We start from the raw sequence: 60948 nt of genomic DNA on the forward strand, positions 1-60948 counted from the left end.
CCGTATTCTCCCCTCCAGAACCCTGGCATAGACTTTCCCGGGGAGGCTGAGAAGTGTGATCCCCCTATAGTTGGAACACACCCTCCGGTCCCCCTTCTTAAAAAGAGCGACCACCACCCCGGTCTGCCATCCCAGAGGCACTGTCGCCGACAGTTCCCCCAAATTCAGTATCTCAGAAAATTTGAATTTTGTAAATAGGTTCAATATTAAAGACACCTGGTGCCACACTCTAATCAGCTAATTAACTCAAAACACCTGCAAAGGCCTTTAAATGGTCTTTCAGACTAGTTCTGTAGGCTACACAATCATGGGGAAGACTGCTGACTTGACAGCTGTCCAAAAGACGACCATTGACAACTTGCACAAGGAGGGCAAGACACAAAAGGTCATTGCTAAAGAGGCTGGCTGTTTACAGAGCTCTGTGTCCAAGCACATTAATAGAGAGGCGAAGGGAAGGAAAAGATGTTGTAGAAAAAAGTGTACAAGGAATAGGGATAACCGCACACTGGAGAGGATTGTGAAACAAAACCCATTAAAAAATGTGGGGGAGATTCACAATGTGTGGACTGCAGCTGGAGTCAGTGCTTCAAGAACCACCACGCACAGACATATGCAAGACATGGGTTTCAGCTGTCGCATTCCTTGTGTCAAGTCACTCTTGAACAAGAGACAGAGTCAGAAGCATCTCGCCTTGTCTAAAGACAAAAAGGACTGGACTGCTGCTGAGCAGTCCAAAGTTATGTTCTCTGATGAAAGCAAATTTTGCATTTCCTTTGGAAATCTTGGTCCCAGAGTCTGGAGGAAGAGAGGAGAGGCACAGAATCCACGTTGCTTGAAGTCCAGTGTAAAGTTTCCACTGTCAGTGATGGTTTGGGGCGCCATGTCATCTGCTGGTGTTGGTCCACTATGTTTTCTGAGGTCCAAGGTCAACGAAGCCGTCTTCCAGGAAGTTTTAGAGAACTTCATGCTTCCTGCTGCTGACCAAATTTATGGAGATGCAGATTTCATTTTCCAAAAGCTACCAGTACCTGGTTTAAGGACCATGGTATCCCAGTTTTTTATTGGCCAGCAAACTCGCCTGACCTTAACCCTATAGAAAATCTATGGGGTATTGTGAAAAGGAAGATGCGATATGCCAGACCCAATGTTACATCCCCTGTTCAAAATCCCTGTAGTGTTCTGTGTATGTGTCTTCTCAGTACAGGTGACAATATTCTTCAACCAAGCTCATCAATGACTCCGCCTACCCCGTTACCCGGTTCAGCTGTTTCCACTCACCATCTGTCCCATCATGCATTTCTGAGCAGTATATGTACTTCTGGTTTTTTGGTCATTCTCTCTCTCACTCTCCATCCGTAAGGTTGTGTATGTGGTTTCTGGTTAGTTGTGAAGTGTTTTGTGGTTTTGCGTGGTTTGGAGTGAGAGCTGTGTGTGTGGTTGAATTGTTTGTGGTTGTTTGTGGTTGAACTTTTGTTTGTACAACTGGTACGTTGTCTAACACTGTTATTTCCTCTTGTTTCTACAGGGAGTGAGGAGTAGTTTAGCCCTGCTCCGGAGTCTACATCCCTGCACGTAGGGTACCTCCCCTGTCTAGGCACACTAGTTACACCTGGCTGGGCCACCTACTGTAAGTTTGGGTAGGGCGCCCTGACAGTGTGCCAGATTAGCTTCTGTGTTTTGGGTGGGAGTTAGGACAGGTAAGGGGGTGGGAGGCTGTTTGTTTCTTTCTTTGATTTGGTACCGCCAGTTCTCCTCGTCTCCCTGATATTATTACCGTGGCTAAATAAAAGCCTGCTTTGTACGGTACTTCTGTGTGTTGTGTCCTTACTCGCACTACGACCCCATACCCTTTTGCTGGCTGCAGGGCGTCCTTGTGCAGTGGCGTGGCTCCCACTCCCCTCCTGGGGAGGACAGAACGTAACACCCAACAATGCAGAAGAGCTGAAGGCCACTATCAGAGCAACCTGGGCTCTCATAACACATGAGCAGTGCCACAGACTGATTGACTCCATGCCACGTCGCATTGCTGCAGTAATTTAGGCAAAAGGAGTCCCAACTAAGTATTGAGTGCTGTACATGGTCATACTTTTCATGTTCATACTTTTCAGTTGACCAACATTTCTAAAAATATTTTTTTTGTATTGGTCTTAAGTAATATTCAAATTTTGTGAGATACTGAATTTGGGTTTTTTATTAGTTGTCAGTTATAATCATCGAAATTAAAAGAAATAAACACTTGAAATATATCAGTCTGTGTGGAATGAATGTATACATTATACAAGTTTCACTTTTTGAATGGAATTACTGAAATAAATCAACTTTTTGATGATATTCTAATTTTATGACCAGCACCTGTATGTACCATCTCTAAAGAAAACATGAGTGAACAGGCAAAACACATTTCTTTTATTTCTTATGGGATTCATACTTAACTGTATTTTATAACAGAATAGCACAATCATAAAACTATGATTCACATTTATGTTGTGGTTTGTCTGGCTTAGAAAAAAATAGTAATCAGTCCCTTTCTTAGTGATGGGGGAAGAATAACAATTTCCAAGGACTCAAACATCTCCACAAGAGGGCATATTAATTGCTCTCAGGATGATGTGCGGTGTCTGGCTTGTGCCAGACATAGCGCTTAGCATTGCACACTGGCTACCACTGAGCTGTAGAAAATTAACTCCTTTAGAGTTAACATATGCCACTTGATGGCCTCCCTGACTTCTTCCCTTCACACTCTTATACTCAGTTTTTGAGGATGGCCTGTTAAAGACAGATTCACAGTTAAGCAATATTCTCTCACTTTCTTAATAACGGTCTGTGCTTTGAGGGATATTGAATGACTTGGAAATGTTTTTATATCCCACTCCTGATTGATGCTCCTAAATAACCTTATTTCAGATTTGCATTGAATGTTCCTTTGTCTTCGTTATCTAGTCTTTTTTAGGAATTGTACTAACCAACTGTGGGATCTCCTTAAAAGTAGTAGTGTATTTAACCTGTAATCATGTGAAACACTTTGAGCTGATTTAAGTAGATTACCTGCAGTGCCTATAAAACCTGATCTTGTAATAATTAACAATGTATAAGTGACTTTGTCCTCATTCATGCTTGTTCATGCCTCAGTTTGGATCTACTTATAATATAAAAACAACCACGTTTCAGAATGGCGGGTGGAATAGAAAAACTCAGCCTGAAGCGAGAAGTTGGCCTTATTGGTGCTATTTCATTCATTGCCGGGACCATGATGGGATCAGGAATTTTTATGTCCCCTCAGTCTGTGCTGATCAATATAGGAAGCCCAGGAGGCAGTCTGGTGATCTGGGCAGCCTGTGGCGTACTGGCTACGTTGGGTTCCCTCTGCTATGCTGAACTGGGAACTGTCATTCCTGAATCTGGTGGAGAGTACATTTATTTTCTGAGGATATTTGGCCAAATAATTGCCTTCATGTTTGCTTTCAGTTTTGTCATTGTGATGAGACCTGCTAGTGCAACTGGGATAGCATTGAGTTTTGCTGAATATGCAGTGGCTCCTTTCTACCATGACTGCACCCCTCCAGAGCTGGTGGTCAAGTGTGTGGCTGCAGCGGGTATTATGGTGTTAGCCATTGTACACAGCATGAATGTACGTTTGGCCATATTCATCCAAGTATTTTGTATGTGCTTCAAGCTGGTGGCCTTGACAGTAATCATTGTTGGAGGTTTGGTACTGCTGTTCAACGGGAACAGTAATCACTTTGAGGATTCCTTTAAGGGAAGCAATGTGGAAATCAGTTCCATTGGGATTTCTCTATATCAGGGTCTGTGGTCCTACGATGGCTGGAACACTTTGAATTATCTCACAGAAGAACTAAAATACCCTGAGGTAAGGAACAATTTATCAGTATTGTCTGGTGCCACAAGTCTGTATGCTTTATAGACTATTGTCTTCTTCTGTTCTACTGAGGTTACATGTCAGGGGAGAGGCCTGGTGAAAAAACTGCAAAAAACAAATAAATGAGGCCATTTAGAATGAAAGTGAACAGATCAATATACTATGCATCTTGAGAACAGAGTACTAACTACTGTACATACTTTGCACCCACCATTAAGTATTCAAATGGTATTTGTGTTTTGGGTTCTTCTATTGACAGGTTATTCTGTTTCTTGAATCAATAAGCGGTCTGGCCATGACAAAAAAACAAATGGGCTTCAACTTGTAAATAGGCTAGTTTTTCCCAGTGCTGTGTCACTGTTAGCAGTGATATGATCCTCTCAGTCTGTCCTGTCATACATTGAAATTCCATTGGCAACACTGAACTCAGTGCAAGGAGCTCCTGATTGATTGTGTTGTAGGTGCCAAACATTGTTACCTAGGTTGCTTGGTTGTAAGCTACAGCAGGATATAATCTCAGCTGTGGCTAGGAATAACAAGAAAATAATACATATTTTTAAGATAGTTTTTTAGGATGAACAACCCAGATAGCAAAACGTTTCAGTACACTTGCTATTCCCACCTTACCTATGCCCAAGGCTATACATACCTACTGCCAGTGGTGGACTTTTGTTTGCCACTGAAAGGAGTAAATCAAGTTTTATGCTATTGACTGTAATATGCCAGCTATTCAAATTATATACTGTAGCTGAAACATGGTCAAACAAGAAACAGGTGAGTACAGTTCTTGCATTATGGCTGCAATACAAAAAAATGCATGAAACATATCAAAATATGCGGCAAGATACAATATATTTTTATATACTCACTTAATTTTATATATTTTATAATAATCAATTGAGTTAGGCATGACCTTTCATTATGGGGAGAAGACAGTCCAACTTCTACTTTAAGTGTTATTTTCTTGATTGTGCTGTCCAAATTACATAGTTGTCCTGGTTCTTTAGTTCCTTGTTCCCTAACTGCCACCTCAAAAGATTGACTTGATAGGAAATGTGTTTCAACAATCACCGAGCTCTGTCTAGCTGTAAGGTATATTAGCTTTGGCTGACAGCTTTTATTAATAGTTAGCTAAGCTTTGTTCAATTCCTGTAACAATTATATTTTTCCAGCTTATGACCATATTTATTTTCTCTGATGCCAGTAATTTGATTTTGCAGCTTGTTTAATGCTGTTTATCTTGTCCAATCTTTATTTTTCTAGCCCTGTGGTATCGCCATGATGACAGTGACGGAGTGACTATATTGCTTGTTTATTGGTGCCATCTAGGCAATACTTGACTAGAAGTTGTTTCTTAATTCCGCTACTAGAATATGTTTAGGTGGAAATGCAACATTATGGGTTTGGTTAGGATTGAAAAAAAATGTAACTATGATAATTTACCATGCTACAAGCAGGTGTTAGCTGGTGGATTTTCACACACACACACACAACAAATTGGGACCAGCTGGAGAAGAGGGTCAGTGGGGAGGCACTGCTGGCCTTCTCTACTAACTAAGATGTGTAATAAAGTGTTTTTATCGAGGTAAGATGTCTCACGACATGAATGCCTACTCTCCATTACTATTTTGAAAAAAAGTGCCAATAAAGTTATGGGAAAACTGTTGCAAAAAACTATGGATGCTTCTCAGATTCCAAGCAAAAAAAATTATATTGGCGACAAAAAAAATGAAATCATTGATCATTTTAAATTAAGCAAACATGTTAACTTAGGCCCTAATGGGTGGGCCTACAAATGTTTAGTTGCAATGCTGGGCACACGTCCGCTAGGCACCATAATTAAAGAATCAGGAAGGAAACAAATCACCCTCCATGCAATGCTAGCTGGTGAAGCCAGGTGGCATTGCAGCAATATCACTTAGCTTTGCAGAATGTGGAACGTTTCTTCGAAGACTGTTCTTCTCCTCAGCTAATAGTGAAGTGTACTGCTGTTTCAGCCATGACTGTAGTCATTGCCAACATCTTGAAAATACGTTTAATTTTGAGATTTCAGGTGGCAAAACCATTTGCCCTGATGGAAATAGTAATCGGAGAAGTGTGATAATTGCACAAGGGAATGTTGCTGTACAACAAAGGTTTCCATGGTACAAACTTGGGCATGAGTTCGAAAGTGATGGCTTTTTACCAAGGTCCTTCACTGGATGGTGTAATTTGAACTGTGACAGACTAGTTTAAAAGACCTGAGGTTAAAATGCACTGTAATTCTGAGTCCTAAAATTATCTTTAAGAAAATATAATACACTTCTCCATCTTGCACCATTTCAGGTAAATCTGCCAAGGGCAGTTATGGTTTCCATCCCCATGGTAACCCTGCTGTATCTACTGGTCAATGTGAGCTACCTGTTTGCCTTGACGCCAAAAGAACTGATGTCATCAAGTGCAGTGGCTGTCACCTGGGGGTGAGAAAACTTGATTACGTTCACATGCCTTTATGTAATCTTGTTCAATGTGTGGTGAGCTGACAATAACCATGTTTAACCACTGCTTTTTTCAGGAAAATGTGAAGTCCAAGATAAGAGAAAGGGTTTGCTGTTGGGGCTGTACTTCTAGACCTAAGGAATGCTTTTCCCTTTTCAGAATGAGCAATGAGTTGTTCCCCACTTAAGACTTAATCTTGTAATGATTAACAATGTATAAGTGAATTTGTCCTCTTTCACAAACCTTGGTTGTTTGGGAGAAAAATAATTAAGGAATAATAACTGGCCTTGTATCTAGGAGGTTTTGGTTTGTACTAGTAAGATTGTTTTGCTGTTCTCTGTTCTAACAATTTCGAATACAATGACGTAGGTCAGCTAAGATGTGTGCGTGCCAAAAGGGTCAATACTGGGGCCCTTCCTGTTCAGTCTGTACATTAATGATCTGCTTTCTGTCTGTATTGGGTCTGAAGTTCAAACAAGAACAAACAAAATAACAAGCTGCACAAGAACTCACTACTGTGATGGTCCAGGTTACAAAGTAGCTCAATGATTCATGTTTGCATCTCTGTGTGAAAAAAACTGTCTGTATACCTGGAGAACCCATTGCACCAGGATGCATTATTGGAAGGAGTCAAGCTGGCGGAGTCAGTGTGATGCTTTGGGCAATGTTCTGCTGGGAAACCTTGGGTCTTGCAATTCATGTCGATGTTACTTTGACACGTACCATCTTCCTAAACATTGTTGCAGACCATATGCACTCTATCATGGAAACAGTATTCCCTGATGGCATTGGCCTCTTTCAGCAGGATAATGCACCCTGCCAAGAAGCAGAAATGGTTTAGGAATGATTTGAGGAACACAACAACGAGTTCAAGATGTTGACTTGGCCTCCAAATTCTCCAGATCTCAATCTAATCAAGCATCTGTGGGATGTGCTGGACAAACAAGTCCGATCATGGAGGCCCCACCTCACAACTTACTGGACTTAAAGGATCTGCTGCTAACGTCTTCGTGCCAGATACCACAGCACACCTTCAGAGGTCTAGTGGAGTCCATGCCTCAACGGGTCAGGGCTGTTTTGGCGGCAAAAGGGGAACCAACACAGTATTAGGTCATAATGTTATGACTGATCGGTGTATATGTCAGGGGAGAAGCTCCAGGTGGTACCCGATTTGTGCCTTGGCATCATACTTGATTACAACCTTTCTTTTAACAAGAAAACAAATCAGACAAGCCTTCTTTGGCCGGCCCATGATTAAAAGGGATCAATGATTCTAACAGGGATTCAATCGGGGGTCTCTTATGTGACAGACTGTGTCTTTAACTACTACCCCATTAAGCTATATGTGTGCAGAGATGTGGTGTAAAGACACATCAACATTATTAAACCAATTCGTAAATACTCCACGGTTGTCGACACTAGTTCCCTCCTTTAGCTAACTTCCAAACTAACAGCAAGTTGAACAGGGTTGCTACACTACACGCAATGCGTTAAATTAGAAAGAGATTACTGTAGATGGCTAGCTATACAGTAATGAAAACAATGACTCGAATCACTCCATGGCTGGTTCCAGTACACTATGTGAAATCAGCTTTGTACATAGCAATCGAGAGGAATGTATTTGTTACCGGTGCAGTTTGTCCATCGCAATATAACCATAAAGTTATAAGTAATTTAGCTACTGAAGCTTGTAGCCAGTTAAGTTTTAGTCTGGCCGTACAGTACCTATAATGAAAACAATGACTCCAATCACTCCATGGCTGGTTTGTTTCTTTAGAAAACAAAGACAGTTGAATAGCCAACCATTACGCTATGTAAATCGAGATCTATATGTGCCTTGTCGGTGCAATTCTTCCATCGCAATATAATTGCATTATACAAATCCTAATGCCTAATTTGTTTTGTCCATAGCGAGGATTGAACGCCAGTCACCTACATGGCAGTTCGCGTCTCCAACCACTATGCCATTTAAAAATGGGTAGTCAGTCAGCCAGCCACTCACTCACTCAGTAAGAGACATTTGCTCTTCTTCGCTTACGCTGTCCGTACAAAAGCAGGTGAAAAAGGTAACTCAAGAAAACTAAAAGCTAATTTACAATTTATATGAAATTGTTTGACTGTAGAGGTAGCAAAACTATGATACTCCCTCACTTAACATACTGATTGACTAGTTGGGCCCAATCTTGCAGTTCAACATTAAAACCTATCCAGTCAGTGTCTCAGAGTGCTTGTTACATCCTCAGAAAGCATGAGCTTTTGACTTTTGTTAAACAGAAAACCCAAACACATAGCAGCAGATCCACAAGATCTTCCATGAGAGGTGACTGTATAGTTCCCTTAAGGAAAAGCACCTTTAGTCAATCTGCTTCCTCTTTTAGAGCTTTCCATGTCTGGAACACACTGTTATCAGACACACACAACTGCACCATCTATCACACCTTCACAACAAACCTGAAGACATGGCTAATGGCCAATGAGACTTGTGAACATAATACCTAGCTGTGTATTGCTGCTTTCCCTGTTGCCAGTAGTTTGAGAGGTGTGTGAACACTTTGCTGTTTTTATGTATTTTGATGCTTGTTGTGATATTTCTCTGTCTGCATGCTACGTGTTGCTCATCCGATGTTGCTCAGCATGTGTTCACTGCTTGTCTGTATTGTTATTGTACTTGTTTATAATAACCTGCACAGGGACTGCGGTTGAAAATTAGCCGACTGACTAAAACCGTCACTTTTACTGAAATGTTGATTGATGTGCACTTTCCCAGTAAAAATAACAAGAAACCAGGCAAGCCTAGTTCAGCCGGCTCATAATAGATAGTGTTGCCCTCTCGAGATTTAAACCTGGTTTCCCACATGAAAAGCAGTGTCATTAACCACTACACCACAGAGCTTCTTGTGTCTATCCTAAAAAAAATCCTCTTATGCCATTGGCCATTATAACAGTTAATTGCCCAATAGCGAATTACATTGATACAGTTAAACTGACTGACGTTTCTTACTAAGTTTACCTCACCACAAATAGTATATGTATGGCGTTTGCCACTGGCCATTTTAACAGTGTATTACCCATTGATAAGCTTTACCGGTATCTACCAACTTACTGGAATAGTCATAAGAATTCAACAATTGCTAGCAAGTCTGCCAAAGCTATTTCATTTCATGGCGTAACAACTTACTTTTTTCTTTCATTCGTGAATGACATTGATACAATAACTATCAATAAAGGTGACGATAACTAACTTTTTCATCAAGTGAAAAGAAGAGAGAATCGTAGAATCTACCAGATATACTTAATAAATGTTGTTGCTCTCAATATATTCTAACTTTGGTCTTCCACATGAGAGGCACTGTCTTTAGCCATTACACCATGGCTTTACACGTTTCAGCAGTCGCTGGACTCCATTGAGGATTGTGTTAAACTGACTTACGTTTCTTATTAAGTTTACCTCCACCTTAGCGTCTATGAACTGTATGGCTTTTGCCACTGGCCGTTTTAACAGCTTATTAGCCAGTAATAGGCTTACTAGTATCTACTAACTTCCTAGGAATAATCATAAGAATTTAGCAATTTCTAGAGAGAAGATACGAAGTCGGGACATATAGTTTACAGGTCCGCTTCTCTAACCACTACGCTATTTGACAAGGTGTAGCCAGCCAGCCACTCACTCACTCAGTAAGATACATTAGCTCTTCTTGGCCAGCTAATAAAAATAATTGTGTTGCCGTCAACAGGAATAAGGTGCTCGGGAGCTGGGGATGGGTGATGTCCATTGCAGCCGCTCTTTCCGCTTTTGGCTCCCTGAATGGGACATTCTTTAGTGGTGGTCGGTTGTGTTTTGTGGCAGCAAGAGAGGGACACTTGGTGAGACAAGACATTTATTTATGAAGGAAACTCCAACATTTGTGATGTAGGTACTGAGTTATAGTTTTGTAGTTGTTATGTGATTATTTGTAAATCTTTGCAAAGCCTGATATTCTCGCTATGGCCCATGTGAATCGACTGACCCCCTCTCCAGCCCTTATCTTCACCACGGCTATCTCACTCCTGGTTCTCATCCCTGGGGACTTCCAGAGCATTGTCAACTTCTTTAGGTAGTTCATGCTATGACTTAAACATTTATGAAATTGTTGTTTTATTTATCTTACATTTTATCATTCATTGATGTCGCCAGTTTCACTGCTTGGTTCTTCTATGCAATCACGCTGTCTGGGCTCCTTTACCTCAAGATCAAGAAACCTGAACTTCCTAGACCATATAAGGTGAGTCTCATAGGACACAGTCCAATGTAGGTCTCATAGGACACAGTCCAATGTAGCTTAATTGGTAGAGCTTGACACCTGCATCACCAAGGTTTTGGGTTTGATTCTCATGGGGGTCCATGTTACGTGTCCCAGTAGCTTCTTTTGTTTCATAATATTATTTTTCGTGTTGAACGTGTGGCGGCTGTAGGTGTTTCTTTTTTTTTCTTGATCCGCCTGTTGACTTATGTTCCGCGGGGTAATCAACCGTGATCTGCCGCAGCTGTTGCGCGGAGTCGTTGACCGTGTCATGCGGGACTTACGGAGGATTTAAGGAGTGGTTGAGATGGTGGAGGAGGAGGAGAGAAAAAGAGAGAGAGCGAAATTGTTTTTGTATGGTATGAAGAACCGTGTTATAATTGTAGTTTAAGTGTTTGGTTTATTTTGGAATTTGTGTTAACCACCTGTCTCTCCGTAGGGGAGGAGGGGAAGGTGTATAGTCAGAGCTGCCCGCGGGTATACTTGTCCGTAGGTAACTATATGTCTAAACACACTAGGAAGTACCGAACGAACCAACCACTGTATGTTTTGTAAAGGGCGCCTTATTAGAGTGCCAGTTAGGGAACCTTTTGTTAGTCAGGAAGAATACATCTTTTGCTTAGTTCTTTGTTTTGGTTAAGGTCGGACCCCTTTTCCCCTTTTTTTTCCCATGCGGGTCGGTTGGAGACAGGTTGGTGTTTTTTTTTTTATAGGCTATGTTTCTGTTATCATTTATTATTTGCTCATTGTCATCGGGAACGAATAAAATCCCCTGACACGTACTCGTGATCTGTGTTGGTTCGGTATCTTCTGCACTTACGACCTCACAGACTCACCAAAGGTGCTTCGGCACCTGGGGCGCCACCTCTAGGTATCACATAAGAATGTATACATTTTGCTTAAGTCCTTTTGATCAAGACAGGATGCAAATTCATTTCCATGAATGTGTCACCTCTGTCCACAGCTCGTGACAGTCTCACTGCTTTTGTTTGTTCATCCAGGTTCCAGTTGTAATCCCCATCTTGGTCCTCTTGGCAGCCATTTTCCTTGTGCTGGCACCTGTTATTGACAACCCAGCATTAGAGTACCTCTATGTAACCTTATTCATCTTCAGCGGAGTGCTGGTTTATGTGCTATTCATCCAATACAAAATCTGCCTTGGTCTGTTGGAGAAACTCACTGTGTTTCTGCAGCTCTTCCTAGAGGTGGCCCCAGCAGAAAAAAACCTATGATTTATTTTACAGATTAAAATACTCAAGATATTTAAGAATTAAAAGGAAAACCTCTAGAAGTTGATATACTGTGCATGTGGCTCACCTTTAGTGGTATAGACTGATTAGTGGGCTCTGGATATTAGTTGTTTGGGAGAAATATAATTAAGGAATAATTACTGGCCTTGTATCTAGGAGGTTTTGGTTTGTACTAGTAAGATTGTTTTGCTCTTCTCTGTACTAACGATTACGAATATAATGTCGTAGGTCATTGGTAGAATGTTTAGACAGAGTTTTTATACTCGGCTGTGACTTTTAGCTCAGTGTCAAGTGTTTTAATTCATTCACTTTGATCATGTGCAACATAACAATATGAATTTGTTCAAAATACATCGTTTAGTTGGATAAACACAAATATATGTGTATGTGACACACAAGCATGCTCACAGTTTTCACACAGATTTCTCAGTGCAAACATGCTGGGATTCTATTTGTTTTTCAACTTATTTTGGATACAGCAATACTGTTAGCTCCAGTTATTTGGGCCATTAACACAAGAACCGCCAAATGCCTACGCCAATTGGGGTTTGAGTTTGTAATTTAAATAAAACTGCCATTTTGAAAGCTACACCCTCCTCCTTTCATTACTTTTCCTAAATAGGCATATGTTACATTGCTCCGTTATCAGAATTATAAACTGACAAATGGAAAACTATTTAGAGACGATTTTCCTGCTTTTTAACCCTGTTTTCCTACTTAATCCGCCAAAAGCCCACGGCACTTAGCGTTGGTACCCAAATGGTACCCAAATGGTACCCAGGTGCTAATCACCCCTCACTGAATACATGATGTCAATGGATGAATGCGTGATATTCCCAGATGAATGATCAGAGCCTTGGTTGAATTTAAATGAAATTACAAATGAAATACAAGATTTCCATGACCATTCAAAGGTTTAATAAGACTACTATTGGAATGTAATACAAAAAATTTAGGCTACTTATCACGTTACTCTTTTTCAATAGGAAGTCCACCTTATTCTGTAGGCTAATTCATCAAATGTAAATCTAAAATGTAAATCTACAAATGTATTATGCTAAATATTTATTCAAGAAACGAAATACCAAGGATATTGTTTACCAGTCACCAATTACCAATTCAACAAAGGTATTACATGTTACTGTTTTATATTAGGAGAGAAGGAGAAACTAAATCACACACAAATCCTATCTTGTCTCTTTGAATATTATCTGCTTATTTTACTGAAGATTAATATTTTACAAATGTATTAGGCTAAATAATTATTCACGAAACGAAATACCAATGATATTCTTTACCACTACAGCTATGCATTTTATCAAATTCATTAACCATTTCAAACAAACAAATTCTGTAATTCATTATTTTTTTGACTATTCTATATAGTTTGATGATGACCCAGTAGATGAACTCTGGCTGGATGGTGATGCTGGAGGAGAATGCGTATGCTAATAGGGACGGTTCGTATGCTAATGACGTAAAACGCTGCTTGTCTCTGGCTGTTAATATTCGTCTGAAAGGCTTTGGCGGTTCTATATTAGTGCTAAAACAGGATATATGAAAAGCTAAATTAGCATTTTACTGTTATTTATTTAGTCACCCAATGTATACTTTGTAATGTTTCAAAAATATTGACTCCTGGTGTGTTATTCTCCTTTCCAACAAACCAACTCGGGGAAGTGTTAGACTTCAACACCAGCCTGATGATGGCGTCACAGTGGGGGTCAAGAGACAGAGGGACCTCCTGAAACACTGTTAGTTATTCAGGGAGAAATATGGGGATGAATAGGCCAAAACAAATGTCATAACCAAATCACAGACAATTGGTTACATATAAGGACATTGGCCCTCATTTATCAAAAGTGCGTACACCAAATTTCCAGCGTACACCTGGCGTACACCCAAAACCACGGTGACTTTGAGATTTATCAATATGGACGTTGGCGTACGGCACTCTCAAATCCTACGCCAGCTCAGGAGGTGGTGTACGCACGTTTTGAGTTAGTGCGGAAATGCGCATGTTGAGTTATATGTTCTCATCATTTATGTTATATTATGTTGTTTAATTATGATACTGACGGTTGTATACCCAAAATTGTGCAAGAGTTAATTGTGCGCATGTGTGAAGAGACGGGACTTTTATTTTGACCTGTCTCAAGTAAAAAATGTGTAGCCGTATACTCAGCCCCTGCTGCAGTTCCCTCGTGCACTGATGTTATGCCAGTGCAGAGATGTAAACTGAAAATAAAACAGTATTAATAGTTATATTTGGAGTGATCTTTGGTGGATGGATGACAACAAAATATTGCACATGGACATGGCGGAGAGAAATTAAACCTTAACAGCGCAGAAAAGAAAATCCTAACGCACTGACAAACTAAAAGATCCATCCATCCATCCATCTTCTTCCGCTTATCCGGGGCCGGGTCGCGGGGGCAGCAGTCCAAGCAGGGATTCCCAGACTTCCCTCTCCCCAGACACTTCCTCTAGCTCTTCCGGGGGGACACCGAGGCGTTCCCAGGCCAGCCGGGAGACATAGTCCCTCCAGCGTGTCCTAGGTCTTCCCCGGGGTCTCCTCCCGGTGGGACGGGACCGGAACACCTTCCCAGGAAGGCGTTCCGGAGGCATCCGAAAAAGATGCCCAAGCCACCTCAGCTGACCCCTCTCGATGTGGAGGAGCAGTGGCTCTACTCTGAGCTCCTCCCGGGGGACCGAGCTTCTCACCCTATCTCTAAGGGATCGCCCAGCCACCCTGCGGAGAAAACTCATTTCGGCCGCCTGTATCCGGGATCTTGTCCTTTCGGTCATGACCCAAAGCTCATGACCATAGGTGAGAGTAGGAACGTAGATTGACTGGTAAATCGAGAGCTTCGCCTTGCGGCTCAGCTCTTTCTTCACCACGACAGACCGATACATCGACTGCATTACTGCAGAAGCTGCACCGATCCGTCTGTCAATCTCCCGTTCCATCCTTCCCTCACTCGTGAACAAGACCCCTAGATACTTAAACTCCTCCACTTGAGGCAGGCACTCTCCACCAACCTGAAGTGGGCAAGCCACCCTTTTCCGACTGAGGACCATGGCCTCGGATTTGGAGGTACTGATTTTCATCCCCACCGCTTCACACTCGGCTGCAAACCGTCCCAGTGCATGCTGAAGGTCCTGGTTAGAAGGGGCCAACACGACAACATCATCTGCAAAGAGCAGAGACGAAATCGTGTGGTCCCCAAACCTGACACCCTCCGGCCCCTGGCTGCGCCTAGAAATTCTGTCCATAAAAATTACAAACAGAACCGGTGACAAAGGGCAGCCCTGCCGGAGTCCAACATGCACTGGGAACAAGTCTGACTTACTGCCGGCAATGCGGACCAAGCTCCTGCTTCGGTTGTATAGGGACCTGACAGCCCTTAGCAAAGGACCCAGGACCCCATATTCCCCAAGCACCCTCCACAAGATGCCGCGAGGGACACAGTCGAATGCCTTCTCCAAATCCACAAAACACATGTGGATTTGTTGGGCAAACTCCCATGAACCCTCCAACACCCCGTAGAGGGTATAGAGCTGGTCCAGTGTTCCACGGCCCGGACGAAAACCACACTGTTCCTCCTGAAACCGAGGTTCTACTATCGGCCGTATTCTCCTCTCCAGAACCCTGGCATAGACTTTCCCGGGCAGGCTGAGAAGTGTGATCCCCCTATAGTTGGAACACACCCTCCGGTTCCCCTTCTTAAAAAGAGGGACCACCACCCCGGTCTGCCATCCCAGAGGCACTGTCCCCGACCGCCACGCGATGTTGCACAGGCGTGTCAACCAAGACAGCCCCACAACATCCAGAGACTTGAGGTACTCAGGGCGGATCTCATCCACCCCCGGTGCCTTGCCACTGAGGAGTTTCTTGACCACCTCTGTGACTTCAGCCCGGGTGATGGACGAGTCCACCTCTGAGCCCTCATCCTCTGCTTCCTCAATGGAAGACATGTCAGCGGGATTGAGGAGATCCTCGAAGTACTCCTTCCACCGCCCGACGACATCCTCAGTTGAGGTCAACAGCTGCCCACCTCTACTGTAAACAGCATTGGTAGGGCACTGTTTCCCTCTCCTGAGGCGCCGGATGGTTTGCCAGAATCACTTCGAGGCCAGCCGATAGTCCTTCTCCATGGCCTCACCGAACTCCTCCCAGGCCCGAGTCTTTGCCTCCACAACCACCCGGGCTGCAGCCCGCTTGGCCTGTCGGTACCCGTCAGCTGCCTCAGGAGTCCCACAAGCCAACCAGGCCTGATAGGACTCCTTCTTCAGCTTGACGGCATCCCTTACTTCCGGTGTCCACCACCGGGTTCGGGGATTGCCGCCTCGACAGGCACCGGAGACCTTACGGCCACAGCTCCGAGCGGCCGCTTCGACAATGGCGGTGGAGAACATGGTCCACTCGGACTCAATATCTCCAACCTCCCTCGGGATCCAGTCGAAGCTCTGCCGGAGGTGGGAGTTAAAGATCTCTCTGACAGGAGACTCGGCCAGACGTTCCCAGCAGACCCTTACTGTACGCTTGGGCCTGCCGAGTCTGTCCAGCTTCCTCCCCCGCCATCGGATCCAACTCACCACCAGGTGGTGATCAGTTGACAGCTCCGCCCCTCTCTTCACCCGAGTGTCCAAGACATACGGCCGCAGGTCAGATGAGACGACAACAAAGTCGATCATCGACCTGCGGCCTAGGGTGTCCTGGTGCCAAGTGCACTGATGGACACCCTTATGCTTGAACATGGTGTTCGTTATGGACAAACTGTGACTAGCACAGAAGTCCAATAACTGAACACCACTCGGGTTCAGATCAGGGGGGCCGTTCCTCCCAATCACGCCCCTCCAGGTGTCACTGTCGTTGCCCACGTGGGCGTTGAAGTCCCCCAGTAGAACAATAGAGTCCCCAGTCGGAGCACTTTCCAGCACCCCTCCCAGAGACTCCAAGAAGGTCGGGTACTCTGCACTGCCGTTCGGCCCGTAGGCACAAACAACAGTGAGAGACCTATCCCCGACCCGTAGGCGCAGGGAAACGACCCTCTCGTTCACCGGGGTAAACTCCAACACATGGCGGCAGAGCTGGGGAGCTATGAGCAAACCCACACCAGCCCGCCGCCTCTCACCATGGGCAACTCCAGAGTGGTGAAGAGTCCATCCTCTCTCAAGGAGTGTGGTTCCAGAGCCCAAGCCGTGCGTAGAGGTGATCCCGACTACCTCTAATCGGAACCTCTCAACCTCACGCACTAACTCAGGTTCCTTCCCCGCCAGCGAGGTGACATTCCACGTCCCTAGAGCCAGTTTCCGTGTCCAGAGATCGGGTTGTCTAGGCCCCTGCCTTCGACTGCCGCCCGATCCTCTTTGCACCGGCCCCTTATGGTCCCTCCTGTGGGTGGTGAGCCCCACGTCCGGGCTGAGCCCGGCCGGGCCCCATGGGGGAAGGCCCGGCCACCAGGTGCTCGCATTCGAGCCCCAACCCCGGGCCTGGCTCCGGGGTGGGGCCCCGGCTGCGCCATACCGGGCGACGTCACGGTACTCAAAATTGTATTCTTCATTAAGGGGTTTTGAACCGCTCTTAGTCTGACCCGTCGCCTAAGACCTGTTTGCCTTGGGAGACCCTACCAGGGGCATATAGCCCCAGACAACATAGCTCCTAGGGTCACTCGGGTACTCAAACCCCTCCACCACGTTAAGGTGGCAGTTCTTGCTAAAAGATGTGATATATTATGACCTACTGTAAAAAAAAAAAAAACATAATTACAAACTTCAGTGTTTATTTTTGTGCAACATGGACTTCAAGGTTTCATTTGTGTGACTTTACCAAAGCATTTGACTTATATGTATTCCTTCAAATGCGAGTCTGTGCGCTTTACATGACGTTTCAGGGTTAGGCCCGGCAGTTGCGCATGGACTGGGTTCAGTAATAAAAGGCTTTGAATTACCAAAATATAATTCAGACTGACAAAATAATAAAAATGACATTCTTCTTCTTTTAGACAATAATAGAAATAATAATAATAACGACATTCTTCTTCTAAATAACAATAAACGTCATTGATAAATATCATGAAATAATAAGACGAATATTACAAATTGTCATGCAGTTATTAATGTGAATGAATGGTACTCCACATCACATCATCATCTTTTATTCCGCTTTTTAAACTTTCAAATGAAACAATTTTATTTATTTCTACCTCCCTGGTGATCGTCTCAAACTCCACGTCAGAGAAGTTTCTCTTTTTTGCCGTCTTCCGTGTGTCCATGGCGTAAAATGAGGGCGTGGGGGAAGCGGAGACTTGAATATATAGGGGCGTGTTATTCTAATGACGATCGTTTTCATCCGCAGCATTTATCAAGGGAAGGTATTGCGTACACCTGGATTTTAAAGGTACGCACAGTTTCATAAATCAGGCGACGAGAGGAGTGTAAGCAAAATCTTACGCCAACATATACGCCCGTTTCTACGCAAGAATGATAAATGAGGGCCATTATGAACTGAAATCTACTATACTGATGTGACCCAATTGGCAGTAAATGCTCAGAAACTATAAGACATAGCTCAACATTACATAGCATAGCATAGCATAACATAGTCTAATATGCTAATGGTAATACATTGTATGTCTTGGGTAATCTATCTTATTGTACTCACCAAGTTGCTTGACTCACAGTCCATGATTTCTTCCAAAAATCTAGTCCAAATTGTTCTAGGAGTAGCCATTTAAACTTTAAATGCCGAGTATAGTTTCTTGAGCAGCAACAGCAATGCGTCTTGCGCAATAGTCAAGTTAGGTTGAAGATTTGTGGGGGTGGTGCGTTGGTGTGTCCTGTGTGTGCGTCTCACGGTGATCGTTCAAAAATTGCCGTAAAGTGTGGCTCGTGTGCTCTCAACCTAGCGAGTTTCAAATCAATTGGTAGTCATTTGAGGGAGCTACATGCTACCAAAGACATGCGCTCACGCGTAACCGGTGCGAAGCATATAGGCAACGCAGAAGGATAAACTATGTCTGGTTAAATGCTAGAGACTCTTCTTTTCAGAAATACCAATTATTGCTGTGTTAAAACCTAGTTAGGTTTGAATATCATGAATAGTTTTGCTCCGAGTTGGATTTTGTTGTACAACGCTGTGGAGAACATGAATCGTTTTCGATTCTAAAAACATTATCTATCAAACAAAACAATACTTGGCTATATCTCTGGGACCATCAAGATAAGAAATCAGAAGAAGACTGCTCATTGTAAGTTACACAATTTACCATAAGACACCAAACTAGCGACCCTGGTGCCATTTTTGTGGATGTTTGACTATACTCAAACACTTTGCATAGGAGTTAGTCGCCGTAATAGCTACTTTAAATTGTGTGCTGCAGTTAGATTAACGATATTCCTAAGCTTTCTGCACATATATAATATGCCTATAACAAAAAATATATATTTACAACATTTGCACACTTTGTGGCATAAACGTTTGGTGTCCCGGTGCCGGGACAGTTGCAGGTTAGTGGTGGGAACTGGTTTTAAAGGTCAGTCATGCTTTTAACGCCCAATGTCCACCAATGCATCAACATTTGTGCTTTACATATTTTTTCATATTGGACCCACATACAGTGGATATAAAAAGTCTACACACCCCTGGTAAAATGCCAGGTTTTTGTGATGTAAAAGAATCAGACAAAGATAAATCATGTCAGAACTTTTTCCACTTTTAATGTGACATAATGTGAACAATTCAATTGAAAAGAGAACTGAAATCTCTGAGGGGGAAAAATGAAAAATAAAAAACTTACAATAACCTGGTTGCTTAAGTGTGCACACCCTTCAAGTAATACTTTGTTGAAGCACCTTTTAAGCAGTCATCACAGATTCGCTCATTAAAACACTCTCCCCTTGTATCACACCCACCCTCTTCCCTCTATCACACTCCCCCTCTCCTCCTCTCCTCCTCTACCACACTCACCCTCCCCCCTCCACCACACTCACCAATCAGGGAGCTAGTTCTAACCAAAGAGAGCAGAGTTCATTTTTCCTATGTTCCACTCCTCCCCCCCATCTCAAAAGATTGCTGGACAACTGCCACATCGTCAAAAACGTTGTCCTTTATTTCAACAGAGCACAGAATATACTTGATGATGTGCTTCAGGTCCCTGCTATTGTGAAAATAGCAATCCCGACTGTTTTGAGTACAAGCTAGGACCCAGTATCTCTATTCCTGTGTTGAATAGAAATAGAAGGAACTGTGAGCATGCAATCCATAAAGTAAACTTGTCTAATCTGTTAACTGAAACACGTCAACCTACTAGTCCAGGAACCCCTATTTTACAGTGGGGAGAACAAGTATTTGATACACTGCCGATTTGCAGGTTTTCCTACTTACAAAGCATGTAGAGGTCTGTAATTTATCATAGGTACACTTCAACTGTGAGAGATGGAATCTAAAACAAAAATCTTTGATCACCTACCAACCAGTAAGAATTCCGGCTCTCACAGACGGCTCTTTTTCTTTAAGAAGCCCTCCTGTTCTCCACTCATTACCTGTATTAATTGCACCTCAATCAAACAGACTCCAACATCTCCACAATGGCCAAGACCAGAGAGCTGTGTAAGGACATCAGGGATAAATTGTTGATCTGCACAAGGCTAGGATGGGCTACAGGGACATTGGGCAAGCAGCTTGGTGAGAAGGTAACAAACTATTGGCGCAATTATTAGAAAATCGTCTGGGTCTGGGGCTCCATGCAAGATCTTGCCTCGTGGGCATCAATGATCATGAGGAAGGTGAGGGATCAGCCCAGAACTACACCGCAGGACCTGGTCAATGACCTGAAGAGAGCTGGGACCACAGTCTCAAAGAAAACCATTAGTAATGCCGTCATGGATTAAAATCCTGCAGCGCACGCAAGGTCCCCCTGCTCAAGCCAGTGCATGTCCAGGGCCCATCTGAAGTTTGCCAATGACCATCTGGATGATCCAGAGGAGGAATGGGAGAAGGTCCATGTGGTCTGATGAGGCAAAAATAGAGCTTTTTGGTCTAAACTCCACTCGCCGTGTTTGGAGGAAGAAGAAGGATGAGTACAACCCCAAGAACACCATCCCAACCATGAAGAATGGAGGTGGAAACATCATCCGTTGGGGATGCTTTTCTGCAAAGGGGACAGGATGACTGCACCGTATTGAGGGGAGGATGGATGGGGCCATGTATCACGAGATCTTGACCAACAACCTCCTTCCCTCAGTAAAAGCATTGAAGATGGGTCGTGGCTGGGTCTTCCAGCATGACAATGACCCGAAACACAAAACCAGGGAAACTAAGGAGTGGCTCCGTAAGAAGCATCTCAAGGTCCTGGAGTGGCCTAGCCAGTCTCCAGACCTGAACCCAATAGAAAATCTTTGGAAGAAGCTGAAAGTCCGTATTGCCCAGCAACAGCCCTGAAACCTGAAGGATTTGGAGGAGGTCTGTATGGAGGAGTGGGCCAAAATCCCTGCTGCAAGTGTGTGCAATCCTGGTCAAGAACTACAGGAAACGTATGATCTCTGTAATTGCAAACAAAGGTTTCTGTACCAAATATTGAGTTCTGCTTTTCTGATGTATCAAATTCTTATGTCATGCCATAAAATGCTAATTAATTACTTAAAATGTATACAATGTGATTTTCTGGATTTTTGTTTTAGATTCCGTCACTCACAGTTGAGTACCTATGATAAATGGTAAAATATTACAGACTTCTACATGTTTTGTAAGTAGGAAAACCTACAAAATCGGCAGTGTATCAAATACTTGTTCTCCCCACTGTATGTTGTCTTTGTATTACTTTCAATAAAATTTAGATACATGATTTGCACATCATTGCATTCTGTTTCATTCATTTAGAACAATTTTTGCATTTTATTTTTCACATTGGCGTTATCTAGTTTTTAGTGTTGATCAGTGACAAAAACTCTTGATTAAATCCATTAAAATTTCATATTGTGACATAAAACGTTGAGAAGTCCAAGGGGGGTGAATACTTTTGAGAGCCACTGGATGTTGGAGGCCATACAGACTTGCTGCTGTAATAAAAGCAAAAGCTGTTTCCACAAAGTATTAGTTGAGAGCTGTGCACAATTATGTAGCCATGGCTTTAAATGTTTTATTTTTTCTGAGAAATGATCTTAGTTTTTCACTTTTTGTTGGTTTAAGACCTTATTAAAGGTGAAAAAAGGTCTGACATGATTGCTCTTGATTTCAGCCTTTATATGAATAAAAGCTGCCTTGTCAGTAATGGTTTTATAGACTTTTGATATCCACTGTACATAAACAGGCCAGTCAGCTTGTGGTACCAACAGACAGAGGTCAAGAGATTTGAAGGTGAAACGATGTTGCCATGGCAACTAATGTTGACCTCTCTGTTCCCTAGCAACGTGATGCAGAATGATGTCACTGGAAAACATGGTACTTTTTTTCTCTACTGCTAATGGAGTGTGTATGTGCATGCAGTTTGGTCTATGAAGTTTGTCTGCTACAATGAGTGTTGTGATGTTTTTTTCTTCATTAGTGATTTTTGGAAATATATTTGCAAATATATAAGTATTGACAACAGGTTAAACCTACAGGACTTATAAAAGAATCAGGACCCTATGGATTATGAATAGAGTTTGGACATTTTAGATCAAATTATTATTACAAATTATATTACAGTTATTGTTTTATCATGCTGTCACCAATACATTAACAGTGCTTGCTAACAACACAGGTAGCAGGTGTGTTAAATTTGGTGTTATCGCTCTCACACTCCCTCATACTGGTCACTGGAAGTTCAACATGTCACCTCATGGCAAAGAACGCTGAGGAGCTGAAAAAAAGAATTGTCGCTCTACATAAAGATGGCCTGGGCTATAAGAAGATTGCCTAGACCCTGAAACTGAGCTGCAGCATGGTGGTCAAGACCATACAGCGGTTTAACAGGACCAGTTCCACTCAGAACAGGCCTCGCCATGGTCGACCAAAGAAGTTGAGTGCACGTGCACGGCTGCAGTCCGGGCCTTTAGCATGGCACGGGTACCACTGTTAACCCACGGTTTTTGATTAGGAAATGATTTTGTAGTTGTACGTGGTACAACGTTGTCAATACATTTGCTAATAAAACCGGCCACTGACTCTGTATTAATTGAGATTGCCTCCAAAAAGCTGTTAAATGACTGATGTAAACTCCCGGGGTAGATAGTAAGGGAGACATTTAATTGTAAGAAGTTCAAAAGTTTTTTTTATCATTTGCAATAACAAGTTACGGCAATGAAATGCTTGGTTTTCTTATTCTCCTGACAGTGCAGTTAAAAGATAAAAAGTAACATTATTATAATAAAAAAAAACAAGATTAAACTATCAATCAGTAATAACACTATACAAAAACACACATCAATAATAATAACTATACAACTACAGTGCAATGTAAAAGTGACAGGTGTGCATGAAATAAGTTGCAGATGTGCATGGACTATGGATGGAAGGGAAGAGGGGTTCCTGAGTTGAGCAGCCTTACAGCCTGTGGAAAGAAGCTGTCCCGTAGCCTGTTTGTTTTGGACTGAATACTCTTGTGGCTGGGATCTGTAATGATCCGTCTGCTCCTCCTCCTGCACCTCTCTGAGTAGAGATCTTGCAGGGACGGCAGGTCAGACCTTGTGATGTTCTTTGCTGTTGTAATCACCCTCTGAAGTGCTTTGCGGTCGAGGGGGGTGCAGCTGCCATACCAGGCGGTGACACAGCCGGCCAGGATACTCTCGATAGTGCATCTGTAGAAGTTGGTGAGTATCCTGTAATCCATGCCAAATCTCCTTAGTCGGCATAGGAGGAAGAGCTGTTTCCTGGCCTCCTTCACCGCGACATTAGAGTGATGAGACCAGGTCAAGTCATCACTGATGTTGACCCAGAGGAACCTGATGTTGTGAACTCTCTCTACTGCAGACCCATTGATGAGTATGGGGGTGTGGTATCCCCACCGCTGCTTCCTGTGATCAACAATCATCTCCTATTGAGCTGGAGGTTGTTATCCTGTGTTAGATTCTGTCCAGTTTTGATCCATGAACAAAATGAATGCAACCGGAAGTCAGGGGAGAAACATCTTTATTCACCAGGCTGTGATGTTAACCTTCCATTTCTCTCATTTTCTCTTTCCAATAATTACAGAGGCAACACAGAACTTTTATGCCAAGATACATATGAGGTGGCCAGTGGTCATAACCAGCCATTACATAGTCCAATACCCTCCAATAAGAAAAGTTTATCCTACAACAGACTCTTGTATGGTATGTTCCAACCTATGGTCAATGGACCTATCCATGGAGCCTATGACAGTCACATGGGCAATTCCTAGCAGGAGGCATGGACAGATGAATGGACAGGATGTGTGGGGCCAATCAGTAACAGGCAACCTGTCCTATCCATGGGCATGGGGAGCAGAAAAGGCCTGCGTAACCCAGTAATGGAACTTTACACTGATGGAAAAGGATATAAAAAGATATCCAAAGCCTTGCAAATGCCAGTCAGTACTGTTCAATCACTTAAGAAGTGGAAAATTCAGGTATCTCTTGATACCATGCCAAGGTTAGGGAGACCAAGAAAGATTTCAGCCAAAACTGCCAGAAGAATTGTTTGTTATGCAAAGAAAAACCCTCAGGTAATCTCGGGAGAAATACAGGCTGCTGTGGAAAAAGACGGTGTGGTTGTTTAAAGAAGCACAATACGACACAATTTGAACAATAATTAGCTGCATGGTTGAGTTGCCAGAAAGAAACCTTTACTGTGCCAGTGCCACAAAAAAACACTGTGACACGCCTCACAACATCCGACACAGTAAAGGCTTCTGGTAATTTGGAGTGACAAGACCAAAATAGAGCTTTATGGTCACAACCATAAACACTATGTTTGGAGAGGGGTCAACAAGGCCTATAGTGAACAAAATACCCTCCCCACTGTAAAGCATGGTGGTGGCTCACTGATGTTTTGGGGGTGTGTGAGCTCTAAAGGCACGGGAAATCTTGTGAAAATTTATGGCAAGATGAATGCCGCATGTTACTGGCAGACAATTTGCATTCTTCTGCATGAAAACTGTGCATGGGACGCTCTTGGACTTTCCAGCACGACAATGACCCTAAGCACAAGGCCAAGTTGACCCTCCAGTGGTTACAGCAGAAAAAGGTGAAGGTTCTGGAGTGACCATCACAGTCTCCTGACCTTAATATCATTGAGCCACTCTGGGGAGATCTCAAAAGTGCGGTTCATGCAAGACGACCATAGACTTTGCATAACCAGGAGGCATTTTGCCAAGACGAATGGACCAACTATATCACATGCAAGAATTTGGGGGCCTCATAGACAACTATTACAAAATACTGCATGATGTCATTGATGCTGAAAGGGGCAATGTACAGTATTAAGAACTAAGGCTATGCAGACATTTGAACAGGGGTTAGTTCATTATTTTCTTTGTTGCCATGTTTTGTTTTATGATTGTGCCATTCTGTTATAACCTACAGTTGAATATGAATCCCATAAGAAATAAAAGACATGTGTTTTCCCTGCTCATTCATGTTTTCTTTACAAATGGTATATATATTACAAATTCTCCAAGGGTATGCAAACTTTTGAGCACAACTGTATGGCCAAATTTGTTAGTTAATTTTGCTATTTTATTTCAGTCCTCCTATAAATTTCTAAACCCCACCCTCTTTATTTTAGCCTGAGATGTTTACTACACTGTACACAAATCCCAGCTAGTAACAAAATGGACCACACATTCTGTCCTGCCAAACCTATAGAATTCATCAGGATTTGTGAGAGCCTACCAAGAGTTTAGTAGCACTTCCTGGTTTAGACACATTGCTGATTAAACCATTAATGACACATAGACATAGACTGACAACGACCGACAGAGATGACAAAATCAATAAAAAAAAAACACATGCTAGGCTTTGCAACATTTATGTGTGTATTAGGAATGCTTTATCACTGCCTGTTAATAAGGCGATTTCACACATTGCTATACCCATTTTTAAGTGGGTATGTTTGTGTCCTGTTTTGAGTCCCACCAGAATGTCGTGGCTCATCGTCTCCTTATTTGTGTTGACAGCAGTTTGATATTGTTCTTCCTTCAGTCTTTCTACTGTTTTCTTTTAATATTTCAGTGTGTTGATTGTCACTTTTACCTGAAAGAGAAAATCGTATGTTTGAAAATGTGTAGTGTGACCACAATTTAGTCATTGTATTCTAACTTATTACATTATTTGGTAGTGATGTAAACTAACTTAAAGACTGTTACAAGTGAGAATGATGAAAAACTTTGATTAACCATGGGTAAATTCTGACTGAATGATCTACAAATAGAATTGAATAATTATTAATTATGAAAGGTGATTTGTGGGATTCCCTTCAAGCCAGGACCTTCAGCATGCACTTGGACGGTTTGCAGCCGAGTGTGAAGCGGTGGGGATGAAAATCAGTACCTCCAAATCCGAAGCCATGGTCCTCAGTCGGAAAAGGGTGGTTTGCCCACTTCAGGTTGGTGGAGAGTGCCTGCCTCAAGTGGAGGAGTTTAAGTATCTAGGGGTCCTGTTCACGAGTGAGGGAAGGATGGAACGGGAGATTGACAGACGGATCGGTGCAGCTTCTGCAGAAATGCGGTCGATGTATCGTTCTGTCGTGGTGAAGAAAGAGCTGAGCCGTAAGGCGAATTACCGGTCAATCTACGTTCCTACTCTCACCTATGGTCATGAACTTTGGGTCATGACCGATAGGACAATATCCCGGATACAGGCGGCCGAAATGAGCTTTCTCCGCAGGGTGGCTGGGCGATACCTTAGAGATAGGGTGAGAAGCTCGATCACCCGGGAGGAGCTCAGAGTAGAGCCGCTGCTCCTCCACATCGAGAGGGGTCAGCTGAGGTGGCTTGGGCATCTGTTTCGTCCCACTGGGAGGAGAACCCGGGGAAGACCTAGGACACGCTGGAGGGACTATGTCTCCCGGCTGGCCTGGGAACGCCTCGGTGTCCCCCCGGAAGAGCTGGAGGTAGTGTCTGGGGAGAGGGAAGTCTGGGCATCCCTGCTTAGACTGCTGCCCCCAAGACCCGGCCCCGGATAAGCGGAAGATGATGGATGGATGGATTTGTGGGTGTGTCAGCTTTGGCTTCCATATGCATATATTATTGTTACCACAGTTAGAACACATCGTATGTAATTTATATTTTGGTTCCATCTAGTGTCCCTAGGCTCAAACTGCACTCAAGAACATTTCTAAATATTACTTTCAGCTACCCTCTATATTCAGTAGGCTGTGGTTGTGGCAACATTTTTGGGGGTCTTTAGTCCACTAGCCTAAAGACTGGAATTTCTTGAAAGTTTCAGCTCGTGGATCATGTTTGGCATATGTTTACTCTATGCAGTCTTTGCTTTGCTCGTAAATAAAATTAGATATTATGACAAATGTATTAAGCTAAATCAAAGCTGAATCAATGTCTACAAGAAAGACAACACATTTAGTGTTTTAATAAAACAATTAAATGTTCTATAACCACTTTAGAACTGAGTATGGGGTAGCCACGCATATTCAGAGTAAATCGTTCTGTAGTTCTACCATCAGTGCATTTTTAATTCACAGGCTACTCCACTGTTTAGTGGTGATAGCTTAGTGGATAGCTGAAGTAGGGAAAACATAAATCTCATCACCTCATGAAGTAGGGAAAACATTAAAACATATTCCATCTGTGGCAACATGGCAATCCACACTTCTTCTTTTGGCTGTTTAAATGATACCAATACACTCCAACCTATGGAGTCTGAAAAAGAGGTATGAAGAAATCTGAGGAATAATTCATTAAATCCATCAATATAGGACATTTTATGTTAAATGCTAATTTATATTCCAATACAATACTACTCTCAGGTTTTTGGGTGAAACAGAGAACTTTTCAGAACAGAAAGCTGAAACGTCCTGGGGTAAGAGAATGTTTTTATTCACATTACAGATCTTTCATTCATTAGAGAACTTTCACACTTTGATTAACCTAGAGAAACTCAACTTGTACTCAACTTGGATTTATTTTACGGTGCAGTCCAGTCACATAATCATCCATGTGAAATCTCTTTCCAATTGAAAAGTCCCAACATACAAATAAAAAATGTGTTTAAAATATATAATTGGTCCTAAGATTCATTGTAATACCGCTAGGTGAGACAACAACATATTAAATAGGAAGTACATGTTTGACTGAGATGTTTAGTGGGAAGGTCTACAGACCCCAGGGGTAATTTATATTTTCACATGGCTTTATAACCAACAGTAATTGACTTTATAACCAACTGTAACAGCCTGGCATGGCCTGTGCCATGGCGGTTGTTATAGTTCTATGTTGGGCGTTTTTAGGTTCTAATTATTATGATTATGATTTGAATTTTACTCTGAGATTGTGTCTTGCTCCTTCAAAAAATGTGACTCCAACACATATAATAACATTGTGAGGTGTACTTTGAGAATATATAGGAACGACTTCATAGCTACTGGATGAACATAGATAAAATCCTATACTTTATGTAACATAAAAAGTTAATATTAACCAAGTACTTTGCACCCACAATCAAATATTCACCCAGTCTTTGTTTCTCCCATAAAAGAAAGGTGCTATCGATGCCAGTTTATCCTGTTGTTTGAGTTAGTAAGCAGACTACCATGGTGAAAATGGTAAAAAAAAGGGCTTCAACTAAAGCGTGAATTGGGTTTAGTCAGTGCTGTGTCGCTGGTAGCTGGAACCATGATTGGATCGGGTATATTCATGTCCCCTCAGTTTGTTTTGTCTTCCATTGGAAGTCCAGGGGCAAGCCTGATTATATGGGCTATGTCTGGGTTAGTAGCCATGCTGGGAGCACTTTCGTACGCTGAGCTAGGAACCATTATTAAAGAATCAGGAGGGGACTTTATCTACATCCTTCGGATCTATGGACAACTCCCTGCTTTCTTTGTGGCCTTCACCTTCCTGTTAGTGGTAAAGCCAGCTAGCATTGCAGCAATATCACTTAGCTTTGCAGAATATGCAGTGGCACCTTTCTACCAAGACTGTTCTTCTCCTCAGCTAATAGTGAAGTGTACTGCTGTTTCAGCCATCCTGACCGTAGCCATTGCCAACATCTTGAATATACGTTTAACTATGAGAATCCAGGTGGTCTTCTTTGTGGCAAAGGTATTCGCCCTGATGGTTATAGTAATTGGAGGAATTGTGATAATTGCACAGGGGAATGTTGCTGTACAACAAAATGCTTTCCATGGTACAAATGTGGGTGAGAGAGCTTGATTCCATTCACACACATCTATGTCATTTTGTTCAATGTGTGCTGAGCTGACAAATGACCATATTGTTGACTACAGGAATAAATCTACAGGAATAAAGTCCTCGGGAGCTGGGGATGGGCGATGTCCATCGCAGCTGCACTTTCTGCTTTTGGCTCCCTGAGTGGGACATTCTTTAGTGGTGGTCGGTTGTGTTTTGTGGCAGCAAGAGAGGGACACTTGGTGAGACAGGACATTTATTTATAAAGGAAACTCCCACATTCCTGATGTAGGTATTGAGTTATAATATTTTAGTTATGTGATTCTTTGTATATCTTTGCATAGCCTGATATTCTCGCTATGGCCCATGTGAATCGACTGACCCCCTCTCCAGCCCTTATCTTCACCACGGCTATCTCACTCCTGGTTCTCATCCTTGGGGACTTCCAGAGCATTGTCAACTTCTTTAGGTAGTTTATGCTATGACTTAAACATTGCTCAAAACATTTATGAAATAGTGGTTTTATTTATCTTACATTTTATCATTCATTGATATTGCCAGTTTTACTGCTTGGTTCTTCTATGCAATCACACTGTCTGGGCTCCTTTACCTCAACTTCAAGAAACCTGAACTTCCTGGGCCATATAAGGTGAGTCTCATAGGACACAGTCCAATGTAACGTAATTGGTAGAGCTTGACACTTGCAAAATCAAGGTGCTGTGTTTGATTCCCATGGGGGGCCAGTATGAAAATGTATGAATTAACTGTAAGTTGCACTAGATAAAAATATCAGTTCCACTGTTTTTGTTTATTCATCCAGGTTCCAGTTGTAATCCCCATCTTGGTCCTCTTAGCAGCCATTTTCCTTGTGCTGGCACCTGTCATTGACAACCCAGCAATAGAGTACCTCTATGTAACCTTATTCATCTTCAGCAGTGTTCTTGTTTATGTGCCATTCATCCACTACAAAATCTGCCCTGGTCTGTTGGAGAAACTCACTGTGTTTCTGCAGCTCTTCCTAGAGGTGGCCCCAGCAGACAAAAACCTATGATTTATTTTACAGATGAAAATACTATTTTTAGGAGTTTTAAGAGTTACAAAGTAAAAGTACAACTTCTGGAAAGTAATTTTACTTTGTTCTTATACCTCTAAAAATACTAAACATATATGGACAACAGTGTTTCCTGAATAATGCCTGGACATAGTGTGTTGATCTCTGATTGTTTGATAATCTGATTGTGAACAACATTTCAATGGTGTTAATGTAATTCATTGAAATTGTTATTATATTTTAAAATAAACAAAGTTTCTGTACATAAATAAAGCAAAATATAGCACTTCAGGAAAGTTGTAGGGTCAGTTGGTCAAACACATCTCCACTAAAAACATCAATGAGAGTGTGTTGTTTCAAGTATATTCTTAGAATCCATCTTTTCTCAAGTTTGGAATTTTCATTTGACATCCTCAATGAATGAACTGTGCAAACAAAACACATGAAATGCAATGCTATTGTATAGAGCCTCCATACTGTATGTGTAGCTGTTTTACAATTTAACCAAAAGAACAAAAACATTTTGAGGTTCATAACGGTTTGCTCACAGTGTTGAGTAAACATTTGTTGGAAATAGATTTGTTTCGATTACTTTGCATGTTACCTATTTCGAATTGCAAAAAGTTGCATCTATGCATGGATTCAAGAGGGTAACTATTGGGCCATTGCTCTGTGCAGAGTGAATGGTGTTGACATCACAATGTCACAAACATCATTGCGCAGAGTAGTGCCATGGAGCACACAGCAGAGCAACATGCCAAATGGTAGATTTCTTATTTGCCTTTGCCTACATAAAGTGGGGCACTAAGAGTATTAACACAGTTATAAATAACAATGGAGATTATTATTATTATTTGAAGTTCCCCTTTACCTTCTAATCTCCAGTGAGGTTTTGGTAATCTAATCGTATTTAAAATCTAATCAATAAACAAAACACACCAAAATATAATTTAATCATTACATTACTTTGCTTTGCTATGCCATCTTCTTCCGCTCATCCGGGGCCGGGTCGCGGGGGCAGCAGTCTAAGCAGGGATGCCCAGACTTCCCTCTCCCCAGACACTTCCTCCAGCTCTTCCGGGGGGACACCGAGGCGTTCCCAGGCCAGCCGGGAGACATAGTCCCTCCAGCGTGTCCTAGGTCTTCCCCGGGGTCTCCTCCCGGTGGGACGGGACCGGAACACCTTCCCAGGAAGGCGTTCCGGAGGCATCCGAAAAAGATGCCCAAGCCACCTCAGCTGACCCCTCTCGATGTGGAGGAGCAGCGGCTCTACTCTGAGCTCCTCCCGGGTGACCGAGCTTCTCACCCTATCTCTAAGGGATCGCCCAGCCACCCTGCGGAGAAAGCTCATTTCGGCCGCCTGTATCCGGGATCTTGTCCTTTCGGTCATGACCCAAAGCTCATGACCATAGGTGAGAGTAGGAACGTAGATTGACCGGTAAATTGAGAGCTTCGCCTTGCGGCTCAGCTCTTTCTTCACCACGACAGACCGATACATCAACCACATTACTGCAGAAGCTGCACCGATCCGTCTGTCAATCTCCCGTTCCTTCCTTCCCTCACTCGTGAACAGGACCCCTAGATACTTAAACTCCTCCACTTGAGGCAGGCACTCTCCACCAACCTGAAGTGGGCAAGCCACCCTTTTCCGACTGAGGACCATGGCCTCGGATTTGGAGGTACTGATTTTCATCCCCACCGCTTCACACTCGGCTGCAAACCGTCCAAGTTCATGCTGAAGGTCCTGGCTTGAAGGGGCCAACACGACAACATATTCCGCAAAGAGCAGAGACGAAATCGTGTGGTCCCCAAACCTGACACCCTCCGGCCCCTGGCTGCGCCTAGAAATTCTGTCCATAAAAATTACGAACAGAACCGGTGACAAAGGGCAGCCCTGCCGGAGTCCAACATGCACAGGGAACAAGTCTGACTTACTGCCGGCAATGCGGACCAAGCTCCTGCTTCGGTCGTACAGGGACCTGACAGCCCTTAGCAAGGGACCCAGGACCCCATATTCCCGAAGCACCCTCCACAGGATGCCGCAAGGGACACAGTCGAATGCCTTCTCCAAATCCACAAAACACATGTGGATTTGTTGGGCAAACTCCCATGAACCCTCCATCACCCTGTAGAGGGTATAGAGCTGGTCCAGTGTTCCACGGCCTAACAAAAATCATTGACTCCAATCACTCCATGGCTGGTTCCTTTCTTTGGAAAACAATAACAGCATAAAAGGGTCACATAAAACAATTATTCTCGCAAATAAATAAAAATCATGATATTTCACATATGTATTGTTGTGTGAAGGCTGAAAAGCCCTAGTAGAAAAGCATTTATGAGATACAGAATTTGGAACATCTGAGAAGGGAATCGAACTGGGGTCAATATTTTGAAGGACCAGGATGTTCCCACTACACCACAGGGCTGGCTGACAAACAGAAAAATCTCACCGGGTTGTGATCTATAATAACCGAAATAGCACACAGGCATATTTTGAAAATCCACCAGAAACATTTACAATAATATACATTTTAAAGACAATGGTCCAGTCGTCCTTTACACCAATTGTCATCCAAATCCATTCAGCTGTTTCGGAGGAAATGTAGTTTAAGTGCATTTTTATCAACGTCAAAATTGTGAGAAACATCGGTTATGTTTATAGCGCCCCCAAGCGGTATTTCTGTATGGGATTTTCCTGTTCATTTCTAGCAGACACATTTACGAATTTGATTTGTTTCGTAGCTGTTTCATGTTCTATTTGGGTTTAATGGACGTCTAAAGTCATAGACACGCCCAGCTCAATTTCATTAGCTGATTTCGGCCATATTGTTTGAGATATCAACTTTCCTTATATATTTTTGAAAGATAATGGTTCAAAGGTCCTTCACATCAAACGGCATGCAAATCCGTTCAGCGGTCTCGGAGGAGATGTCGTTAACGTGTTTTTCACCAAATTCAAAATGGAGGAAAATCCAAGGGGCGAATTTGAAAGACTCCAGCAACTTTTTTGGTCAGCATGAGAAGGGGCATATCTGGAACTTGGTTGCATGTCTCTACGACATTCGGTTCATGAAATCTGAGCTTCACTTTTTCCATTTTCGACTGAGTGCTACAGCGCCACCATGAGGAGTATGGGTACCATGATGGCCAAGGTCCGAAGGACTGAGTGCTACAGCGCCACCATGAGGAGCATGATACAATCATGCAAAGTTTGGAGCCAGAGGGGACCGAGCTATGGACTTCTGAAAATGGCCCTTGAGAATAATAATAATAAAATGTACAAACATAAAAGGGTTCCAGCAACTTCGTTGCTTGGCCCCTTAATAATAATAATAAAAGGTACTTGGTCCCCTAATAATAAAACCAACAAAAACAATAGGGGACCGTACCTACGGTACTTGGTCCCCTAATAATAATAAAACATACAAACATAAAAGGGTTCCAGCAACTTCGTTGCTTGGCTCCCTAATAATAAAACGTACAAACATAAAAGGGTTCCAGCAACTTCGTTCCTTGGCCCCCTAATAATAATAAAACGTACAAAAATAAAAGGGTTTCAGCAACTTCGTTGCTTAGCCCCCTAAACAAGAATAAATAAAATCCTAAACAATCGTACAGGATGTGGCTCTTGGACACTGTCAGCCCGAACAATCCTCCATCCCTTTTCCCTCCCCCCAAACGTTAAAGATCCAACAGTGGGCGCGACTGATCCTTCTGCATGGAGCATGTCTCTCACAAGCATACTTTCTGTTCACTAAGGTCACTCCACTCCAAAACAGCCCGTCAATATACTAATATAAATGGCGACTCAATTAGTAAGCTGTCTCCACACACATAACCAAATGATTTAACTGACATATATGAGCGTAGCGTAAATTAAGCAATCTAGAAAAGTCTGAAATCTAAAGGATCGTAGAGTGTGTTGCCTAAGAGTAGGCTAACCTGCATTTTTGTTATTATGTAGACAAGGAAATAAAAGTTGTTCACACAGTTCACAGCAATGTCTCCTTGTCCCCTGATTCGCTGGCTTCAATACGTTTCTCCACTTACTCCAGTTGCGGGTGACGATGCATTTAGCTGGATTTCTGAATCTGAACTCGATGTTAAGTGACTGTAGGTGTTTCCATTGAACTGCTTCCATTGTTTTCACCTCCAAGGAGAAATACAGAAACAACATAACTTTGTGCTGTTGGTACATAACTGTTTTCATCTTTCTGGCCACCCCCATTACTCTTTGCACTCAAGGATATCTCTTGTTTCGTTGCATTGCTAGGAAATTTACCAAATCTATGTGCTTGTTAAATTATAACTGGACTTGGTAGTGATGCTCCAAGCACATCAGATAGTCACTCTTCCAAGAATTGAACAGCACCGTTTTGTGCATACCAATTAAAACTATCTTTTTACATTGCTAATTCGGTGCTCAGCCTCGGAAAGTCTGCCTCCAAATTCATGAATTTCTGTCTTAATGTCTTGGATAGCGGATAATACTCCGTCAAATTTCAAGGTAAAAAATAATTTCTGGTCTGAGATGGCTTTCATCACCTTGTTTTCTTTGTTAGCCATAGCACCTAGCATAAAGTTAACTTAATCAGATGTCTCCCTTTTTATCAGGATTATTTTTCAAAATCTTCTTTCGGTTAGCCATTTATGTGGTTCTATTCAACTTTAACTTTGGTTGATCCAGCCTGTTCTTCAAGTATTTTAACAGCCAAAAACAGGATTTGGACTGTTTGTTGTGAGAGCTCCTTCTAATGTGCCATACTCGCTGGCCGCCATGTTGATTCCCCTCAGCTGGTGCCCTTTTAAAAAAAAAAAGTCCCTGCCCCTCAGACAGCCTGAGTCCCCCACTGTTTTTGGCATATCTAGTATTTGTAGAATTCTCTCTTCAAACTCAAAAGTGGCACCTTTTTTTTGTAACCTCTTCCAGCTTCGCTGGCTGGAGGAGGGGCCTGGCTAGCACGTAGTGGGGCCTGGCGTTTTGGCAGTAGGGCCTGGCTGGCTGGATGAGGGGGCTGGCTGGAAGAGGGCCTGGCTGGCTGGCAGGCAGGCAGGCAGGCAGGCAAGCTAGAATAGCTACTCTCTGCCTAATGCCAGTGGTCTCCCTGCATTCAATGAATGGTGCTATAAATGTCATAACAGCCATGTACATCCATGGTCGGATGGTGGAGGAGCCAGCCCCACTTCTGTGCCTTTCCTTCTACTTATTTTTCTCTTTATTATGTGTCCCTCAACCCCTTCCATTTCTTCCTGAACCGTTCCTCTAGTAAGATTTTTTTTTTAAGAACAGTAAGTATTTTTTTAAATATTTGATTATATCTGTTGAGGTAACAACACTGAAGAAATGACACTTTGCTACAATGTAAAGTAGTGAGTGTACAGCTTGTATAACAGTATAAATCCCCTTAAAATAACACAACACACAGCCATTAATGTCTAAACCGCTGGCAGCAAAAGTGAGTACACCCCTAGGTGAAAATGTCCAAATTGGGCCCAAAGTGTCAATACTTTGTGTGGCAACAAAATATTGGGCATGGAGTTCACCAGAGATTGGGCATGGAGTTCATCAGGGATTCACAGGTTGCCACTGGAGTCCTCTTCCACTCCTCCATGATGAAATCACGGAGCTGGTGGATGTTAGAGACCTTGCGCTCCTCCACCTTCTGTTTGAGGATGCCCCACAGATGCTCAATAGGGTTTAGGTCAGGAGACATGCTTGGCCAGTCCATCACCTTTACCCTCAGCTTCTTTAGCAAGACAGTGGTCGTCTTGTAGGTGTGTTTGGGGTTGTTATCATGTTGGAATACTGCCCTGCGGCCCAATTTCCGAAGGGAGGGGATCATGCTCTGCTTCAGTATGTCACAGTACATGTTGGCATTCATGGTTCCCTCAATGAACTGTACCTCCCCTATGCCGGCAGCACTCATTCAGCCCCAGACCATGACACCCCCACCACCATGCTTGACTGTAGGCAAGACACACTTGTCTTTGTACTCCTCACCTGGTTTCCGCCACACACGCTTGACCCCATCTGAACCAGTTTATCTTTGTCTCATCAGACCACAGGATATGGTTCCAGTAATCCATGTCTTTAGTCTGCTTGTTTTCAGCAAACTATTTGCAGGCTTTCTTGTGCATCATCTATAGAAGAGGCTTCCTTCTGGGACAACAGCCATGCAGACCAATTTGATGCATTGCGCGGCGTATGGTCTGAACACTGACAGGCTGACCCCCCACCCCTTCAACCTCTGCAGCAATGCTGGCAGCACTCATACGTCTATTTCCCAAAGACAATCTCTGGATATGACGCTGAGCATGTGCACTCAACTTCTTTGGTCGACCATGGCGAGGCCTGTTCTGAGTGGAACCTGTTGTGTTAAACCGCTGTATGGTCTTGGCCACCATGCTGCAGATCAGTTTCAGGGTCTTGGCAGTTTTCTTATTGCCTAGGCCATATTTATGGAGAGCAACAATTCTTTTTTTTCAGATCCTCAGAGAGTTCTTTGCCATGAGGTGCCATGTTGAACTTCCAGTAACCAGTATGTATCACAACGATGAACGAGTGGGGACCCAAATGCGGACACAGAGGCAGAGGAGGGCGGTCCAAAGTATTTATTGAACAACCAGGCAGGGGGCAGGCTCGTAGTGGTGGACAGGCAGGGTTCGTTATCGGACGATCAGATGGTCGAAGGTACAGGAGTGGGCAGGCAGGCTCGTGGTGGGGGACAGGCAGTGTTTGTTGTTGGGCGGTCAGATGGTCGAAGGTACAGGAGAGGGCAGGCAGGCTCGTGGTGGGGGACAGGCAGTGTTCGTTGTCGGGCGTTCGGATGGTCGAAGGTACAGGAGAGGGCAGGCAGGCTCGTAATTCGAAAGACAGGCAAGGGTCGTAACCGGGGAATGGAAGGACAGGTAGACTGGATGATGCACACATAGAACGCTGGAAACAACTGTACGGGACAAGACGATCTGGCAACTGCCAAACAGAGAACAGGGTTTAAATACACAGGGCTAATAGGGAACCGGGAACACCTGGTGAGGGGCGGGGACAAAACAACAGGTGAAACACATCAGGGTGTGACAGTAAGTTCTCCTTCTCCACTATAAATCGTTGTTGATATAAGGAATGCATTTTCTGAATTTTCCCAGTCTACTCCCTTTTTAAACTTTAGGAGGACATGAGGTCTTGGTCCACACCTACAGTGCCTAGCTTTTTGCAATGAGTATAGGTAATGTTGGCGAGCCCAGCTATCAACCCTGGCTTTGATCTCAATCAGAAAATAACTTATTTCTGATTTAAAATCAAAAGACAATCTTCATGAACCTGCCATTATCCATTTCATAATGTACAACAGGGAATGGACTTTGTTTTTAAATGATAATCATAACACTGAGTGGATTTTTTGGTTTCAACTACAGCTTGCTTTTTGTTGATATCTTGTTCATATCATTTAGATTAGAATGTGCAAAATATAATTTCAACTTTTGATGACTGGTTGTGTGGTAAAAACTAATTTTATTACGTTGCAATTGGACGTACTGGGTTTATGACATTTCTTGTTGTGATGCTTTTTTTTTATTGCTGCATGCTGGACATCGAATACAGCGCAACTTTGTTTTTCTCTGACAGCATATACTGGCCGTGGTCTTGAAACAATGTGAGTAGTTGTGAGCTTGAATTTATTCTGCCTCTTTTGGCAAATGTTTCTTTGAAATGACACAACCCTATTTTTGTCTAACGTGGTTCCTGCTATCAATATTTGCAACCGTTGTGTACATTTGCTGCTTCTGTGAGCCACAGCCGAGGCGTGGCTAAGGTAGGGTGTCCAGACATCCTGGTTTGCCCGGGATTGTCCTGGTTTCAAGCTTGGTATCCCGGGTCCCGACAAATATCTGCAACATACTAAAATGTCCCAGTTTCCGACATTCACTACCAAGTTGTCCCGGTTTTCACCACAATAGAAAAAATATAATAATAATAATAATAGGCTAAATAATAATGCTGTAATGTTTCCACATACAAGTCGGAGCCAAACAAACAACTGCATAGAACTGCGTAGTGTGAGGGAATTTTCTATAAACTACATATATAATCAATTGTATGAATATATCAATATGCATGCATAACCACACGTTTTAGGGAATATATTAACGAAAGATCCAACAACACTATGAGTTCTTAGATGAGGCAGCCCACGCACACACACACACACAGACAGAAAGGCCTCAGAAAACATGGCCTTGAGATTGGGGCCATTGGTCTTGACGCTCCACAGGGGTTTACCAGCAGAACAGCATCCTGTGTCCAGATATTCATGGCCCTGAAATGTATGGCTTTTTGAGTTCAATGAAAGTGTGACCCCAACCATGAGATCTTCAAGTTAAGTTAAGGACACTCAGGAAGTGATGAGGGGCAAGAGATAAACCCTGCCTTAAAGGGGACTTCCAAAGGTGATGATCATATGGCGTGATGTTTGATCATATGGCGTGATGTTTGAAGATTTTATTATAAAAGCCATGGTCCGGTACTTAGAATTTGGGTGTATCTGCAGAAGGGCTTTAATGTCTGCCATTGTTCTATGATTTTCATTAAAGTCTATTGGATTCACAAGTTCCTGAGTTGAAGTGCTATTTGTCATTGTGGACTTGGTTTTCCACGACAGTAGCAAAGCAACAATTCTCATCAAAGCTCAAAGCACCCCCACTCCACCAACCACAAGCACACATGATGACCAACATGCCTGCATAAGCGTAAACGTGCATTAACGCGCGTTTACACAAGGGATCCGGTTTGCGGGGTTCAAAATGTGGTCACCCTAGGCTAAGGACCTTTTGACTCTGTCATCAAAGAATTGCTTCTCCTACATAGGTCTGCAAAAGAAAGGTCTCAAGTCGTACTGTGTATACACAGGCATCTGAGTTCTCTATCTACAGTATATATATAACGTTCAATCTTTTTCTGCTACTGTGATCCTATCCAATTGTCACAGTTCGCCACTGTAAAAGCGTGAACACAATGCAATTTGTGAGGGACAACTGGTTGGTATTAGAGAAAATGTTAACAACTTTTTCTCCACACTGCACTTCTGTTATCTGTAAACTAGCTTGGGTTATTAAGATACACTAGGCCAGTTTTTGCTGTTGACGTGATGATGATGATGATTTTCTCTTTCCTTCTTGCAAAGGATTGACATTATTCTGTGACATGCAACGGTTCTTTGGTACAATTTATAGTACAGAATTTTTTCAAACTGTGAAACTTCTTTTCCATCTGGTACCTATTTCAAATCGAACATGACTTGGTCTGTACTGAGTCGCCATAGAGAAGCAGATCATGTCCTTGGTGAAATTAAAGTGTTCCATGTGCTCCTCAGTCCTTCCTGGGACTTTATCTATGCCAGGTTTAAGCAACCTAGCCTTAACAAGAGACAGTCTAACCCTTAGTGCACACTGTCCACTCGCTAGTGCTACAAAGAGGCACGCTCCCATTCATTTCCATCAAGAGCCTGCGAATCACGGCGGCAGTGGGCGGAGCTAATATCAAAGACAAAATTTCCCAGCGACAGTTGAGACATGTTTAACTTCATACTAAATTCCAGCGAGCGGACAGTGACTGAGTTTGGCGACTGCCAGTGGCAGGGCAAATGTTCTCTGATTCTTGAAGTCCCTTCTAAATTCTACTCACTAGCTAAAAACTCACTTGCAAGCTAAAAAAACTGGACGAGAAACTTATAAATGCAGTGTCCAATTTCCACATTATTTATGATGCTTCTCTGGCTTCATACAGTGATACAATTGTAAAAATTGATGTATGGAAGGTTTCAGAGATTGTTGGGATACATGCATAGCATAAAACGAAGTTAATTGCTATTTGAACATAGACAAATCATTGACTTGGCATCGTTGTAATATATTTTTAGTAGTGGAGACATGCAAATACTAAATACTTGTTTCTTCTATACTGGTTGACTGGTTGTTGCTGGCATAAATTAGGAAGATATGACCCACCCGAGAGGGCAGTGTGCACATTAGGGAAGGCTCAGCGACAGCTCGCCAAAGATTGAGCCATTCGAAAGTAAACTACCTATTTCTTTCAAATGGGGCATGATCTTGCATTTAAAGGAGATATTAGTGCCAAGATATGCATGGAACCAGAACTTTGAAAGACTTCAAATTGGGCATTGAAAAAAAGCAGATTCGAAAGCACTGGGGTTAGCAAATTCACAGAGGACAAAAATGTTAAGTAAATGCATACCTTATAACATACTTTAAATAATATAGTTTTAAATAATGTTTCCAAAATTTTATGAAATGCTGAAGTTGACTTCTAAACAACTACAAATACACAATCAGTTTGTTCAATAAAAAAAAGAAAATCTGGAGACTGAAACCAGTCCTCAATGTGCCCTCTTATGACAGTAAGTGTTTTTTTCAGGAGGTTTGGAAGCCTTATTGAACACATTGGATTCATTATTTAGAAATGACAACACTATATATACAGTGTTTATCAAAAGTATTCACCCCCTTTAGATGTTACTGGGTTAAATGAAATCAACATGGATTTAATTTGTTTTTGCCATTGATCAACAGAAAAAGTCCATAAGGTCAGTCACATAGAAGTCACATAATTATTTGAACAGAGTCCACATTTGTGCAGTTAACTGCCTGAAGACGGCAACCAATCTTCTTGACCTGTATTTCAGCCGTCTTCTGATGTTTTATGTTGTATATAAACATCCCCATACCTGATGCTGCTACCATCATGTTTTACGGTAGGAATGGAGCTCTCAGGATGATCTGCGTTGTTAGGCATGCGCCAGACATAGCACTTAGCATTGCACACTGGCTACCACTGAGCTGTGGAAAATTAATTCCTTTAGAGTTTACATATGCCACTTTATGGGCTCCCTGACTTCTTCCCTTCACACTCTTATACTCAGTTTTTGAGGATGGCCTGTTAAAGACATTCACAGTTAAGCAATATTCTCTCACTTTCTTAATAACGGTCTGTGCTTTGGGGGATATTGAATGACTTGGAAATGTTTTTATATCCCACTCCTGGTTGGTGCTCCTAAATAACCTCATTTCAGATTGGCGTTGAATGTTCCTTTGTCTTCGTTATCTCGTCTTTTTTAGGAATTGTACTAACCAACTGTGGGAGCTCCTTGAAAGTAGTAGTGTATTTAACCTGTAATCATGTGAAACACCATAAGCAGATTTAAGTAGATTACCTGCAGTGCCTATAAAACTTGTAATAATCTTGTAATAATTAACAATGTAGAGGTGACTTTGTCCTCATTCATGCTTGGTCATGCCTCAGTTTGGATCTACTTATAATATAAAAACGACAACGTCTCAGAATGGCGGGTGGAATAGAAAAGCTCAGCCTGAAGCGAGAAATGGGCCTTATTGGTGCTATCTCATTCATTGCCGGGACCATGATGGGATCAGGAATTTTTATGTCCCCTCAGTCTGTGCTGATCAATATAGGAAGCCCAGGAGGCAGTCTGGTGATCTGGGCAGCCTGTGGCGTACTGGTTACATTGGGTTCCCTCTGCTATGCTGAACTGGGAACTGTCATTCCTGAATCTGGTGGAGAGTACATTTATTTTCTGAGGATATTTGGCCAAGTAATTGCCTTCATGTTTGCTTTCAGTTGTCTCTTTGTGATGATACCTACCAGTGTGTCTGGGATAGCATTGAGCTTTGCTGAATATGCAGTGACACCTTTCTACCTTGACTGCACCCCTCCAGATCTGGTGGTCAAGTGTGTGGCTGCAGCAGGTATTATGGTGTTAGCCACTGTACACAGCATGAATGTACGTCTGGCCATATTCATCCAAGTATTTTGTATGTGCTTCAAGCTGGTGGCCTTGACAGTAATCATTGTTGGAGGTTTGGTACTGCTGTTCAACGGGAACAGTAATCATTTTGAGGATTCCTTTAAGGGAAGCAATGTGGAAATCAGTTCCATTGGGATTTCTCTATATCAGGGTCTGTGGTCCTACGATGGCTGGAACACTTTGAATTATCTCACAGAAGAACTAAAATACCCTGAGGTAAGGAACAATTTATCAGTATTGTCTGGTGCCACAAGTCTGTATGCTTTATAGACTATTGTCTTCTTCTGTTCTACTGAGGTTACATGTCAGTGGGGAGGCCTGGTGAAAAAACTGCAAAAAACAAATAAACATTTAGAATTAAAGTGAACAGATCAATATACTATGCATCTTGAGAACAGAGTATTAACTACTGTACATACTTTGCACCCACCATTAAGTATTCAAAGGGTATTTGTGTTTTGGGTTCTTTTTTGGACAGGTTATTCTGTTTCTTGAATCAATATGCGGTCTGGCCATGACAAAAAAAACAAATTGGCTTCAACTTGTAAATAGGCTAGTTTTTCCCAGTGCTGTGTCACTGTTAGCAGTGATATGGTCCTCTCAGTCTGTGCTGTCATACATTGAAATTCCATTGGCAACACTGAACTTAGTGCAAGGAGCTCCTGATTGATTGTGTTGTAGGTGCCAAACATTGTTACCTAGGTTGCTTGGTTGTAAGCTACAGCAGGATATAATCTCAGCTGTGGCTAGGAATAACAAGAAAATAATACATATTTTTAATATAGTTTAGCAAAACGTTTCAGTACACTTGCTATTCCCACCTTACCTATGCCCAAGGCTATACATACCTACTGCCAGTGGTGGACTTTTGTTTGCCACTGAAAGGAGTAAATCACATGTTCAAACAAGAAACAGGTGAGTACAGTTCTTGCATTATGGCTGCAATACAAAAAAATGTATGTAACATATCAATATACAGGTGCTGGTCATAAAATTTGAATATCATCAAAAAGTTGATTTATTTCAGTAATTCCATTCAAAAAGTGAAACTTGTATAATGTATACATTCATTCCACACAGACTGATACATTTCGAGTGTTAATTTCTTTTAATTTCGATGATTATAACTGACAACTAATGAAAACCCCAAATTCAGTATCTCAGAACATTTGAATGTTGTGAAAAGGTTCAATATTGAAGACACCTGGTGCCACACTCTAATCAGCTAATTAACCCAAAACACCTGCAAAGGCCTTTAAATGGTGTCTCAGTCTATTTCTGTAGGCAACACAATCATGGGGAAGACTGCTGACTTGACAGCTGTCCAAAAGACGACCATTGACACCTTGCACTAGGAGGGCAAGACACAAAAGGTCATTGCTAAAGAGGCTGGCTGTTCACAGAGCTCTGTGCCCAAGCACATTAATAGAGAGGCGAAGGGAAGGAAAAGATGTGGTAGAAAAAAGTGTACAAGCAATAGGGATAACCGCACCCTGGAGAGGATTGTGAAACAAAACCCATTCAAAAATGTGGGGGACATTCACAAAGAGTGGACTGCAGCTGGAGTCCAGTGTAAAGTTTCCACAGTCAGTGATGGTTTGGGGTGCCCTGACATCTGCTGGTGTTGTTCCACTGTGTTTTCTGAGGTCCAAGGTCAACGCAGCCGTCTACCAGGAAGCACTTCATGCTTCCTGCTGCTGACCAACTTTATGGAGATGCAGATTTCATTTTCCAACAGGACTTGGGACCTGCACACAGTGCCCAAGCTACCAGTACATGGTTAAAGGACCATGGTAACCCTATAGAAAATGGGGGTATTGTGAAGAGGAAGATGCGACCCAACAATGCAGAAGAGCTGAAGGCCTATCAGAGCAACCTGGGCTTTCATAACACCTGAGCAGTGCCACAGACTGATCGACTCCATGCCACACCGCATTGCTGCAGTAATTCAGGCAAAAGGTGTCCCAACTAAGTATTGAGTGCTGTACATGCTCATACTTTTCATGTTCATACTTTTCAGTTGGTCTTAAGTAATATTCTAATTTTCAGAGATACTGAATTTGGGATTTTCATCACAATTAAAAGAAATAAACATTTGAAATATATCAGCCTGTGTGTAATGAATGAATATGATATACAAGGTTCACTTTTTGAATGGAATTACTGAAATAAATCAACTTTTTTATGATATTCTAATTTTATGACCAGCACCTGTATGCGGCAAGATACAATATATTTTTCAAAACTCTGCCAATAATCTATTGATTTAGGTACTACCTTGCATTATGGTGAGAAGACAGTCCAGCTTCCACTTTAAGTGTAATTTTCTTGATTGTGCTGTCCTAATTACATAGTGGTCCTGGTTCTCTAATTCTTTGTTCCTTGTTCCCTAACTGCCAACTGAGTCAGTGGGGAGGCACTGCTGGCCTTCTCTACTAACTAAGATGTGTAATAAAGTGCTTTTATCGAGGTAAGATGTCTCACGACATGAATGCCTACTCTCCATTACTATATTGAAAAAAAAGCACCAATAAAGTTAACGGAAAACTGTTGCAAAAAAAAAGAGTAAGTGCCAGTATTACACTCCAGACAGCTCCTGCTCAAGCACTAACTATGGATGGTTCTCAGATTCTAAGCAAAAAATATATATTGGCGAGAAAAAAAATCATAAAGCATTTTAAATAAAGCACACAACACTTTGGCCCTAATGGGCGGACCTCCAATTGTTTAGTTGCAATGCTGGGCACACGTCCGCTAGGCACCATAATTAAAGAATCAGGAAGGAAACAAATCACCTGGCATTGCAGCAATATCACTTAGCTTTGCAGAATGTGGAACGTTTCTTCCAAGACTGTTCTTCTCCTCAGCTAATAGTGAAGTGTACTGCTGTTTCAGCCATGACTTTAGTCATTGCCAACATCTTGAAAATACGTTTAATTTTGAGATTTCAGGTGGCAAGATTATTTGCCCTGATGGTAATAGTAATCAAGGAAGAGTGATAATTGCACAAGGGAATGTTGCTGTACAACAAAGGTTTCCATGGTACAAACTTCGGCATGAGTTCCAAAATGTTTTTTTTTACCAAGGCCTCTGGTCCCTTACTGGATGGTGTAATTTGAACTGTGACAGAATAGTTTAAATGACCTGAGGTTAAAATGCACTGTAAATCTTTCCCAACATGATCTTTATGAAAATATAATACACTTCTCCATCTTGCAACAGGTAAATCTGCCAAGGGCAGTTATGATTTCCATCCCCATGGTAACCCTGCTGTATCTACTGGTCAATGTGAGCTACCTGGTTGCCTTGACGCCAAAGGAACTGATGTCATCAAGTGCAGTGGCTGTCACCTGGGGGTGAGAAAGCTTGATTACGTTCACATGCCTCTATGTAATTTGGTTCAAAGTCCAAGATAAGAGAAATGGTTTGCTGTTGGGGCTTGACATCTAGACCTAAAGAACGCTTTTCCCTTGTCAAAGTGAGCAATGAGTTGTCGCCCACTTAAGACTTAATCTTGTAATAATTAACAATGTATAAGTGAATTTGTCCTCTTTCACAAACTTTAGTTGTTTGGGAGAACAAGAATTTAGGAATAATAACTGGCCTTGTATCTGGGAGGTTCTGGTTTGTACTAGTAAGATTGCTTTGCTGTTCTCTGCACTAACAATTACGAATATAAAGATGTAGGTCAGCGTGCCAAAAGGGTCAATACTGGGGCCCTTTCTGTTCAGTCAGTACATTAATGCCTTCTGTCTTTATTGGGTCTGAAGTTCAAATGTATGCAGATGATACAGTGATGTATGTGCATGCAAAGAACAAACAACAAGCTGCACAAGAACTCACTACTGTGATGGTCCAGGTTACAAAGTGGCTCAATGATTCATGTTTGCATCTCAGTGTGATAAAACCAGTCTGTCTACCTGGAGAACCCATGGCACCAGGATGCATTATGGGAAGGAGTTAAGCTGGTGGAGTCAGTGTGATGCTTTGGGCAATGTTCTGCTGGGAAACCTTGGGTCCTGCCATTCATGTCGATGTTACTTTCACACGTACCATCTACCTAAACATTGTTGCAGACCATGTGCACTCTTTCATGGCAATGGTATTCCCTGATGGCATTGGCCTCTTTCAGCAGGATAATGCGTCCTGCCACAAAGCAGAAATGGTTCAGGAATGATTTGAGGAACACAACAACAAGTTCAAGGTGTTGACTTGGCCTCCAAATTCCCCATATCTCAATCTAATCAAGCATCTGTGGGATGTGCTGGACAAACAAGTCCGATCCATGGAGGCCCCACCTCACAACTTACAGGACTTAAAGGATCTGCTGCTAACGTCTTCGTGCCAGATACCACAGCACACCTTCAGAGGTCTAGTGGAGTCCATGCCTCAACGGGTCAGGGCTGTTTTGGCAGCAAAAGGGGAACCTACACAGTATTAGGTCATAATGTTATGACTGATCGGTGTACAGTGGGGACAGCAAGTATTTGATACAACATTTTGCAGGTTTTCCTACTTACAAAGCATGTAGAGTTCTGTAATTTTTATCATAGGTACACGTCAACTGTGAGAGACGTGTCAATCTATGTTCCTACTCTCACCTATGGTCATGAGCTTTGGGTCATGACCGAAAGGACAAGATCCCGGATACAGGCGGCCGAAATGAGCTTTCTCCGCAGGGTGGCTGGGCGATCCCTTAGAGATAGGGTGAGAAGCTCGGTCACCCGGGGGAGGAGCTCAAAATAGAGCCGCTGCTCCTCCACATCGAGAGGGGTCAGCTGAGGTGGCTTGGGCATCTGTTTCGGATGCCTCCGGAACGCCTTCCTGGGAAGGTGTTCCGGTCCCGTCCCACCGGGAGGAGACCCCGGGGAAGACCTAGGACACGCTGGAGGGACTATGTCTCCCGGCTGTCCTGGGAACACCTTGGTGTCCCCCCGGAAGAGCTGGAGGAAGTGTCTGGGGAGAGGGAAGTCTGGGCATCCCTGCTTAGACTGCTGCCCCCGCGACACGGCCCTGGATAAGCGGAAGATGATGGTATGGTATGGTACGGTACTTATAGACGAATGGGTGGAGATAAGAATCTGCATGGTCATACCACAAAAACAACACATGTTCCTTATCCATCGTACCCCCTGTTGTGTATCTTCCTCTATCCTGTCCTAAGACCCTTTGTTCTGCATCTACCTCCATCCTGCTGATAGATATTGAGCACAAAAGTAATTGAATTAAGCTTGTCACAATGTCTGAGAGTACTAACTATCTCTGTATGGAGGACACTAGGTAGGAAATGTGATGTCCCATTACTGATGGGTCCCAAACACCCTGTCCTGTTAGGAACTGTGTATGTGACTGTCATAGGACTCTCTGAATAGACCCTTGGGTCATAGGTTGGCCATACAAGGTTATTTTGTAGGATAAACAATTTCTTATAATAGTCTGTGTAATGGTTGGCTATGAACACTGACCACCTCCTATGTGTCCTGGTATAAATGACTGTGTTTAAGTTGTAAGCATTTGGAGAGAACAATGAAAGAACTATGGAAGGTTATCATCGTAAACCTCATGCTGAATAAAGGCTCTCCCCTGACTTCCGGTTGCATTCATTTTGTTCATGGATCACAAATGGACAGAATCTAACACTGCTAAAGATTCACGTTTACCTCAGCACCTTATACTTCCTTTACCACAGCACAACCGACATTCCTTTTCTTATTTAAACATGGGGACTCAATACATTAATCAATAAGAATGCATCAGTTCAAGACATTCACATAACAATCCATCCTCTTGATACCAAATCAACCCTTGGTATTAATCCCAGTTTATGCATTAGGGTGTAGAATGCAACAAAACAGTACTCTTTAACAACATGACCCTGTTGATATCATTACCCTTATACTTAGAGAACGGAACATATCTAAAATGTCTGGATCCTCATTTACATGCTTCTAGACCATTACCTTCGCTGTAACTCCAAGACCACACATTTTCATTGTATAGAACTATAACATAGTACAGCAAAACCTTTTATGTTAAAATCACTGGTCACAGGAAGTAATTCAAGTGACACATATATTGAAAGTATGCGGATATGTAGCATTGACACGTGGGTGTGTAAACACCTATCACTGAATACATCCTTTAATCTGTTACTGGTACAAAGTATTTTCATGCCAATTGCTCAATTTACTGAAAAGTCCTCTCATGGTTCCAATTAGATGTACTTCCAAAGTCATCACAAATGTTCTGCTCCTCCAAACATCAGACAGTCAGTTATGAACCATTTCTTGGCAGACCGGTGTAACAGAACGTGAAAGACAGATGTATATTCCAAGGTGTTGTCCTTCATAGTTCAAATGCAGGTTATGATGACACAGCTCTAGTTGTCTCCATTCTAGCTGCTTTATCAGCCAAGTCAGAAGAATCTGTGTGTTCTCCTTTGTGAATGCCAAGATGTTCAGTTTTATCTAAGGGCTCTATAGCTGCCGGCCGGGTCGGAAGTGATGGTAACTAGCATCAGAAAGCTCACTTTTCCCTCAGTGACTTCAATTCACAGGTCCTTTAAACACCGAAGCCCTCCTGTAGCGTGTGTCATCGTCCCCAGGTTCCTCTCTCAGCTAACTGGACCGCAGATGAAATGTACATGTACCTGGTAGGGATCCAACCAGCATGGCATGATGTTGTTCAGTTGTCCAGAACCGGAGGTTTCCTTCGCCCCCATCCTCTCGGTTGGAGGTTGCCTTCTCCATCTCATGGCAGAATCATCAGGACTAGAATTAGTCCAGCTGTCAGGAACCAGGCATTACTGTAGACATGCGGCACCCCAGGGTAGAGTCCGCTCGTAGCTGTCAGACAGTCTGTGTGTGTGTGTGATCCATCTTATCTTAGCCCAACTCACAGTTGTCCTTTAATCTTTTAAAGGACAACTGTTTCAAATATTCCTTACCGACCCCCCAGCATGAGTTTTTTTGCACGTGACTTCAGTACTCTCCAGCATTTGAACTCACGCCAGCATTTGAACAGTCACCTTGCTAGGTAAGGAACACTACATGCATTGCATTGCAAGCTTCTCTCGTTGACTCAAATTCTAAGAGCTGCAAAAGTTGGTTGATTTATAACTGTAGCTAGCTAGAAAACGTCAGCTAACCACTAGCAAACATCAGCTGCCTGCTAGCTAACAAATCGTGACCAGTAATTCAGTGCAGTGAAAATGAATAAACTATATAAAATGCATACAACGGGTAACGTAACTTCTAGAAAGTTTTTGCAATGATTTTGATCGGTAGTAGTCGTTAATATAATTCGTTTTTGTGTATTAGTGTTGGCTGTCTGTTGGTACGTAAGTAACACTTCTTGTCCCGATTTGAATGCTTTCTACCTGGTTAATATCCTAGTATGGTCTTGAAACAGTTACAATCAGGAAATAAAGTTATAAACACTGTTTGAGCTAAATGTGAGTAAATAACAGCGCGGTCTGACCAGCCATTGTTACGTTACTTGTAGCTAGGCATGCTAATGATGCGTTCTAAACATGACGTTCTAATCACACCGGTGTGATCATACGCGCCAAAGGGTTAAGCCAAACTCAGTTTCTCTGGGTCCAAACAGTCTTATTGCTGAATCGCTTCCAAGTGTCCTGTACCTGTCAGTGAATTCTCCTTGAGAAAATTTGTTGCAACTGCACCGTACACTATCACAAATATGTCCATTACATTAGCTTGTTGCATCTTGCTGATGCATTAGAAACCAGTCCTACCAAACACTCAAACCTATATTTCCAATGACTTTCTGCTTCCTTTGTCTAAATATATTAGACAGTTGTAAACAGTAACAGTATAGTTAAAACATTTAACATTGCTGGTGCTTCTGTTCTGCTATAATGGCCAAATAACTATTCCACTCTTTTCTATAGTTGGTTTAACAACCAACAAATAACAAAACAACACAAAGAACAGAAGAACACAATTTTCCATTTCCAATTACTGTTCCAATTACTCATCAGTTAAGATTGTTTGCTTACGTTGAAGTATCACTCTCAAAGAGTCGTTCATGAACAATTGTCAGTTCACCTAACCAGATCTCAGTTGGTATATAATTACATCTGATTGTGTTGTCTCAGAACTACAATCAAATTCACCATAGTTTCACATAAATGATCAAATACCTTATTGCAAATCAAAACATTTCACACCATCTGGAAGCTCAAATGACGTAACTGTTATCTAACCTTTAATTACTCCACCAAATGTTGCATAGTGTCAGTTTCTTCTTCATTTTTATCCTGTCATAAATCATGCCCCCCCCCCCCCCCTTTATGCCCTATCTCCCCAGAGCTCACCCTGGAGTGGGGGATGGTTTACTAACCTAAGGATAACGGACCCTAGTCTTGAAGAATGGTCCCCTTATTAATTAGGGACAAATCAATCAATCAAATGTATTAATAAAGCCCTTTTTACAACAGCAGTTGTCACAAAGTGCTTTACAGAGACACCCGGCCTTAAACCCCAAGGAGCAAACAACAGTAGTGTTGAATTTTAGTGGCTAGGAAAAACTCTCTTAAAATGCTGAATTTTAGGAAGAAACCTAGAGAGGACCCAGGCTCAGAGGGGTGACCAGTCCTCTTCTGGCTGTGCCGGGTGAGATATTAAGAGTCCAATTGGAATAATTAATACATTTATCTGGGCTAAATCCAGAGTCTATTTGATTTTAGACTAGGTCAAAAGTATGACCAGGTGGACAAGGACACGGACAGCAATGGGCCCCCCAAACCAGGTACTCCGCAGGTGTGGACCAGGACCTCATGTCCTCCTAAAGTTTAAAACTGGAGGAGACTGAGAAAACCTTTTTGTCTCATCATTCACACCTTAAAAAAACATCTGTTACCCATTAACTTTCCAATGATTGCCTACTAGGACAGAAATTAAGTATATAGGTATACATGTCTATAAAAAATAATGAACAGTCATTGAATAAGTAAATAAACATCGAATTGACACTTCCGGTTCCTTCAAGTCAAAACCAGAATAATGAACACGAAGAATTCAATGTAGCCGAATTACGACTGTGCCACACGGTTGCTTGTGTGAAGGAATTAAAACCCATAAAACCCATAAACAAAGTTGTCTCACCCACTGAAACTCCCAAATTAGCATATAAAAATGTGCATTCCCACAGGCAATGGCCAAACAAAGTTGTGACAAAACAAACAGACATCAAGATTGTTCTAGTTATTAACAATGGGGGACGACTGTAGGTCTTTACCCTCACTACAAGTAGGTTTCAAAACCATACATTTCGACATGAATCTATTGAAAGGAAAAAACATGGAGCTTGCTCTGAACGTTTGATTAGCACAAAACTGAACATACATGTTGGGCAAATTACCACAGGTGAGAACAGGCAGAACACTCAAATGGAACCCTTAGTGCTCATACTTTGATTTGAGAGGAAATGTTGGTAAAGGCCAACCCAGGGGGTCTGCCCCCCTTCCTGGATCCAAGGAAAGTTTCCACACAAAAACGTGACATGGTTTACAGACTGTCTGTAGTAAAAAACGTCATGCTTTCCACTGAGCCGATATCCCACCTTAACTGAAAGTTCAGAGTTATTGCTCTACCCATCTAATATCATTGCTGTTTGCAAAAAAATCGCTTATCTTATCAACACAGCAACAGTAGGGGGAAAAACTCTCAAGAAAGGCCAAGTTAACAGAGAACAGATGCATGAAGTCACTAAAATCAAGGAACAATCAGGGAGTGATACCCAGGATACTCCAACCTAGAAATCTCGAAATACAATCACATCAATCTACCCCATATGTCAGTTTACCAGGCTAGAATTTAAATGCCAGTAACGAGCATCAGGCGTAGGTCTGAAAATACAAGTATTATCCCATTTATCATTGTAAATACAAAAAAGCAAAACTACATGACTTAACTAAACCCAATTGAACATTTAAAATAGGACGTCTAATTTTATGCTATTTGGGGAATAAACGGGCTTTGGCTCTGTTGCCCTCTGTTGCAGGCCATGATTATATTGGATGCAAATCCAGTCGACATGGGAAACAGCATTTTCCTCAACGTTAAAGACTAACACCATGTTCTGCATTCTACTCCATACAAGGAGAGAGAAACACAATATTTTAAACAATAATAATGAAACCACAAGATCATATTTCACCAAATTAGAGAAGCATCATTGTACCAATTTCCAATCTATCCCTAAATATAGGACATTATTCTGGTATACAATCCTAAGTTATCAGGCGAACACCTCCACGTGTGCCAGCCACCAGCACAACACTAGAAGGCAAATTGAAATTTCGCAGATTCGGCACTATGGAAAAAGCCGAAAGAGTGGGCCTCGCCAAAGAATCACATTAACGACGCAATGAATGCGTTCACCCAAGTGTACACCAAACAAAGCAAAACCTTGCAATAACAAAACTTCCAAGTTAACAACAACCTCAGTAAACGAAATCAAATATTCCACCAAGGAATACACAATGCAGCCAATTGGATCCCTCGTGCACAGGGAGTACCAAAATGGACAAATGCATTTACTATGTGTCGACCACAACCAGTTATTTACAAATGCCCGGGATTCGGCCCACAATCTCATATAGAACAAGCACAATCGGCGCATGCGCATTTACAACTTCATTAACTCTACTATTCGCCAATCACAAGCTGACCAACAACTTTGGCATTTTACAGGAGCAATCCCTACTCCATCCTACAGTCTCATAAATTGTTGGACAAATTGGTGGACAAAATCTGCGAGGTCCTCCGAGCACAGCAGTTGTTTATACCCCACCACATAGATGAACAACAGATATAGCCCCTAAGCCATCAGTGCCCTTTCTACGTGGTTGGAAATCAACCTGAGGTCTGCTCACCGGACCGCATCTCCCCTACCTATAATACAGGTTGCACGAGGAGACATAGGGGCACAATTCCCCTACTGTCGAAAAGCAAACAAGACATCTTTCTCGCATTTCGCACAGACAGTTGCACAGAAACCAATTCCACTAACAGAGAGCTGCTTAAAATCCTTCACGAATCGCCCCACAATAGGTTAAGAGCATGGGAGTGATACCCGTGCTTTTAGGACACGGAACAACAACAGCCTTTTATTCACTACAGTTACTATAACTGAAATCCCTTAAAAATAACTTCTAGTTACCATACTTTCTCAAATCCATCAGTCGTGACATACCGAAACCAACCACCTAGTTTACTAAATCGTAAGAAAAGGTATAAATCCTGTTTAATCTAAATTCATCAGAGAAGAAAACAGGGCTGTGTTAAGGAATGATCTCACCAGTCGATGCTCTCTGATCCGTCTCCTCTGACCGTCAGCACCCCTCCCTCAGGCGGTTCAACGTTCCTGCGTGTTCCCTTGGATTGCCCGCGGCGAGGCCAAAGAGCCAGACGGAACTGTCTCGTTTCTTGCGGGAACACAACATCTAAACAGCGGTAGCTTCATAAATTTAAACGTAGTGGTTAGCATAGTCTCTTCCTCAACCCCGGGTCTGTAGTCTTCTTTGGTCTCAGTCGCTGCAAACACTGGAGATTACGGATCTGGTGCGTACTACTCCCCCCTTATGGACCTTTTCTTGACCCGCGTAGACAAGCTCAACACTTCCAAAGTGGAGCAAAATGGCCTAACCAAGGACGAGCTCCCAAAGTGTGATTGCAATTTCATCGATCAAAACTCTTAAAGGAGGAAGTACAGAGACAAAATTCTCTTGGCATAATTAAGTTTATTTGCAAATAGAGAGACACGTCAAATGCTTACAAACATAATCATCCGAGGAGTCTCTAAAGCATTTGGAAATACATTCAATACTTATAGAGGAATGGGTGGAGATAAGAATCTGCATGGTCATACCACAAAAACAACACGTTCCTTATCCATCGTTGTGTATCTTCCTCTATCCTGTCCTAAGACCCATTGTTCTACATTTACCCCCATCCTGCTAAAGACTCACGTTTACCTCAGCACCTCATACTTCCTTTACCACAGCACAACCAACATTCCTTTTCTTATCTAAACATGGGGACTCAATACATGAATCAATAAGAATGCATCAGTTCAAGACATTTCCATAACAACCTTCACAACAAACCTGAAGACATGGCTAAAGGCCAATGAGACTTATGAACATAATACCTAGCTGTGTATTGCTGCTTTCCCTGTCGCCAGTAGTTTGAGAGGTGTGTAAACACTGCTTTTTTTGTGTATGTTGATGCTTGTTGTGCTATTGCTCTGTCTGCATGCTACGTGTTGCTCATCCAATGTTGCTCAGCATGTGCTCACTGCTTGTCTGTATTGTTATTGTAATTGTTTATAATAACCTGCCCAGGGACTGTGGTTGAAAATTTGCCGACTGACTAAAACCGCCACTTTTACTGAAATGTTGATTAATGTGCACTTTCCCTGTAAAAATAACAAGAAACAAGGCAAGCCTAGTTCAGCCGGCTCTCAACAGATAGTGTTGCCCTCTCGAGATTCAAACCTGGTCGCCCACATTAAAGGCTGTGTCGTTAACCACTACACCACGGAGCTAAACATTTGCCTGGTGTAAGTATAGCCTCTTGTGTCTATCCAGAACAAATCCTCTTATGCCATTGGCCATTTTAACAGTTAATTGGTCATTGGCAAATTACATTGATACAGTTAAACTGACTAACGTTTCTTACTAAGTTTACCTCCACAAATAGCGTCTGTGTATGGCGTTTGCCACTGGCCATTTTAACAGCGTATTAGCCAGTAATAAGCTTTACCGGTATCTACCAACTTACTGGAATAGTCATAAGAATCGAGTAATCTCGAGTCTGCCAAAGCTATTTCATTTCATGGCATAACAACCAAATTTTTTCTTTCATTCATGAATGACATTGATACAATAATTATCCAAAAAGGTGACGATAACTAACTTTTTCATCAAGTGAAAAGACGAGAGAATCGTGGAATCTACCAGAAATAATGAATACATTTTGTTGCTCTCAATATATTCTAACTTTGGTCTTCCACTTGAGAGGCACTGTCTTTAACCACTACGCCACAGCTTTACACGTTTCAGCAGTCGCTAGACACCATTGAGGATTGTGTTAAACTGACTAACGTTTCTTATTACGTTTACCTCCACCTTAGCATCTATGAACTGTATGGCTTTTGCCACTGGCCGTTTTAACAGCTTATTAGCCAGTAATAGGCTTACTAGTATCTACTAACTTCCTAGGAATAATCATAAGAATTTAACAATTGCTAGCAAGACTGAAGATGAACTTTTCCCTGCCAGAAACAGTCGTAATATTACCGTATACAGTTTAAGTTAAGGCTTACTATAACATAAATACTGTATGTTGTAGCCAGCAAATTTGTTTGACTATCCTGACCCAAAATGCATGCATAGATGCGTACTTCGAAAATCCACCAGAAACAGTTGCGATATAACCGTAAACTGTTTTATTTCAGGCCTACAATAATGCAGATACTGAAGGTTGTAACCAGCAAAGTTTTCGTCTATATGGAATAATTCATAATGTGTACTTCACTTCACCTGCAAGAAGATACGAACTCAGGACATATAGTTTACAGCTCTTGTTGTCTAACCTCTACACTATTTAACAAGGTGTAGCCAGCCAGCCACTCACTCACTCACTCAGTAAGATACATTAGCTCTTCTTGGCCGGCTAACAAAAATAATTTTGTTGCCGTCAACAGGAATAAGGTGCTTGGGAGCTGGGGATGGGTGATGTCCATTGCAGCCGCTCTTTCCGCTTTTGGCTCCCTGAATGGGACATTCTTTAGTGGTGGTCGGGTGTGTTTTGTGGCAGCAAGAGAGGGACACTTGGTGAGACATTTTAACTTGAATTTTTATAAAGGAAACTCAAATTTCTGATGTAGGTATTGAGTTTTAATATTTTAGTTATGTGATTATTTGTATATCTTTGCATAGCCTGATATTCTCGCTATGGCCCATGTGAATCGACTGACCCCCTCTCCAGCCCTTATCTTCACCACGGCTATCTCACTCCTGGTTCTCATCCCTGGGGACTTCCAGAGCATTGTCAACTTCTTTAGGTAGTTCAAGCTATGACTTCACATTGCTCAAAACGTTTACGAATTTGATGTTTTATTTATCTTTATTTTATCTTCCATTGATATCGCCAGTTTTACTGCATGGTTCTTCCATGCAGTCACACTGTCTGGACTTCTTTACCTTAAGATCAAGAAACCTGAACTTCCTAGACCATATAAGGTGAGTCTCATAGGACACAGTCCAATGTAGCTTAATTGGTAGAGCTTGACACCTGCATCACCAAGGTTTTGGGTTTGATTCTCATGGGGGTCCAGTACAAAAAGTATGAAAATGTATGCATTCACTACTGTACATTATTTTAGAAGAACATGTTTGAGAATATCACATTTTGCTTAAGTCCTTTTGATCAAGACAGGATGCAAATCCATTTCCATAAATGTGTCATCTCTGTCCACAGCTCATGACAGTTCCACTGTTTCTGTTTATTCATCCAGGTTCCAGTTGTAATCCCCATCTTGGTCCTCTTGGCAGCCATTTTTCTTGTGCTGGCACCTGTCATTGACAACCCAGCAATAGAGTACCTCTATGTGACCTTATTCATCTTCAGCGGAGTGCTGGTTTATGTGCCATTCATCCACTATAAAATCTGCTCTGGACTATTGGAGAAATTCACTGCGTTTCTACAGATTTTCCTAGAGGTGGCCCCAGCAGACAAAACATTATGATCTATTTTACAGATTAAAATGCTCAAGATATCTAAGAATTAAAAGTTGATATACTCTGCATGTGGCTCACCTTCAGTGGTATAGACTGATTAGTGGGCTCTGGATATTAGTTGTTTGGGAGAAAAATAATTAAGGAATAATAACTGGCCTTGTATCTAGGAGGTTTTGGTTTGTACTAGTAAGATTGTTTTGCTCTTCTCTGTACTAACGATTAGGAATATAATGTCGTAGGTCATTGGTAGAATGTTTAGACAGAGTTTTTATACTCGGCTGTGACTTTTAGCTCAGTGTCAAGTGTTTTAATTGATTCACGTTGATCATGTGCAACATAACAATATGAATATGTTCAAAATACATCGTTTACTTGGATAAACACAAATATATGTGTATGTGACACACAAAAACATTTTGGTTTCTGGAAGGTATGCTCACAGTTTTCACACAGATTTCTCAATGCAAACATGCTGGGATTCTATTTGTTTTTCAACTTTTTTTGGATACAGCAATATTGTTAGCTCCAGTTATTTGGGCCATTAACACAAGAACCGCCAAATGCCTACGCCAATTAGGGTTTGAGTTTGTAATTTAAATAAAACTGCCATTTTGAAAGCTATACCCTCCTCCTTCCATTACTTTTCCTAAATAGGCATATATTACATTGCTCCGTTATCAGAATTATAAACTGACAAATGGAAAACTATTTAGAGACGATTTTCCTGCTTTTTAACCCTGTTTTCCTACTTAATCCGCCAACAGCCCACGGCACTTAGCGTTGGTACCCAAATGGTACCCAGGTGTTAATCATCCCTCACTGAATAAAATGACATCAATGGATGAATGCGCAATACCCCAGGTGAGTGATCAGAGCCTTGGTTGAATTTGAATGAACTTACAAATGAAATACAAGATTTCCATGACCATTCAAAAACTTAATAAAGCTATTATTGAAATGTAATACAAACGATATAGGCTACTTATCACACGTTACTGTTTTTCAATAGGAAATTAACCTTATTCAATAGGCTAATTCATCAAATGTAAATCTAAAATGTAAATCTACAAATGTATTATGCTAAATAATTATTCAAGAAACGAAATACCAAGGATATTGTTTACCAGCCACCAATTACCAATTCAACAGAGGAATTACATACTACTGTTTCATATTAGGAGAGAAGGAGAAACTAAATTGCACACAAATCCTATCATGTCTCTTTAAATTAAAATCAACTCGATTGCCACACTACACCCCTGGGAGAGACCCGCTAAGATGTGCCGTTCATATAGCCTATTCATTTTGGAACTTGTCTTTTTCAAATAACCCCTCTCGGTTATTCAATAACTTATTCATGTCACCTATAGACAGTTCATGTCACCTATAGATTGGCGGTGTAAATTTCATTTTGTACATTTGTAGGGCATAATAAACAAATGGAAATACTATTTCCTGTGTTCTTAGAAATATATATATTTTTTTCATATAAGACCTTCAATACAAAAACATTCTTGTATTTTTTCAAATTCATTAACCATTTCAAACAAACAAATTCTGTAATTCATTCTTTTTTTGACTATTCTATATAGTTTGATGATGACCCAGTAGATGAACTCTGGCTGGATGGTGATGCTGTGGAGGAGAATGCGTATGCTAATAGGGACGGTTCGTATGCTAATGACGTATAACGCTGCTTGTCTCTGGCTGTTAATGTTCGTCTGAAAGGCTTGGCGGTCCTACAGTAGTGCTAAAACAGGATATATGAAAAGCTAGCTAAATTAGCATTTTACTGTTATTTATTTAGTCACCCAATGTATACTTTGTAATTCTGTAAAAAATATTGACAGAGAGTGAGACTCAGTAACAGACCAAGTGTGATAAAGAGTGGAGCTATGTTTTTAGATACTGGTCTGTGCATGGAGCCAAGAGTGTTGCCACTGGTCCAAGGCCCTGTGAATGGTGATCCCATTACAATGTCATAAACAGTTTTAGCATATTTGTACTAGAATTGGACCTATGGAGTCTGGCAGGAGACAACAGGTACTACAAAGGTACTAATGACAACACACAGACTCAGGAGGACATGAACTAGCATGCTGTAACCCCCTGTTCTCTTCAATAGAGGAATATTGAGAGGTCCACAATACATCACTTCTCCCTTTGCACTCTCTCCATATATCTGAAACTGAGAAAGGGAGAAAGATTTTTTTTCCCAAAAATATAATAATGAATCTCATTGAAACTGACTTTGGAAAAACAATATTTAATGTCAATGATTTGGTGTTTACTTGAATAGAGATGACATGGTGTGTTGGAAAAAGTGTTCACCCCTTTGGCCGTCTGTTTTTCTCATGTGCACATAGGTCCTCCAGAAGGTGGTCAGTCGCTTCTGACTCAGGCTACACTCTCTACATGGGCTACCCAGCTGCCTAAGCAAGCAAACCTGTCAGGTTTTTGCTCTAACAAAATGCGAAAACCAAACATTTTGACACAATGTCTTTTTATGTATTAACTGGCCAAGCAAAAATTCTACTTGAATTCACAATCTTTGAGAAACTCTTCTAATAATATAGTAGCTTTACAGAGTTAGGTGTGGATGTTTAAACCATCTCATAGGTAATAAAGTAAATAAAAAACGTTGAAAGTATTTTGTGGTTCTTAGTGGATAGTTACAATGAATTGGATACTACTGGAACACATTACTGTACACGTTAGCAGTGAGCAGTAGAGGGGTTTTCCAGCAGAAACGGCACAAATTTGAGGAAATTCAAATGTATCCCCCAAACGGTCCTTGACCAATCCTACTTTAGCAACATGTCACTACTTAAAGGTCCGTCATGCTTTTAACGCCCAATTTCACAAGTATTGTTAGGACACAACTGCTAGGACAGAATATATACAATGTTACTTAATGTTACTTAAAAAACACACCCTAAAAGGAATAAATATAATGAATAACACTGCATACGTACATATCTACAGTATAACAACTAATAAATTTTTTAAATATCAAGTGAAAGACTCTCCTTCACAACCTACCTGCTTTGCAATTGAAATGAATATGTAAATTTACACAAAATCTCCAAAGAACTTTCAATTACTTTAAATGGGATATTTCAAGTTTATATTACATTACCTACAATTCATCTTGTTTTAAAATATGTGACCTGGGGCTTCCGGTGATGCCATGGATATGCTTGCAGCATCGTAAGTTAGCTCCGCTGGACAAAATTAAAGATAAGAGTGACAACTACAATATTTCGACACTGAAAGGTAAAAGATAGATTAATGAAACATGAGTTCCTCCGCTGGTCAAAGGAGACAAGATAAACCAAACCCCTCACAGGGGGAAAAGATGATAATAAGCCAAATCCACCGAGCCCAACTAGCAAAACCAAGGCTAGCAGCAACACGTGTCAGTCAGACTCAACAATACTGGAGGAGTTAAAAAAAACACTGAAAAGAAAATCAAGACGGACACAACCACACTCAATTGGCCCTTAGATGGAACAAACTATTTCGGACATGAAGGACCAGTGGTCGGAACACGAAGAAAGAATGGGAGGACTGGAGGAGAGAGTCGGTGCGGCCGAGGATGGGAAGATGCAACACCGCAGGGCGCTGAGATACCTGCTACACCGGGATATCGACCTGTCGGCAAAATGTGATGACCTCCAAAACAGACTGAGACGAAACAATATCAGGATCTTTCAAATCCCGGAGGGCAGTGAAGGGAAATATATGGCTGGATTTGCTAAAGACCTACTTCAGTAAGAACTTAAACTAACACCAGACCTGGACATTAAGATTGAAAGGGCACATCGGTCACGGTGGCCAAACCTAAAGCTACAACAGCTCCACCAAGATCGATTATAGTGAGATTTCTGGATGCTGCGGTGAAGGATGCAGTCATAAGGCAGGCATGGAGCCAGGGGCCAGTCCTCTTTCGGGGCAAGCGGATCTACTTTGACCAAGACTACTCCCCCGATCTCCAAATGGATGAGGGTCCGAGAAGTTATCAAACAGCTTAAAAAGTTGGACGTACAGGCGAGGTGTCTATACCCAGCACAACTGAGATTGAAGCTGAACACCGGGG

At 42.0% G+C, this 60948-nt stretch overlaps 2 protein-coding genes across 6 annotated transcripts; both read left to right on the forward strand.

The window, feature by feature from the left end:
* Nucleotides 1–3064: 3064 nt before the first annotated feature.
* On the forward strand, nucleotides 3065–30489 carry LOC114828778 (b(0,+)-type amino acid transporter 1-like). Of its 5 annotated transcripts, XM_034297237.1 has the most exons (7): nucleotides 3065–3868; nucleotides 6203–6336; nucleotides 10090–10219; nucleotides 10325–10449; nucleotides 10530–10617; nucleotides 11075–11128; nucleotides 11637–11709. In XM_034297237.1, exons 1-6 carry the CDS (start codon nucleotides 3170–3172, stop codon nucleotides 11126–11128), a joined length of 1230 nt encoding a protein of 409 aa, XP_034153128.1. In that variant the 5' UTR covers nucleotides 3065–3169; the 3' UTR covers nucleotides 11637–11709. The 5 variants fall into 5 exon arrangements, with proteins under 5 accessions (XP_034153128.1, XP_034153126.1, XP_034153125.1 ...); XM_034297235.1 differs by lacking the exons at nucleotides 11075–11128; nucleotides 11637–11709 and adding an exon at nucleotides 30009–30489; XM_034297234.1 differs by lacking the exon at nucleotides 11075–11128 and having other exon boundaries at nucleotides 11637–12609.
* Nucleotides 30490–41596: 11107 nt separating this feature from the next.
* On the forward strand, nucleotides 41597–57460 carry LOC105010206 (b(0,+)-type amino acid transporter 1). The gene is made up of 6 exons (XM_029125535.1): nucleotides 41597–42295; nucleotides 45302–45435; nucleotides 55814–55943; nucleotides 56049–56173; nucleotides 56264–56351; nucleotides 56627–57460. Exons 1-6 carry the CDS (start codon nucleotides 41597–41599, stop codon nucleotides 56855–56857), a joined length of 1407 nt encoding a protein of 468 aa, XP_028981368.1. The 3' UTR covers nucleotides 56858–57460.
* Nucleotides 57461–60948: the final 3488 nt, after the last annotated feature.

Source organism: Esox lucius, chromosome 15, assembly GCF_011004845.1.
Source record: "Esox lucius isolate fEsoLuc1 chromosome 15, fEsoLuc1.pri, whole genome shotgun sequence".
NCBI classification, from domain to species: domain Eukaryota; kingdom Metazoa; phylum Chordata; class Actinopteri; order Esociformes; family Esocidae; genus Esox; species Esox lucius.

Coding starts and splice junctions, on each gene's coding strand:
- LOC114828778 (XM_034297235.1), top strand. CDS start 3,170: ATGGCGGGTGGAATAGAAAAACTCAGCCTGAAGCGAGAAGTTGGCCTT. Junction 3,869..6,202: donor AAGAACTAAAATACCCTGAG/GTAAGGAACAAT, acceptor GCACCATTTCAG/GTAAATCTGCCAAGGGCAGT. Junction 10,618..30,008: donor AACTTCCTAGACCATATAAG/GTGAGTCTCATA, acceptor TTATTCATCCAG/GTTCCAGTTGTAATCCCCAT.
- LOC105010206 (XM_029125535.1), top strand. CDS start 41,597: ATGGCGGGTGGAATAGAAAAGCTCAGCCTGAAGCGAGAAATGGGCCTT. Junction 42,296..45,301: donor AAGAACTAAAATACCCTGAG/GTAAGGAACAAT, acceptor ATCTTGCAACAG/GTAAATCTGCCAAGGGCAGT. Junction 55,944..56,048: donor CAGCAAGAGAGGGACACTTG/GTGAGACATTTT, acceptor ATCTTTGCATAG/CCTGATATTCTCGCTATGGC.